The 71,114-nt window shown below is 41.2% G+C and overlaps 3 protein-coding genes and 1 long non-coding RNA gene across 7 annotated transcripts in view; 2 read left to right on the plus strand and 2 right to left on the minus strand.

Moving 5' to 3' along the window:
* The window catches only part of cmpk2 (cytidine/uridine monophosphate kinase 2), a 6,193-nt gene extending 861 nt beyond the window's left edge, over window positions 1-5,332 (minus strand). The window contains exons 1-5 of the mRNA XM_004085034.4: window positions 4,579-5,332; window positions 3,202-3,316; window positions 2,782-2,983; window positions 2,388-2,621; window positions 1-324 (exon numbers count right to left, since the gene is read on the minus strand). The exon at window positions 1-324 is cut by the window's left edge and continues 861 nt beyond it. Of these exons, the coding sequence (XP_004085082.4) occupies window positions 204-324; window positions 2,388-2,621; window positions 2,782-2,983; window positions 3,202-3,316; window positions 4,579-5,163 (1,257 nt within the window). The 5' untranslated portion in view covers window positions 5,164-5,332 and the 3' untranslated portion in view covers window positions 1-203. The remainder of the gene's footprint in view (window positions 325-2,387; window positions 2,622-2,781; window positions 2,984-3,201; window positions 3,317-4,578) is intronic.
* Window positions 5,333-8,497: 3,165 nt separating this feature from the next.
* On the plus strand, window positions 8,498-13,815 carry rsad2 (radical S-adenosyl methionine domain containing 2). The gene is made up of 6 exons (XM_023951893.1): window positions 8,498-8,893; window positions 8,970-9,131; window positions 11,045-11,274; window positions 11,347-11,496; window positions 13,194-13,226; window positions 13,314-13,815. Exons 1-6 carry the CDS (start codon window positions 8,575-8,577, stop codon window positions 13,476-13,478), a joined length of 1,059 nt encoding a protein of 352 aa, XP_023807661.1. The 5' UTR covers window positions 8,498-8,574; the 3' UTR covers window positions 13,479-13,815.
* Window positions 13,816-14,579: 764 nt separating this feature from the next.
* Window positions 14,580-44,526, plus strand: rnf144a (ring finger protein 144A). Of its 4 annotated transcripts, XM_023951347.1 has the most exons (9): window positions 14,580-14,754; window positions 15,093-15,197; window positions 33,050-33,200; window positions 35,392-35,496; window positions 37,208-37,268; window positions 38,345-38,561; window positions 39,685-39,832; window positions 40,115-40,204; window positions 42,705-44,526. In XM_023951347.1, exons 3-9 carry the CDS (start codon window positions 33,066-33,068, stop codon window positions 42,834-42,836), a joined length of 888 nt encoding a protein of 295 aa, XP_023807115.1. In that variant the 5' UTR covers window positions 14,580-14,754; window positions 15,093-15,197; window positions 33,050-33,065; the 3' UTR covers window positions 42,837-44,526. The 4 variants fall into 4 exon arrangements, with proteins under 4 accessions (XP_023807115.1, XP_023807117.1, XP_023807114.1 ...); XM_023951349.1 differs by lacking the exon at window positions 42,705-44,526 and adding an exon at window positions 40,297-41,342 and having other exon boundaries at window positions 14,634-15,197; XM_023951346.1 differs by having other exon boundaries at window positions 14,637-15,197.
* LOC110017482 lies at window positions 38,336-39,129 on the minus strand. Its single transcript, XR_002292898.2, has 2 exons — window positions 38,655-39,129; window positions 38,336-38,544 (listed from the first exon to the last, which is right to left on the minus strand). It is a non-coding gene; the product is annotated as an uncharacterized LOC110017482 (long non-coding RNA).
* Window positions 44,527-71,114: the final 26,588 nt, after the last annotated feature.

Raw genomic sequence — 71,114 nt, forward strand, 5'->3', positions numbered from 1 at the left:
TTTGTGTCAGCATGCAGTTCTGGCTCCTGGCCACTCAACCTTTGCTCATTGTGAACACAGTCTGTTCTCCACAGTCAGATCTGGCCACCTGCTCTCCTGCTGTCCCATCGGTAACACCTTACTGGCACCCAGTGGTCAGAAGAGGTACTGCACCCACTTTGAGCAAGGGAGAGTTTAAAATAATGTAAACAAAAAAAAAAACCTCATAAGTGGCAGTTGTTTCTAATTAGGAGCAACGTTTGTTGGAGCACTTTATCCGCAGAGGGGCTAGCATCCACGGTGACGCACGGCGGACCGCTGATCCTCCGATAAGCTTCCTCTACTCTGCAGACAGATGCACACAGACAGAACAGCCAACAAGTGAGATAAAAATATTCAAAAAAAAAACCTTGAAGCATGCAAATTCCACAGATGGACCAACATAAAGTTAGATTCAGACAATAATGAGGAATTAAGAGGATGATTGACAGTTCCAGATCTCTCATTCTTCTGGGAGCAGACGCCAACTGTCTGCTGTTTGGATCCTGCGAGCCCCAACATCTGCCTGTCCCACGTGGACCGTCCATCACGTCGGGGACTGAAGATGAATGAAAGTAACCATCGACCTGTCTAAGCAGCGACTAACCGGGTGAGTTCTGACCGGCTTAATGGAGCCCAGCAGCTCAACAACTAATCACCTGCTATTTCTCATCAGCCGGGACAGTAATTGATTGTTAAGTGTTTGACAGACTGAGGAGGCCAGACATGCAACGATTAGCACAAGAAATGTTCCAATTCAGTGTGAAACCTTTGATGAAAACCTCTGTTTTTTATAATTGGACGTTAATACGTTTGGCCTTCCTGGTGTCGAAATTGACATATTTGCCTTTTTACATGTTTATTGATAAAAACTTTGTTTTTGTTTTACAGAAAATATAAATGCTCTAAATATTGAGATTTTTGATTTAATCCCCTTTTTTCAAATAAATATACAACATTTTTGATTAAAGATTACGACTTAAAGACCCACTCCGATGAAAATTGTGGATTTTTTTTGTTTTTTTTTAACATGTTCTTGTGGAATCTTTTTATAAAAAGTTATAAATGAAGCTCAAACTGCATTTTGTGGGTATTTCTTTATTGAAATTGTTGTGAATCATAAAACATTCTGTGTGGAAAAAGAGTTTATTTGGGTTGTAGAAATTACACTTTGCGGGCCACAAGCGCCCTGTTCCATCTCTCAGCAACGGGGGAGGGGAAGAGGGGGTGGGGTTGCTCTCCCGCCCACAACCCAGATGCAAATTTTCTGATGAACTCCTGCCACTCTGCAGAAACTATGTCCGGGAAAATGACATTCATTCATCTTCTTAACTCGTTTTGACCCTTTCGGGGTCACGGGGCCTATCCCGCCCACTCGAGGGCGAAGGCAGGGGACATCCTGGACAGGTTGTGTTTCACAAATCACACACTCACATTCACACCTAGGGGGCAAGTTAGAGCATGTTTTTGGACGGTGGGAGGAGGCCGGAGAGAACCCACGCATGCACGGGGAGAACATGCTAACCCCACACAGAAAGGCCCCCCCCATTGGTGTTCTGGTTCAGGTCCCCCATCCGGGACTTCTTGAACCGTCCTGCGCTGCACCACCATGCAGAATATTTTTGGAAGATGACACTATTTTGAAATCTTGGCTATAAAGGGCATAACTGTAATTAAACGCTTTGAAAATACAGTAGATGAAAAGATGATCGGAGTGGGACTTTCAAAAGCTTCCAGACGCTTCATCATTTTCAGAAATGGATCATTGATTCTTCAAACACTTCAAACGCATTTAAACTTAAAATGTTAGTTCTTGTATTTGGATGATTTTAAAAATGATTTATTTTTTGAATAAAATTGTAAAGTTTCTGAGTTTTTTCCCAACAATTCTTCCGATGGGCGAACTTCACAGGTTGTGAGGGTCGGTGCCTGTTTTAGTCGCGTTGATCAGGTGTTGTGTTCTGTTTTTGTCTCCGTTTCTCAGCTGTTTGTGTTGTTTCCCCTCACTCCATACCAGATCATGGTTTTCTGTTCACCTTTTCCTGTTTTCACCTCATTTCTTTCTCCTCTTTTAGAGAATTTTCTCATGGCTTTTGACCTACTTTGAAAATTCTTGGCCTTTTTTCGCAGCTAATATTCTTAGAAAAATAAAAGGAGCTGTTGTTGTTTTCAACCGTTGTTCACTATTTTGTTGTTGTTTTCTTAGCATTTTGAGAAAATGTATGAGTTACAAATCAAGAATTCCAGATTCCAGCAGGTTTTGTTCATAGTTTTATCTTTCACAAATGCATCTTTTTACATATTTACTCGTTTTCTAAACTGAGATGAATGTTTTCTCCAAAACGATAATTCAAATGTTAACGCCTCACCTCAGACGGAAAAGTTGGTTGCGGTCCAGCTTTTGTTCTTCATCCGTCTTCTCCAGACCTCTGTCCTTCAGCCTCCTCTTCCTCTCTTCAGCATCCAGAGTGAGCAGGAGCACCAAGCTGGGCCGCAGCAGATCGCCGGGCCAACTGTAAACTTCCGAACCTTCCCCAGGAAGGTTGGAAACCGGGCCGCCTGTTGCCGTGGCGATGGCGTACGCCGCCGTGCTGTGCCAAAACCTGCAAGTAATGAATCGCAGATTGAAGAAGACTGATGACAAAAATCCATCTGCACAGGGCTCCATCCCACCACTTGGAAAGAAAAGGGGGGGGTTAATAAAGGGTCCCAAAAGCGAGGAGGTGCCACTTCCCCCGCCAACAACACATCAACTGTCTTTACCTGTCAACAATGACAGGCGTCTTCATGCCTTCCTGGGCTATCTGCTGTGCCGTGATGTAGTTCCCCAGAGCGTAGAAGGCTCTACGGATGAGAGGCGGCTCCCGATCAAAGAGGGCTCTCCAAGGGGACAGGCAGTCGGGAGGGGATCTCAGGAGTGCGGCCCCAAGAGTCTCCCTCAAAGACTCGGTCAAAGTGGTCTTCCCTGTGAGAGGAGGAAAGACAAAAACTGTTGAAAGACAGAAAAGTGGTTTGCTTTTTATGAAAGTGGATGAACAGATAAAAAAAAGATCAAGATGAAACAGAGAGAACTGTTATTAACGGTTTCCATGGTGATAGGTCATGTTAATATCCAGGTAATTGACAATAGCCATCAGCTGACCCCTATAGATCAATCAACGCCGATGAAGTAGCATGATTTACCCGTGGCGTCCAGTCCCTCTAGGACAACAACAGGGAACAATGGCTTCTGGGAAACTTCCGCTGAGCCGGGAAGCATCTCCAGGACAGACGCCGCCTCTGGGATGACGTCCCTGCACTGGAGAACACAGAACACAGCGTTTCCTTTACGGAAAAAACCCCGGGATTCGATTAAATGGTCTGCACTTGGAGGGAAAAGGGAAAACGGATCTGGTCCGATCATGTTTGGATCTCTTTTCAAAGCGTTCCCAGTGGTCGTTTGATTATTTTTATGATGTTTTTAGCCCAAAACCTGTGTGGCTTCTCTAGGACATAGTTTCTGTAGAGCGGCAGGACTTTATTAGAAAGGTTGTTGGTGCTCCCCCGCCCTCTTTCCCAACAGCCATAACTGAGGCCTCTCTGTTTACTGGCTCTACTGCTAACTTACACTCCCAACCTAACAATAGAAACTTTTCAAAGGCTGGTGGAAAACTTGAATTAATGAACTTCTCTGTTTTATTCTATCATATTTACTGTTTTATTACATTTCTTTGGTATATTTATAAGAAAAGTTTGTGATTTTAGTGTGAATTTGCCTATTCATGGGATTTGACCTGTTGGCAAAAAATGTAAAAATAATAATAAGACAAATTGATAAAATACGCTTGGGTTATTTCTTTAACCCAATTCTTGGGTTAGTCCCCTTGGGATATATTTCTGGCTTACTTTTTGGAGCAATACTTGTTTTTCTGGGGGTCATATTGGTTTCATTTTAACCTAATTCATGTTTTTATTAATTAAAATAACAAAATTAGTCCATTTGGGATTAAAAAAAACCAACTCACTTTATTTTTGACTATGTCGTTTCTCGTGTTTATGTACGGTGGCCCAGAAGGGTCACAACACAACACATTAACTTTACACACAACACATTAACTGCAGCAATTGAAGTGCTTTTATTCTGAAATTTGAGCGGCTAACTACCTAACAGAAAGTAACGTCACAGTGAGCTGTGGAGGGAGCATGATTAAAGTAAAATAAAGTAAATCTTATTAGTGATTACTGGTTTGTGTGTTCGCTTCATTCCCCTCCCTTAAGAGCATTTAATCAAACTCTATTTGATAATTATTACATTGAATGGTGATAGGTCACATTAGATTAATTAAAGATTATACTAGATTTGGAGCAATTATATATTAAAAATATAGCATTATTTTCTTTAGTTATTTTATTTTCTTAAATCCTTTTTCTAATAAATTTACGAATTCTTAAATAGATCAAATGTATCTGTTTTATGTCTTTTTTTCTTTCTTATTGACAAAACCTTTATAAAGTGGAACAAACTATTCCCTCCTCGACCACCAGAGGGCGCCAGATAATCAGTAAAATTCGGCAACCCACCTTCCTGAACACGTCACGCGCCTCCTCAAAGCTGTAGAAGACGTCATTGTTTATCATGCTGAGTGCAGATGGGTGGCATTCGGGTTCATCAGAGGACACCACAAAATAATCGGACACCGTCTCGTCCTCCGATGGAGACCACAGGCGCTGCGTCCACGCCTGCCCACCTCCTCCACTCGCAGCGTAGGAGCACACTAATAGTGGCTCGCGGCGCCCCAAATCCCGCAGGAGTCGCTCAACGTGCGCCGAATATTCAGCGCTGCTTTTTAGAAAATAACCCCTGATAAAAGAGTCCCTGACGCGGGGCAAAAACGAGCCCATGGTGGTGAGATCGCACCCCGGGGGCAGCTCGTTTGACAGCTTGTCCCTCAGCTCCGGGTAAAACTTTGCTCCCTTAATTCTGTCTCCGGTGCAGACGAGCACCGAGAAGCACCGGTCCTCCTGTCGGAGCCGCCCGAACACCCGCGGCGCCCGTTCCCCGCCGTGCCGCGCCTGGAGGCGAAAGTAATGCGGCTTTTCGTCGACCTCCACGAGGAAAACACGGGAGGACCACCGTGACAGCAGAGACTTTGCGTGTTTCGCCATGCTTCTTATCAGCACCGTCTCCTCCCGCGAAGTTTGACAGCTTTGAGCGAAAGTGTGAGCCCTGCCGGCTTCCGTCGTACGATGAATCTAAAATGAAACTGATGGCGCCAAAGAGGCAGAAAACGAAACTTACAATGCCTCTGCTGTCACCAACAGTTTCCCTTCTAGAGAAACGAAAGGCAACACACTTATATAACAAAAATAAATAAAAAATGGGTCATTTTCAGGCAAGTGCAACTGACAATTGGATTTTTCTTCTACATAAGAAAATAATTCTTAAACGTGTCCCAAAACGTATTTGCCCCCCCGTAATAATTCATTTGAGTGATTATAAAACATTAAAATAAAGCACCAAAAAAGGTTAATTGTTTCAAAACAATAATGTGGGTTCATATAAAACCTAACAGTTGTGTACGAAAAAGTATTAACTCCTAAAGGCTAATGCCCCTTACACTGTTTCTATGGTAAAGCAAGGCAAGGCAAGTTTATTTGTACAGCACAATTCGTACACAAAGTAATTCAAGGTGCTTCACAAAACAGAAAATGCTTTAAAATCATAATACATCATAGAAATAATCAACGTAAAATTTACTTTAAAAGAAAAGAAAAAATTTGAAAATTGATTTAATAAGAAAGGAAGGAATGGTAACCACTCTTGCCAATCAGGAGCAAGCTTGTTGGAAGGCCACAACCCCACAACACGAAAGCGGGACATACAAAGACTGTGTCTGAATTCCCATTCCTATGAGGTTCCATTTGTGCCAAAAATATCAAAATGTGTTTTTGCGTCTACTGTTATGTCTTTGGTCCATTGTCTATGTCCACTGATCGTGTTTTTGCGTCCACTGTCTATGCTTTGGGCTCATTGTCTATGTCTATTGAACGAGTTCATTTTACATTGGTTCATGTCTATGTATTACTAAGCAATACCTTCTGCATGCCCATGATTCTTTGATTATTACTTTGTATTAACTTTGTGATGTATATGCTTGCTTTATCCTTAAACCTTATCTTTGTCATTCATTGTCCTTATCCCATGTCGTCTAACTACGGCGTCAGGAAGATCCTTATCAACCGTTGCTAGTGTCGTTTGCTACGTCGTCTCACCATGTCGTCAGGAAGATCCTTAGCAACCGTTGCTAGTGTCGTTTGCTACGTCGTCTCACCATGTCGTCAGGAAGATCCTTAGCAACCGTTGCTAGTGTCGTCTGCTACGTCGTTTCACGTGTCGTCAGGAAGATCCTTAGCAACCGTTGCTAGTGTCTTTTGCTACGTTCTTTCACCATGTCGTGTCCTTAGATCTTGCTGTATTTCAAATTTTGCAAAAGTCGTCAGAGAAGTCTTTTGTACGGTCGATAAATTGTTTCCCGTATTATCACGGAACAAAACACTTTAAAAAAAAAAAACCTTTATTGACAATCCTGCAAACGCGCACTGCCAGAAAGGGGGGGGGGGGTGCAGCGTACAACGGTTTCACGTTCCCGTTTAAAGTTATTTAGAGTATGGCTTTAATTTAATCTTGTGATGAAACTATTATTTCAAATTATTTTGAAAAATGACTGATCTTTATAAAATATGTTGTTACAAATCTGATGGATAAACGAGGATCAGACGGGCTAATAAGAGCCTTATGTGGTCCCGAGTGCGCCATCTCATGGTCACATAAATAGATATAAGAAAAGCTCAAAAAACAGTCAGTTTTCGACTGTTATATTCATAATTAGTGACTCGACCCACTAAAATTTGAGAAGGTAACTCATCAAAGATATTTTAAAGGCCTCCTTGCAAGGCCCCCGTAAATCGTTCAGCGGCAAAAAAATAAATATTGCCATGGACTAATGACTTGAGGGTTTATTTCTGAACAAATACATTAAATCAACACCAATGTGTTTGTAATTTTATTATTAATAAATCAACCACGTTTTTCATGATCAGAACACAGCACATTCATAAATAGTCTTCGTAAAATGTTCATATTTATTATGTGTCATTCTCCGCGTTAAATAGAAGTAGTTCGCCTCCAGATCAGGTGGTGGCGGTAATGCGCCACTTTGTTTTCGTTTCAAGCGTTGTATGCAAGCCCCCCCCCCCCCCCCCCCTTCTGGCAATACGCGTTTGAGGGAATATCAAAATAAAGTTCATCTTAAAAACGTGTTGTCATGGTTAACCCTGACGTCTGCTTTGATAAACATTTCTTTTTCGTTCCGTGGTAGTACAGGAAAAAATTTACCGGCCTTACAAAGGACTTTTCTGACGACTTTGGCAAAATTTGAAAAACGAGAACATCTAACGACAAAACACGGGGAAACGTCGTAGCTAACGACAGCAGCAAACACCCTAGCTAACGACAGTAGCTAACGACAGTAGCTAACGACAATAGCTATCGACAGTAGCTATCGACAGTAGCTATCGACAGTAGCAACGGTTGCTAAGTCCTGACGACAAAGTGAGACGACCAAAGACATAGACAGTGGACACAAAAACAGATTTTTGGCACAAATGGAACCTCATACATTCCTGAATTCAATTTTTTAAATGGCAAATATGACGTCATCGATTTTGCGAAGTAAAAATCTCATTGAAATGAGAGTTTTGTGACGAACATTTATGAATCCACTATGTACTGAAGATATAGAAGTTGATGGTTTATTAAAAAAATACCCAAACATTTTTTTTTCAAAAATCGTTCAGATGCAATGCATTGTGGTCTATATACAATATATATATATATATATATATATATATATATATATATATATATATATATATATATATATATATATATATATATATATATACATTCAATCTAGTGAGCATCGATGCACACTGGTTTTTTGCAGAGACTTCTTTGCACAACAAAGGAAAAAGCATCATAATAGCAAGAAAATGTCAATAAAACATATCAGTGCAAGAATAGTTATTCTAACAATATTGACCAGTCACCCAGACCCTGATTACTACACTACTGCTGCCATGCTTTACTGTAGGAATAATGTTTCTGTAGTGATTTTGTTTGTTTTTGTACATGGAAACAGATCTTCAAAGCTGTTTTTGTTCTAATAGTCTTTATGTGTCTTAGGGGTAATCAGGACATTTTCTGGTCAATGTGACCCCTTTTTTGTTGTTCTTTTTCATCAGCATTTAGTTTTTCTCCTATCTCTTTTTTATTTTGTTGAATCCTTCACTATAACTGAAGAAGATAAGTTTGGAACTGTAGCTGTTGGATAGTGCATACTATTCATGTTTCAGACTTGCTGGTTTCTTTGTTGGTAAATAGAAACTCTGACTCTCAGCTGATCGCTCCTCCCTCCCACCCTCCGTCCCTCCAGCCTATTTAAGGCTGGCTCTGCTGCTCTGGGTGTGTCAGCACAAACTGCAGCTCACAGATAACAGCTCCCAACTTGTCACAGAATGCTGCTCTCTTCACTGGTCGAGCCTCTGATAGCGCTGCTGCAGCTCTGCATCAGCACCATCCACTGGATTGTCGCCGGCGTCTTTGCAAAAGTCTGTTTCTGGGACGGAGGAGCGAAGAGGGGAACAAACTCTTGGGCTGTGAGTAGGAAACCGAGCCAGAAGAGAGATCAGACTGCGCCCATTCCAACAAGCGTCAATTATCATTTCACTCGCAAGTGCAACTACAAATGTGGCTTTTGCTTCCACACTGCAAAAACCTCATTTGTTCTGCCTTTTGAAGAAGCCAAGAGGGGGCTCAAACTTTTGAAGGAAGATGGTAAGAGACCCAGATTTTTGGTGACAGTTTTAATGCTCTAAACAATGAAAACTGAATTTGTTTTTTTCCCCCTTAGGGATGGAGAAAATCAACTTCTCAGGAGGAGAGCCCTTTTTACATGAGAAGGGGGAGTTCTTGGGGAAAATGGTCCAGTACTGTAAGGTGGACCTGCAGCTCCCCAGTGTCAGCATTGTCAGCAATGGAAGCATGATCAAGGAAAAGTGGTTCCAGAAATACGGTAAGATTTTTACACAACCATTGGATTAAGTTTTGTTTTGAGATAGCTGCTTTCTCATTGGTCCACTGTCCAAAGATGGGACCATGCTCTTAGTACACATACAGATGGATGGTGTTAAATTTGTACTTAGATGGTTAAAAATTGAAGATTGAGACTTCTGTTGTTTTTCTTATTTTTTATTATCATTATTAGTATCTCTGGTACAGCAGAGCAAATACAAAAAGTCAGGGTAAATAAACTGCATCCACTGCAACCTGCTAGTGTTTGGAAATAAAAAAAAAGATGTTGATATTATAATAATAATAATAATAACAAACTTTATTAATCCCAACAAGGGGAAACTTCAGTTCCAGTACATCTCGAAGAAGAAGGCCAGACAAACAATAATAACACAGAATACACACACATTTCGAGAAGTTACTGAGGTCAATGCTGCCGAGCGCCTTAGATGACCTGCGCCAGCGCACCTCTGTATAGCATGCAGATGGTCCACGTTGGGGGGTGGGGGTCGGGTTGGTGACAAAAAAAAGTTGTGTCTCTACACTGCGTACAATGTGTAGATACAAGGAAAAAAGACTACACCGTTTAACACAAAAAAGCACATATTTAGACAAAAATCAACTGTACATGAGGCTCAGGAGGGTGGGGAGAATTGGGGGGGGGAGCCCTCCATGAATCTGTCATTCAGGTGCAGCTCCGCGAGCCATGCACATCCTCCAGGCATCACACGGAGGAGGGAGGGGGGTTGTGGGGAAGCCAAGGTCAAGCAGGGGGTGAGTTGCAGTTATCAGCCCTGTGAACAGGTATGAAGTCAAAATCAGGATGTTCATAAGTCCAAAAGTCAGAACTGTTCAGCTACATTAACACTGGACATGTGACGCACTAAACGCGCATTCTCAACACCTGTTTAGCATATTGTGTTCACACTGTACTGTACTTGCCTGATACAACCGCATGTGCCTACAGTTGGAAGAGGTTTGGTGCAAAATGTCAAGGTGGTGCGAATCTCGTGAATCTTACTCCAGGCTTTTTCTTTCAAAGTTCTATTCCAATATATAAAAAAAAACTTGGTGCCATACAAATCTGGCAATGGTACAAAAATAAATAGCAACTAATCAATTTATCCTCCATGAACAATTTTCGAGCGGTCGGCACTTCTGTGTAGTAAGATGGACGCCATCCAAAGGTCTCTACCAAATTGCCCTGATTGGCCAAAGTTTAACCTGGGTTAAATTTCAACAGTTATTGCACGGAGAGCCTGAAAACGGTTGTAGAAACATGTGTAGCAACAAGAGTTTCGAACACGGACGCCTACAATTTGCATTTACGTGCGTTTACATACTTTTCATTGAAAGCAGTCGCTTAAAGCCATGTTGCCGAGACCACTGTGAACATAGCTGTACTTGTTCTAAGCAGCACTGCATACGCATTTCTAATCCAACTGACATTTAACCCTGTCTTATCCTATGTGCCTTCTTATGGACTACTTGGTCTATTACAGTCCAAGATTTCAGACAGAAGGGCTTCAGAATGTCCTTAAGAAGAAACTGTTAACTTCTTGGTTCTTTTGCTATCAGACATGGATTGTGTTTACCCATTCCTGACATGTTTTGATGGACGTCTTACATCTTCGTTAGAGTCGTCAGAAGTCACCTGTCAAACTTTGACAGGTGATGTCCGTTTTCTGCTGCAGGATGTTGCTCCAGGTATGGAAGCGTTGGCTCGCTTTCGGAAGAAACTGTTGCAAAATCATCCTCAAACGTCAAGCAAATTAGGACTTCAACCTTCATATCATCATTACTAAACATACATAAATAACAACGCAGAAAGGCACTTTGCAAAAATGCAAAATAGTTGCTGATCTTTATCCTCAAATTGTTTTTGTCCCAAACCTGTTTTCTTCTCTCCTCTAGGTGACTACTTGGACATTCTGGCGATCTCATGTGACAGTTTTGACGAAGAAACCAACCAGTTGATTGGGAGGACCCAAGGCAGGAAGAGCCACCTGGACAGCCTCTACAAAATCCGCAGCTGGTGCCAGCAGTACAAAGTGGCCTTCAAAATCAACTCGGTCATCAACACCTTCAACATCGACGAAGACATGACAGAGCAAATCCGGCAGCTGGACCCTGTCCGCTGGAAGGTAAAGGTGGGGAACACTATGGGTGCGAGCAGCTGGGAGCTGAAACCCCGCTCATCTTGAGCTTGTGTGAAGGTCTTCCAGTGTCTGTTGATTGACGGAGAAAATGCTGGAGAAACAGCCCTAAGAGAGGCGGAGAAGTTCGTCATTAGCGACCAGCAGTTTCAGGAGTTTCTCTGCCGGCACAGCGACGTCTCGTGTCTGGTTCCCGAGTCCAATGAGAAGGTAGGATATCAAGAAAATGATCTTTCTGTCATATAAGTATGACACTTGTTGATAAGAAGATATTGTTATGGATAGAAGAGATGTTGTTAATACCGAAGATATTTTGATCAACATTTTATTTTGGGAATTATACCAGAAAATTTAAATTTTTTTCTTTATTTTACACTTGAAAAATGTTTACTGTGTAATGATTGAAGTCCAGTGATTCTTTCCTCTTTAGTCATACTTTGCATCATGTCTATTTATGAACGTTTTCATCTGTGAAACTGCCAGGAATGGTCTTAACCCTTTTTGTAGTTTGATCAATTTGGGTAGCGGGAATCAACAGCAGCCGAATATAAATAAATAAATAAAAACATGTAAAAATAAATAAATAGAAAAACATGTAACAATACATATATATAAAACTACTGCTGAATTTGACCCCATGGGTTCTCACAGGGTTAAGAAAAGTGACTTTAAACATGACTCAAAAATGGGGCAGTTAAAAACTGATCACTAAATGGCGTGTTATATGATATCTATATATATATATATATATATATATATATATATATATATATATATATATATATATATATATATATATCATACTTACATTTGCGCTCAAAATTATATATATATATATATAGAGAGAGAGAGAGAGAGAGAGAGAGAGAGAGAGAGAGAGAGAGAGAGAGAGAGAGAGAGAGAGAGAGAGATAGATATCATACTTACATTTGCGCTCAAAATTCCTCTCAAATGGGGTGTAGAGTCAACATTCTCCGCTTGTAATCTACCAGCAATCTAGAAAAGTTGCAAACAAAAGGAAGCATGACCAAATAAGGACAAACCCCAAGGTACAACCATTGACTGTGTAAGAGAACTGGACTGAGTGAGTGTGATGTCATCTATAGAAAATGACACATAGTCAATTCAGTCGTCATTTGTTCGCAATATGGCGAGCCAAACCTCATTAGTAAGCAGTGATTGGTTTGAGTCGGTCTGTGTCAACGTTTCTATGGCAACCACTCTTGCCAATCAGGTGTGAGCTTATTTGAAGGCCACACCCCTTTCAGTTGAAATAACTACTAAAAAACGGGACCATAGTGCCTTGGATTTTAAAAGCAATTCGGACACCAGGACTCGAAACAGTCAAAACAGGGGAAGCGCATAATATGGACCAGCCCAGGAAGAAGGGAAAGACAAACTCAAAACATGACAGAACAAAAAGAGAACCAAAACACAAAAGCAAAGAAACTAAAACTGTAACAGAGGTAGGAGAGGGGGAATGATTGTTCTGACAAATAGAATGATGGAGTAAGAGCTGTTCATGTCTCTACAGAAGTCTATGGGATCTTGGCTGCTAGCAGCCAGTGGGTACTTCCTCTTTGGAACACGAGGGGGGAGGGATCACTCAGTCCAGTTCTTATATATAGTCAATGGCCTTGACTGTGACACATCAATGCAGCGTAATATATGAACTCCACTGGTAGATCTGATAAAAGCAGTTGGAGTGAAAGCATTAGGAAATGTGGAACTCCATTCATAAAAGAAAGTATATATAAATAACTGGACATATTTGGAAGGTGTAGGTGGAGTTTTTAAAGAGACCAAACTGTTGATGAGCCATTATCAGCAACATCTTTAAGGCATTTTTAGTTAAATGCATAATTTTACACCTGTTTATGTCTGATTTGTCCTTTTCTCCTCCTCAGATGAGGAATTCCTACCTGATCCTGGATGAATATGTAAGATCAGAACCTCCTAAAAGAAGCAAGTTTATCTCCATAATTAGGTTTTTAAGGAACGAACACACTGTATTTCCTCTTCGGCAGATGCGTTTCCTGGACTGTCGAGAGGGCAGCAAACGTCCGTCCAGATCCATCCTCGATGTGGGAGTGAAGGAAGCCATTTGCTTTAGCGGCTTTGATGAGAAGATGTTTCTTCAGAGAGGGGGGAAGTACGTTTGGAGCAAAGCAGACATGAAACTGGAGTGGTGACAGGAACTGCACCATGGCTGATCAAAAAAGAACAATTTGCACAATGTAAATAGACTTGCTGTTTTGACTGTGTGTAACTTTAGCAGAAGGATTCAGTTACGAATGTTAATAATGTGTTGATTTACAAAAAACTTGCTGGTGTATATTTTCATTTTTGCCATTCTGCCTTATGTTATTGTTTTTTCCTAATTTTTTTTGCTGATGCCTTTGGAAATAAGCTAAGTAGGCGAGTTCCATCGAATTTCTTGTAAAAAAATAAACTAAAAACCTGCATTTGAAAATTCCAAAGTGTACATAAGTTTGTGTTTGAGAAGAAAATAAAACCTCATACACTGTGCATGTTGAGTGTCTCTATAAGAAATGGCGCTAACCTCTGCGATCTTTATCTGGTCTTTATTTGGCATCTGGTACTTTATCTTTATTTGATCATGAAAAGGTAAAAATAATCCAAAAACCTTAATAATCTCTCTCTCTATGCCCAAATTGGACGTGGAAAGCATTTCAGATAAATTCAAATGTAGAATATTTCAATACTCAATAGAGTTTAAATAAAGTTTTGTTGCACTGGATTTCATATATGCGTATTTTTATTGACAAAATTTAAAATAACACAATTTGAAAATCTAAAACATAAGGCAATATAGCATCTCACATTTATAAAGCTAGAACAACTTTTAAGCAGCATAAGACATATTTATAAATACCAAACTATAAATAACAAAAACTTAAAACCGCAAAATTATTAAAATAAAAACAAAATAAAACATTTACTTGTAGCCTATTTTTTGTAGGAAACTGCAGAAGGCAGATAGTTTTTGAAATGCAAAAAAAATAGACTTTTCTTTCAGAAAACGACGTTTATTAATAAAAATTATACCTAAAATATTAAAATTGTTTAAAATAAACAAGAATTTCTTTCTTTTTTAAAACGACCAAATTGAATGTTAAATGTTGAGATTGTGTTTTTTGTTGAAAGCCACCTACATAAATCATTCCAGAAAATTGTAACCGTTTTGCTTTATGTTTGATAGAACGTAAATCTGATGCACGTGCCATTTGGTTTTGCTATTTCAGAAACGTGCAGTGTTTGACCAGCAGGGGGAGCACTCTTGTTTTAAATTGGTGAAACAAAAATAAAGGTATTGGTGCTCAGCTGTCCTCTAGGGGGCAGAGTTGGACGGCGGAACGACGGCAGAGTCTGTGGCAGACTAATGGCGTCTCTCCAGTGAGAAGCAGCTGATTTCCTACCGAGCACGGCAGCAGGAACGGTGGAGAGGTAAACACGCCGCCCCCGGATTTTTTTCTGAAACAAGATAGCCCGCTGCTTTGGCGCGAGGACTCTGCCACGGGCTGCACGCGCTGGGATATCTGGGAAATTGGTCGTTCCATCAGACAAAACAACAAGCCAAGCGAACGAAGAGGCGGCGCGAGCTCCCTAAGCTTTTATTTGTTCCATTTCTTCTTCGTATTTTATGTCTAAAATTGATTTAGTATTTTTGTCGTCGGTGCCTGCGTTTACCCGGGGCCTAAATTTGGGCCCAGTCGGCGACAGTAGCAGGTCAAATGTTTCCACCGCGATGTTTGACGGACACATAATGAGCATCCCCTCCCCAGAGATGTCCTGCCACTCCGCCTGACTGCCTTGCTCGTTAATCCAATTCAGCAGATCATCTTCTCCTGAGGTCACAGCATCGAGACGGCCTACTCTCAGCCAAACAGGTGAGACTTCTGTGCTCCTCTTCATCCTCTAAACATGATGTTTTTGCAGCAAACAGTTGGATTGTGGGAAAGAAATTAGCTGCAGGTGGTTGTTTTTGAGTGACATCACTCAACTCAGACTTTATGGGAGCTGAGACTTCTCCACAGCTGGTCAGACCTCCATTTTTCTATTCCAACTCCCACATCATGGGAGTAGAGTGACTCTGAAAGCAGGTGAGGAGACAAACAGCCCTCTTGCTGCCCCAGGGGTTGGGGGCTCTAAACTGTCCTCCACTCCTCCGATCTCCTGCTTCAGCCATCAAGGACGAGCAGAGCTTCCATGCCTTCTTCTATTTTTATTTATTTATTTTAGAAAACCCTCCCCATCAGAAGGAGGTAAACAACAGGAAAAAAAAAAAAAAAAAGCATCATCCTGCTTCTCCCTTCCAAGCCTGCAGAACGCTCAGAGGGGCCGTTAGCAACGGGGCCCCCCTTTCCAGAGGGAAGCCGTGATGGAATGAGGATAGGGTGACTTGATCTTGGTGCAGTGTCAGAGCTACAAACGTGTTGTTTTTAGGGTTCGGTAGCTCGTTCGCCTAGAGCTGCGAGACGGATCGCAGTCCGAAGTCTGCCACACATAGGGCACACGTAACAAAGCATCCTCCCTTCCCCTCAAACACAAAGCTATAAGTCCGGCTGCTCTACTCAGAGACACGGTCGCTCGGTACACCGGTCCGCTGGAGCGGACTACTTGTCTTCTATTTTGTTTATTTTTTTTGTTAAAGTCACTTCCCTCAGTTTATACTGGACATTATTTTTTCATCGGGGATGAGTCATTAGTTGGAAAATAAAATACGATATCATCGTCCATCCCGATGTTTTACTGTAAACATCGTCAACTGCCAATTTAAGGGACATCACCCAACCCTAGTTGTTTTCCACGCAGGATGGGCTCTTTCACAGTAAAAGCACTAAAAAAAATCATTCAAAATGCGAATTTGACCTTAGCTCAATTGTTGGTTGTTTAAATTTTGTGAACACATCGCGACCAACGCTTGAATTAAGGTCAAATTCGCAATATTAAAGCCAAAAGAAAAAAGTTTTTACTGTGCTTTTACTGTAAAAGGTTCTGTCCAGTGTGGAGTGGGAACCTCCAAACGCACCGGAAAACACGTTTGGCCACATTGAATAGAACCTTTCACAATAAAAGCACCAAGAAAACCTTTTCTTTTGACATCAAAATGCGAACTCAACCTTAACTTAAGTGTTGGTCGCGGTATCCTCCAATTTTGTGCCTTATTATATTTTTTATACTTTCACCGGTGCCTGAAGAGTAAATCGAAAATTTACCACAATATCGTCTTGTGCAATAAGCCGATAAGGTAACCTTATCACAGATGTCCCCAATATTGTTAGTGATCAATATTGCAATGAAGATAAAACTTGGGATAAATGAACAAAGAGCAAAACAACTAAACATATTATTTCCATTTCACTGCAACAGTTTAATTGAAATCAAAGTCAACATAACTTAAATTATAGTCCAAATGAGCCTTGTCTACATAGGAGGTGAATATCTACAATAAAAGGGCTCCATCTGAATTGTCAAATTCATAAAGGGATTTATTTGATACGTTAATCAATTCAAGCTGCCATAAGATTGTTTTAGCACATTTAAAGTAACTATTTATCTTAGTTTTTGCCGACTTTTGCCAAATCCGTATTGCACAGCTTGATATATACGATCAATTCACGATATCTTGTGCAGGCCTGGGTGATATAATGAATTTGCTCATTTCATTCTACCTGTTACTAAAGTATCAGATTGGGACTCAGTATTGACACTAAAAAATCAAATGACTCGGAATCGGCCCAAAGAAAGCTGATCGGGACATCCCTACTTAAATGTTTACACACATGATGTTTTTCCAAAGTAACCCATCGTTATTGTTGTCCATATTGGTTTTGGCCAATACTACCAGAAAGGTAGATATTTGTTCTTTGGGGCGTTAACCTGACACACCAGTTCTTACCCGTTTCCTATTGAGATGAAACTGCTGCAGGGAAGTAGAAATGATGCCTACTTGCTTTGCTAATTGTTTCCTTTATCGCAAGTCATATCGTGTTCACAATATTGATGTCTAATATCGCACATCGCAAGTTTTCCTCATACCCTGCAGCCCTAATGTAAAACCTTATTTAGACGTTACATTGATTTATAGGCGCATTTGGTGAATGTCTATACTAAAGCACCAATTATGGTCTGTAGTTCACAAAGCAGCACCTAATGTAAATTAGATTAGTAAAGTGACATCCGTTTAGCTTAACCTACACTACAGCGTTAATCCCTACTAGGGGTTTGCTATACTAATGAGTGTCTATTGGGTCTTTAAGAGGACTGAATGGAAAATGATCTCTTCAATACTTTTATTTTAGATTTTAAGGGACGAATAACAAAAAAAAGGATCAAATTCAATTCCATGAAGTTTAAAGTCCATGTTTTGTTTGCTTAAAAAAGTTGTCAAACCAGAGGATTCTGCTTGTAAATGATCTCAAAGATAGAAAGAAGTCATTTGAACCACAACTTCCTGCTTCTTATTAAATTTCTTCTTGATCCAGTAGGTGGAACCGTTTAGTTCTACATTTGTAAAGCCTTAGTCACATGCACCTGTACGGGGAGTTGACTCTTACAGGTGTTGTTGGCTTGTAGTAAAAAAGTAGTAAAAAAAAAAAGATCATGAACATATTGGCTCACAGAGCGACCTATGACCTTGATATTTCCTGCGGGCTACCTGCATGCGCCATACAGGTTTAGCCCTTTTTCACCCACAGACAGCCTGCATCCACGCGGGAGGGCAGTTGTGACTTGGGCCATAACGAATAAAAACTGCCTTTAGAGTTTATGCTTGCAGATGGATCCTCCAGTGGCGGTAGTTTACGGTCCACACTGTAAACGCTCTAGCGATGAGGGAGGGTGCGGCAGCAGAACCCGATGCTGAAAGTCCCAAAAAGTCCAAACTTGACAGTAATCCATAACTTTACATTCACAGGTTTGCTGTGAGTTCTGAAAAGCTGCTAAATGTAAAGACAAAGTTTCCAAATGAAAATCCCTGTATTTAAGCTAGTCTAGTACTTCAGCCGTGTGTTTATTCGTCCTTTAGCCGTACGTTTCCCCAGTACAGCTAAAGCAGAAGCACTTTGGACAAAGTCCTGAACGCTGTGTACGGTATAAATGCCGTTCTCACACACAAAAGCGTCAAAAAGCAGACTCAACCGGCTATATTGAGTATTTGGTGGATTCTTTTGCGTCCTAAAACATCTACATGCTGTCACATCGAACATCCGAGCTTTTATTCTTTATGACCTGGTAACATTCAGATGAGAACTCACTGAGGAGTCATTTGACTTCTTCCTTCAGTGCTGCCAGGTCACTGAGGGTGTATGCAATAGTTTAAAGGCAATTTCAGTTGGGGGAGGTGTGTGTGTGTGCGTGTGGGGGGGGGGGGGGGGGGTACTTTTCAGGTGCGAGTCAGAGGGAGATGTTGACAAGTCAACGGCTTCTGAGTCCAAAATAGCTCAGCAAAGAACTCCAGCCACTTCAGCTCAGTGTGTTTGGGCTCCGTTCCAGGTATTGCTTGAAGATGAGGCGGGGTTATTATGAAAGAGGGGGAGGCTGCATTATGGGATGCTCAGGCTCTCAGCTGTGTGGCATTCTGAACATGCTTTGGTCCTCCCGGGCAGGTACGCCGTGTAAAAGGAGACGCTCTTACGCAATGCTCTTCAGAATCCGTGGACACTATCCAAGATTTGGCTTTTAGGCGGCGTAGGGGTTCACGGCCCGCCTTCAGGACTCAGAAAGCTAGCACCAGTCACATTTAACCAAAAGAAAAATAAACCTAAAGCTTCCAAGAACCATGTCACACAGCTACTAAATACATTTTGCGCATATTGCATGGATGAAAATACTTGGAAAAAGTGAGAAAAGTTGTATAACGAATGAACCACACTATAACAAGAATTATGAATAAAACACAAAGAACGCATAAATCAACGTAGAACATGAACCGTACGTGATTATAACGCTGTTTATATGCACTTCATTAGCGATTCCTGCGTCAATTAGATAGTTTAACCATGAAATGAGTGCCGTATACACAATACAAAAGTCATACATCGGTGGTAGACGCGTAAAAAGTCATTTAGACATACGCGGAATGCTCGTGGAAAGCGACAAATTTGCGCACACATTATGCAAAAATGACACAGTTGTTTAAGATTGACATAATAATTGCATATGAACGACGTAAAATATGCGCTAACTTCGTAATTTTTAACGACCAAAACGTTTTTAACGGCTCAAAAACAAATTCACGTAAAGACCCTTTGGCCGAAACCCTCCATGGACATCTGTGCATGACGACAAATGACAAACACAAGAAACACGTAGGACTTACGGATATCACGGATTGATCACAAAAGACTGAAATTTCATACATGAAAAAAGTACATGGTGGCTGTGAGACACGACCTTAAAATTTCTATAAATAATTTTAGCTTCTTTTTTGCTGTCTAGTGTCTCTTTAATAACTTTTAGGGTTCCTCTGGGTTTTCTTAGGAGATTTCCAAAACTATTGAGAATCATCATTAAATCCTTAATAATTTCTGTCCACGATAGACAAGTAACCGTATTAGTTTCAAGGTGCTAGAGGGTATTTTTGGTTAAAAACAATCGGTTTTTCCCCCCAGAAATTGAAACGTTTGACTCTGTTCTGTTTGAATTTGGTATTTCTTGAAACTGATATTACAGGTTCTGCTCATCTTAAAGTCGCAACATCTGTTCCATCTGGCTCCAATATCTTGATGAGTTCATTCAGAATAAGCAGGAGCAGATTTATTTCGATGTTTGGTGCTTTGGCGTTGAAGTTAGTTGGTAGATGTCGAATCCTACGCTCCTCCAAAGAGGCCGTTTCTCTTCCTTCCGTCACTGTTTTGGTGCAAACGGACAGGATGCCGGATCATTTGGGTTTCCTCTGAGTCGGCCCTTTGACGACAGCAGCTCGTCCGTCGGCAGCGAGGAATGTTAGTCCCGTCGGGAGGGGCCTGGGAAGTGAGCCGGAGACAAAACGCTGTTGTGCTGCAGCGTGCGCACAAGGAAGGCCCTTATGAGACGCCAGATCCTGGAATGACACCAACTCCGTACCGCTGTTTTGTCTGCAGAGCTGTAACTGAGTGACTTTGGGGAATAGCTGGGTTCACGGTGGGTAAGATCTGACAGACTCCACTCTGACGGACTCTCTGGAGCGTCTCTGCTCCCCGAAAAAGTAGAGCGGCTGCAGCACTCGTACTTTACGGCCATCTCTATAACATTTAAGTGATTAAAGTGTAATAAGAGGATAAGAATAAGCGTCAGGCGGGGCTGGTTAAAGCTAATGTGAACAGACACTTTGTCAGTTGTCTTAATTCTTTTTGAGTTTGTTGCATATTTAACTGTCATGTTGTGAGATGGTTGGAACTGTGGGACATTTGACACTTCGGTGGAGCGTTTTGTTTATGTCTTCTCATCTCTTCTGCTTTACGCTCGGTGTTTTACTGTTGATGGAGCGATACACTCGGTTCAGATTTGAGTTTTTGTGTCACGGGTTTGTTCGATTCGCACGGATCAACAAGAAAAAAAAACAAAATTCAGATTTTTTTTTTTCATTGGTTAATAAGAAAGTAACAGTGAAGACAAATCTTTCAATTTATACTTTTAAGCTAAGCCTTGTGCAAAGTAATAAATAGCTAATCTTTCTTCTTTTTAGCACAATACCCATTTGACACTTTAAATGTAGAACTAATGGTACACAGTACATACTTTCTCCATTATTTGGTTCAGCGTTGTAACGCATTTTGGTTTTAAACCGGGAATTGTGGCATCCCAAGAAGACACAGCTCGGTTGGTGCTTAAGTTAGGAGGCTTTCAGTCAACAATAATCCCATTGATCCAAATGGGACGGCTAATCAGTTTCACTGGTAGATTAAAAAAAAAAAACTGTCACACCTTTGTTTCTGCTTTTTCTTTCACACAAGTGGTTATCTACCTAAAAAATGTCTCAGTTCCAATAAAAGTCCACTTGGGGACAGTACGCAAGTTCTAACCGGAAAACAGCTATTCTACTGCTATACTTTGCACTTTCATGTAATTAGAAGCACCTCCACCTTCTTAGTAAGACTTCACCTAAAAGACATTGAAAAGTCTTTACTAACCTCTTAAGGCTCGAGCTGATATTTAGGCTAACCCTCTACACACGTACTCACAGGACCTTAGTTAAGCAGAATGAACTACTGTGGTATTATAGCCCAAAATGTGATGTCCATGCATGTGGACACCAGGTCTTAAGAGGTTAAGACTTGCTGTTTATCAGATGATAAATTGTCAATTAAAAAAGAGCTTATTTGGGATGTAGAAAAAACGCTGGGCGAGTCACAAGCTTCCTGCATCAAGCTCTCATCGATGGGGAGGGAAAGGGGGGGCAGGGTTGTCCACGCTCCAACAGTCCCACCCACGACTGTGAGACAAATTTCCAATGAACTACTGCCGCGCCACAAAAACTCTGGAAACCCTGGAAAACGGACGCTTTTTTGATTTTGGCTAAAATCAGCATAATAGTATTAAAATACGACAAGATATGCTTTTATCTCTAGAGCACTATTGGCAGGGGATTTTCACCTGAGCAAAACCATTTACATGAATTTTAACATGTTGCGCGTCAAGGAGTCTGTACCTTTACCAGGGAAGTCTCACATGTCCCAGGAATGGATGGACAAAAGACCAAGTTTCTCTTATCATTTTATTATTTTTTAGGATTTTTTTGTTTTCAAATTCCTAATTTTTCTGTATTTTTTGAGCATGTTTTTAGGAACTTCCTATGTATTTTTTTTTTAAGTTTGTCTCACTTCCAACAGTTGAAAATAAAAGAAAACGACTCTTATTTATCATGTATTGTCATGTTTTGATCTATTTTATATGACAAGTACTTTTTGTTGGGTATATTATATCGGTTAAAAGTTACCCGGCAAAGGGATGATGTAACTTTTTATCGTGAAAGTGTTCTAGGGTTAAAACAGATCAAACAAGTCTTTAATTTTGGTTGGATGTCTTATGTCACTGCGCATTGCCAGCTTTTGATTTAATACCGCTCTGTTGTTCCACGAAAAAAAGCAGTTGTCACTCAAGCGAACTGTAGTACAGTGTTTACACCAAGACCAAGGAAGTGGACCAGGGTTCACTTGTTTGATTTTAACTGAGGGTGCATTAATTTTGTCAGTTGTCATTTTTGGTTCTGATCAGGTGCAGATTTGATTTTTTTGGTTCAGTTTGTAATGTTTTCAAGCAGGTCCACTCATTTGTAATTTTCTCATGCATGTTACCAAAGTCTAATTAGATGACGGTTCAAATTCCCCCTTTTAGTAAATTATATTTGGTGAATTTCTCTCCCATTTTAGCTCCAATTCAAACTCCAAGAGTTCCTGAACCGCTAGCTTGTTAGCACACTTTTCCAACGCCATGAGGCAGGGAGAAGCTGATAGCAGAGTTGACCCTTTGACCCATTCATCTGTCAATAGAAAGGAGCTCATCGTGGAACTCCTGTCATCGTCACCTAGACAAGAACAATCTTGTAATGAACTTATGCCCAGTCTTATTTGACGTTCACACGGCACTGAAGAGACGGTTTCTTTTATAGCTTTTGTTGTTCCATTTTCTTTGCGTATTTCCTTTTCAAGGTTTCACAACCATCTGCAGTGTCGGTTCAATGTTCTTGTAAAAGTGCCTCATTTCAGATGGATAAATAAATGCTTAGGGCTTACCGCCAAAAGAAAGAAGTGTTGACTTTTGAGTAGGCTTTAACATAAAAAAATCTGGTCAAAGCTTTTACTGGGTAATGATTCGACAATGCTGCTTCACTCTCATTCCAATTCACTTCTTCTTTCCACTGAGGACGAGTTCAGACACTTTTTCCTCCCTTCCTCTTTTTTTTTTGCTTTGTAACACTTGTGGCAAACCTCTTCTGAAACTTGAGAAACTTCTGTTTCTGTTTGATCGCTTTGATGTTTTAATTTAATATAAAGATTAAAATCTTTAAAAAATGTTATTGCAAGCACTTGAAACAAACAGGCTGTAAAGACCCGTACAAAATTGATACTAAAAGTGTGTTAAAAGAAATGTGGTCGAGTTGATCCTCATTTCCTAAAATCAAACTATATTGGATACTTCTAGGGTGGGTATGTTTGATCTAATTTCTTTTTGATGACAGTCTGGTTCATTTAGATGAGTGTGAAAGTTCATTTGACCATTGGCACTGATCCGACAAACCCACCAAAATGAAAACTGTAAAAAGTTTTAAAAGAAGAACCTGGCGTGGTAGAATCATGGTGTGAATTTGGCCAATCTGTTCATCTTTGGGGTCTTTTTTCAAAGTAATAGTCAAAATAATTACAAGAAGATCTAATTGTCTTTCTTGGTACTTCTTTTGCCCTCCTGATTGGTCCTTTTGGCTGTTCATAACTCCCCCAACCAAGGAAGTGTTGTAACCATAGGTACTTAAAAGAACAGTGTGATTTTTGTGAGACGCATACGCAAATTTGTGGCTTTCCACAAACGTTCTACGTATAACAGACTTTTCCCGCATGTACCACCGTTGTATAACTTTGATATTGCGTATACGATGCACATATCACTTCAATAATCGCGCATGGTTCATGTTCTACGTTGATTTAAGTGTTCTTTGCGTCGTTTATTCGTACTTCTTCTGTGGTTTTAACGTGGTTCTTTCGTGATACATCTGTGAAAATTGACCAAAAACACCAAAACGTTTCGGACTTTTTCCACATAATTTCACGTATGACCAATTTTCATCAGTGCAATATACACGAAATGCATGCTCTACCTATGTGACATGACCATTATGCAGATAAAAGAATAACACAGTTTGTTGGAAAAACTTCCCATCAGCCTCTCTGACCCATGGCCTGCCCTCTTGGTTTCTCTAGGCATTCTGGGAAATTTTTCGCTTCACTTAATACACACTGTAATCCGCTGCGCAGTGATTCTTGCTTTGAAATGACATGACGTTCACACTTTTGACACCAAAGTCAGCTGCACCTGTGACCTTCTCGAGTTACATCTGCAGCTTCTCCGCAGCATCCGTCAGTCTGATGGTTTAAACGTCTTCTCTCTAAGCCGTCGCCTTAGCGTCCATTTCCATGACCTAAAGAGAGGGAATCTTCTGTCCAAAGAAAAGCCTTTTCAGTATTGCACAGCCTGTGTCTGAGCTCTCTAAAGGGTTATGAATTTAGGTTAGAATAACAGGCAGGTTCCTCTGGATCATTGCTCAGCACAGAATGGCTGAGGTGTGGTTTCATGTTCTAATTCAAGCTATGGCCTGCATAAGCCCATGACCTACATTCTGCTCTTATTGTTCTCAGAATAGAAGATGGCTTCAGCTTTATGAAGATGAATTTGGCAAATGTCAGTTATGGATGTTATAAAAACACCTCACGTAGATTAGTTTAGTTTAAAAGTGAAGATCACTGGTAATTGTGTGACATTTTTTGTGAATTATTGTAACTCCTATTATTTTACATTAAAATTTTTAATATTTTTGGTTGGCTAAACCAATCAAAATACAGTACTAGTACCCTAATTAACATATTTTCGCACTATAGGGTACAGCAGATGATATCGGTACTGTAAATGGTCTATTTTTGAAATGATGGCAAATATAAAGCGCATCGAACTATAAGGTGCAGTGAGTGAGATTAAAACATCAAAGATAAGTCCATTAGTCAGACTTTAACTGCGTTCACGATAACTTATTTGCAACACTACACGTTAGCCATGGTGGCGTATTTACAATAATGCGCAACCTTGCTTCCAACTTGTAAAAAACCAGACGCCGTGTACCTCTTAAAAATTGCCTCGACAAACAAACAAAAAAAGGCTTTTAAGTGCGCCTTATTATGCGTGACCAGTACTATAAGCTTATTTGTTAAATATTCAAGAAGATACAGAAAGAACGCGTTACTTTGATCTGTCATTGTTGGAAAAGAATCTTTATGAAGCTTTCTGTTCATCTTATAGGGTTCCGACCGGGGTTAGTTTCAAAGGAGCATATTGAGGTTAAAATTTTAGTCTAAAATAACATTTTCAAATAAGTTCCTTTTTTTTTATCCCTTTTTAAAAATCTGTTTATTGTGTCCATTATGAAAGAGTAAACCCCGCTTTTATTAAAGGGTAACTAAACACTCAATCCAATTTTTTTAGCTGTTTAGTTGTACTAATCTGTAAAGTGCTGACTTTTGCTTTTTGCCAAATTTTTCTGACAATTTAAAATAAATTTGTTTAATTTCTGAAATTAGTCTGAAACCATCTGTGTGCTGCCCCCTCGTGGTTGAAACGAGGAGGTAACATTGAACGTTGTAATTCATCAACCGATGTCATTTCTACGGCGCCCATGACCTGACGGGGAAAAAAATAATAATAATTCGTTCCCACCAAGTAATTGTGGCCTTTCTACTGGAAATAAACTTAAATGCTTAAATGAATGACTTATCACGTGAATTATTATTTTGTGGGAACGAATTAATTATTCCATGTGTAGGCGCCATGAATTAAGTGTGGTCTTTCTTATGGTGAATGAATATAGATTTGTTTTGATTATAGGTCATTGAGTTGGGTAATCAGCTGCTGGGTCACATGTTTGTGGGCGGTGACATTAATTGACTCACCTGTGGTTTTTCCCTGTGTAAGATGGAAGGGGGGTTGAGCTGGGTTGCCGTATTTTTTGTTGACCGGCTTATTCGCTTTTGTGCTTTTTTTTATTGATTCCTAGTTTTTTTTCTTTTTTGCTCACAATATAATAAGCGGATTTAATTACCTTCATTTTTCATTATTAAAACTTCAAAATACAAACTTCGTCATGCTCTATGGTTTTTTGAGTGCGTCATTCAATACCCGGACCCACCCAGCGTCAGGCTATCAGCTACTGTTTGGTTTTGAACAATTTAAGTCGCTACACCGTGGAAACAAACTATTATTTCTTGGGAACAAATTTTTTTTTTTTTTTTTTACCCCTGTCAGGTCACAGGCTCTGTAAATCTCAGAAGTTTCACGCTGTGCTCTTCAGCTCCAGTATAAAAGCTCTGCCCATCTTTAAACGTGTAACCCTCAGCTGCCCAAGCGGCGCCACCATTGGGGATTGCTGAGGCAGCATTTTGAGCCAGCGGCTCAAGAAGGTGGAGGAGAAGAATCCTCTCTGTGGAAACAGGCGACGCGTTGCTCTGTATTGCTATCCATTATTGAAGACGCGGTGTGACTGTATTTTACCTCAAGCTAACCCTGCCCCCCCTAGCCCCGCCCTTTTTTAAATCTGTGGGGTTATTCTCATCTGTCCTGTTGTTCCCCAATAAGAAACATTTTTTCCTTATCAGTCAGAAAGCTTTTTTTTTCTTCACTTTTTTCAACATCTTTTCTGCGCCGCAGATGGAAATCGGAGGCCTCACTAATTGGTCACGAGCTCCGTGGTCAGGGAGGAGGTGAAGGGAGGAGGTGAAGGGAGGAACAGCTCCCTGTTTATTATTGAACTGGAATGTGAAAATTAGCCACATTGACAAACTTAATTTTTTTTTTTTAAGCTGAATTTCACTTGTTCAAGGGTTGAAGCATCCCTCTCTTCTTTAATACTCATCTATTCATTGAATTACAGTTATGTGAAGAATTAGTTGTAGATCATCTGTATTTTGGTTCCGTATTTGGATGAAAACGTTCTTTTCTGGCCTCCAGCAGCACCTTAGTTAAAACACAAACTGGATGGCGTCGAGCGTCTCCTCCAGCAGCCCGGCTCGCTGGAAGCGAAGAACGCGATCTTACGCAACGGCGAGATGCGACATTATGTAATTGACACAGGCTCCTGAAACGGCCGACGCAGGTGAAAATGGAGCGTTGCGTTGTTTGCACGCGTCCATTAGCAGAGAAACTGGATCCTCCTGCACAGAGACTCGTGTTTGTGGGTCGCTGGCTGTTATGTTGAACTAACTGTCTGCGTGTTCAGAGGAAGATGGGAAAGGAACCTCCAAGGTCGGGCATTATGGGTAATATCTTTTCATTCCTTTTGTGTTTAACTCAATAAATGTTTCTTTTTAGGCACTGATGGCAGCAGTCAGACGGTTAACCAGGAGAGCCGTTCAGTTTTGTTTATTTTGTGTTTTCTAAAATGAAGTAATTGAATCTGGAATCACTGTTGTGGCTCCAATTTATCTATTCAATATAATTTTATTAAACTCACTCAGCTGTTGACATTTTTTTGATTAAGTGTTCCTTTTTTCTCTCAAGTTTAAGAAAAAAAAGAAGGAAAACTAGTAATTTAGTTGTATAAGACAAAAAAAAGTAGTTGAGCTAATGATGGTAGTTTAAAAAACTTTCATTTTAGGCTCCGACTAAACGTCATTTTTGTTGTCAATCTCTTTTTTTATCAGTCGGCATTTTTTTTAATGTTTTATTTTCTTAATTGGTTGTTTTTCTTTTTTATAAACAAAAGCTTAGGTTTCACAAAAGGATAAATGTTTAGTCCACTTTTTCAATAAGTTTTATTGTGTTGAACAGGTGGGTTGGGGGTTGATTGTAATATTTTTTAATGTAATATTTATTCTAATGTTGTGAATGGTTTTTGTTTTTAAATGTACAGCGCTTCAAAGTGCGCAAGGCATGAGACTCACCAATTTTGTTTGGTTTGGTTTGACTTGATTTGTCAACTCCAAGCCAACAGTCGGCAAACTTTAGTAGTTTTAAATCAAATATTGCTTCTCGGATTGAGGGTTACTTTGTGGTAGGGGATTAAAAATCTAAATTTTTGTCCTTATTCTTTTTAAAAATGAATTTAGCTTCTAAGAACTTTGGATTCTTTTTAATCTACTATAATTTCAGTTAAACAAAAACCGTTTGGTTTAATGGAGATCTGTTGGTCGTTATGTGGTCATCATAACTCATTCACCTTCAATTCAATTCAATTCAATTCAATTTTATTTTATTTGTATAGCCCAAAATCACAACAACAGTCGTCTCGATGGGCTTCGAAGTAAAACATGAACTCAAAAGGATCACGAATACAAAGAGTTCAATAGGAAAATACTAAAATGAACTAACAAACTGACTAAGCTATACTGGCATCCCTGCCCTTAGACCCCCCTTCGCGGTAAGGAAAAACTCCCAAAAAAAACGGATTCCGGAAAAAACGAAGAAACCTCAGGGGTGCCCACATGAAGGAGGGATCCTCCCCCAGGACGGACGGGCGATTTACCAGAACTCTTAGAGAAGAATTAACTTATCTAAATCTACAACTACATATATAAAAGTCCAGCAGACGAGCTTCATCCAGCCGTGGTTGTGGGGACAGTCAAAGGCGCGAGTCGAGCCGGAGACAGGAACCACAGCCAGGTGTAGGAGCAGGAGCAGAGACGAGGTACTCGGTCAGGCACAGAGCAGAGACGAGCCAGAGATGAGCCAGAGGCAGGATCCACAGCCAGGTGTAGGAGCAGGAGCAAAGGCGAGGTAAACGGTCAGGAACAGGAGCACGGATGAGCCAACTGGAGTCTGGAAGCACTCCCACTCCCCAGGAGGGGAGAGGAAAAGAGGGACAATACATGAATCGCACTGCACCAAACAGAGGCATGGAGAACTAAATGATAAATTATGATCAAGAATAGAGGAGAGGAAGGGTAGAAGTAAAAAAGGAAAGAGGACAGAACCCCAGTTCACCATAGTTACCCCAGCTTCAACTTCTAGCAGCCTTTTAAAAGAAATAGTTATTATTAAGTTTAATTTAAACAAATTAACATTAAGTTAAATAATCTCTGAATACTAACTTCATTTATTAGACTTAATGTTTGACTTTATCATACGTGTTCTATTCTTTATTTCTCACAAAATGTTCTTTTTTAAAAGAAGTGAAGTTTGTTTTTCTAAGAAGTCAGAAAAACGAGACCATTTTTAAAAAAATCAATATTTTCTGCATTAAATACCTGCCTGACTTTAGAAAATAACAATCAGAAAAGAATTATTAAATGTTGTTTTTCTTGGTGCAAAATGCATAAAAGCTTTTATTTTGAAGTGGAATGTCACAATCTCACTCAAAGGTCCTCTTTGTTGCTTTTTTTTACTTCACATTTCTTTGTTTTGCTGAATCCTTCTGATTTATTTTACTTGGTAAGCCGTTCGTTCAGACCAGACAACATCAGATTTTGTTTTTTGTTTTTCATCAATATTGAAAGAATTCCTGAATGTTTTGAATTATTTAGAGGAAAAAATGATCAGCTTTCTCGCCTGTTTTTTTGTTTTTGGTTGTTGTCTTTGAATTTGGCATCAGGATTCTCCTGATATTTCACCATGCTTCATAATCTTGTCAGAAAACGGCTGAATAAAAGGTTTTCGCTGGCTTCCATGTGGACATTTCCCCACAAGTTCACCTCCATCTGCTTTCAGCCGTTTGATATTTTTTAATAACTCTTGAGTTTACGAAGATTTTTGATGCCAACGGATCATAGAGGATTTCATCGCAGAAATGATGCAATCAGACAACAGCAGCATGGAAAGTTTTGATTGGTTTTATGGGTGTACATAGTTAAAACATAAAAATAAAATAGATTCAAGGATTCATGGAAGATGAGTCTTTAAAGTTCCTGCGCCGCACATGCAGAGCGGACTTGAGTCGGCAGAGCTCGGTTGGGAACTTTTTTCCTCCTGCTGTGTTTTTTTTCTGCCAAACTGCCACCAATGAAAACCAGCTACAAACTGGCCTTTCATTGCCGTGATATCCAAGCCCGCCCCTTCCCCAACCCCGTCTCCAAAATTCTCAGCCTGTTGCTAAGCAGCATAGAGAGAGCTCGACGGGGTCGCCGGTTGCACAGGAGCACTTCCTGTAAACAGCGGCGCGGCTGCTCTTTGCTCTCAGCTGCAGAGACAAGACGGACTAAAATAAACTGTTTCGGCTCTCAGCAAACACACAGAGAGGCCCGTCGGAGAAGAAAAGGAGACACTCTGCGGCTTCGCAAGGAGAGCTCCGAAAATCCTTTAGAAAAACAAAAAACTTATAGTTTGTTTTTTTCAGTAACGTCTCCAATATCTGCCTGAATAAATTTTTTATCACAAAATAAGCTACTAGTGGGTTTACAAAGACCAGTGACACAATTGGAAAAAGAAATGTGAACAGATTTTATTTTTTGAGCAGAAAGGAAACAACATTTTGGGAAAGTAAACAGTTCAGAAAAAGTAGAAAAAAGAATTCATGTACCTCTGAGAACATCTGTAAACAGCCTGGAAGAGTTTGACATTCCTGGAGCTTCTTTTGAGGATTTAAGTTAACACAATGACTGTATAAGTGAACTGGACTGAGTGACCCCTCCCCCATCTTAATCCAAACAGGAAGTGGCCGGTTGCTTCAAGAGGCCAAAATCCCAAGCAGCTATTGCTCAGTCATTTTTATGTTTTTTTTCATGAAACTTTTACTTTATGACAGTTATGAACTGACCAATCAGATTACTCGATAAAAGTAGGTGATCTCACGTTTGATTGACAGAATCTGCAGAGCCCGCTTTCAGTTGCTAGGGGTGTGGCCTTCCAACAAGACCGGTGAGAGTTGTTGCCACAGGAACGTTGAGTCAGACCAACTTGGACCAATCACTGACGTCATCTGGCTCCAACATGCTGGATTCCATATCGCGACGACTGAATTGACTTCATTTTGTTGGACCATTTAACAAAGTAGATGCCGCACGCTCTTTCATCACTGTTTGAAATACCGTAACTCATTGACCGTTTACATTAATCTAATTTTAACGGAAAGAAAAGCGGCTTGGCGCTGATGGGCACCACTTTGCTACCTTTCACCGCGGCCGTATCATCTGATTTACGGTGATGGCGTAAACACTTCAACATTGTTTGGTGATGCTCATTATCGCAAAGTTGCTTTTGTCAAATTCAGAATTCGTTGGAATAACGTTAATTGCGTAAACAATGAACAGTAAACAGTAACAGTAAACAGAGTTACGGTAGTTTAAAGTGTGGATGCCATGCTTTGAACAACTTTGTCAAATAAAAAAGCCCTTTAAACGCTGATTCTATTGATACCAATAGTTCGCGTCGAAAAAAATCCGAAGCATATGAATAATAGACATCTTTCGAAGGAATCAGAGATTTGGATCTGCCGCTAGAGCGCAGGCTGGAAGTGAACCCGATATGACCTGTGACGTCATGAAAGGCGTTGATTTTCGCAGTTCCGCTTCGGACAGCATGTAAACAAAACCGGTAGTCTTCGTTTCTCTCGTGTTTAAATCTGTTAATCATCAACATGCCAAGTCGTTGTGTGGCAGCTGGATGTAGCAATACATCTACTGAAAGTGTATCTGTGTATAAAATTCCCAAACAAGAAACGCTGCTGAAAAGGGGAAAGTTCAAGAAGGTGGACGGCGAAGGATTTTTCCCTCCAGATCTGCAGGAGAGAAGTCTGCGTTTTCGAAGGGACAAAAACCGGGACACAAACGAAGAATTTTGAACGGAGAGTTGGGAGGAGGATCTTGGCTTCTGAGTCGAGGAAAGGCGGGTGAGCTGGAAGCGAGCGAGCCGTTTTCTGGGTCGGAGAGGACGGCGCTGGAGTCGGGAGCGGAGGCTGCTAAGCTAGTGTGCATCACGATGGATCACATTGAGGCGAAGTAGTCGTGTTTTCTGTTGTCCTTGGATCCAACTGGAGTATTTCAACGCACTCAATGTTTTGCAAGAGAAGCAACAGGCCTGCAACGTTTTTTTTCTTTTGCTTTTGAGGTGCCGGTACCGTGAGTAAACTGAACTGTGTGTGTGTGAGCGCGCGCGCGCGCACGAGAAAAGGTTTCAAACGGGTAAAACTGTTAATGTTCCACAGTTGTTAATGGTATACAGTGACTTTGTTAACTAAAGAGTAGTACCATCTGGGAAACTTTTATTTTGTGACATTTATTTTGTAAATTGGGTTGAAAACCAGTGTTTACCTTTGTTTAGATTAGGCCAAAAGGGGACATTTTGAGTATATTTTAGGGTAAGTGGAGTAATTTAATTTTATACATTTTTTAGACTTACTGGAGTCTAGCCGAATCTTCATGCTGGCTATCGTCATGATCGGCATGATCACTAGACCTACTACTTTCTGCTATATCCTCCTCACTTTCGCAAAAGGGTTCGAATCGATACGGTTGCAAAAGTGACTCATCATCATGATAATCTCCGCAACTTTCCTCTTCATCTTTCTGTTCATCTGATGATAAATCGCTAATAGAGACGGTAGCATCACTCTGTGCTTCGCTATCGGTGCTAGCCATGTTGTCTGCCTTGTCTTCCTTTCGTTACGTCACAAACAGGGCGGCGCGAATTCGGCGGAATGCGTGAAGCCGGCGGCCGTCCTCGTTGTTTATATTGCGTTTTTCGCTATTTATTCTTTTTCGAAAAATATTAAAAACAATCGCAACATGAAATAGAAACTATTTACTATATTTTGGCTTATTAAAATAGGCCATGTCACCCACACTGAGGGTGAGGTGGATTTTCTACACAAGCCTGGCTGTATCTCACCAAGTTTAGCATCCAGCTTGCCAGACAGTTGGTTAGGGGTGCAAATCCCAGGCTAAATAGTTGTCAATCAGGATCATTAACCCAATTTTACAGCAAGTACATATTTCTGTATTTCCTTGAACCGGTGCACCACTTTCCAGTAGGAGATCACAACTAAGCCTCCTGTTTGCGTTTTATTTTTGCATATCGTTAATGAGACATGCGGTACATCCGTCCATGCTAACGTTCCTCTGTGACGTTGCAGCTCGGTGGTGGTGAAGATGACCACGGCGCGATACCGCCCCACGTGGGAGCTGGCCGTTGACCCCTTGGTCTCCTGCAAACTGTGCCTTGGAGAGTTCCCGCTGGAGCAGATGACCACTATCACACAGTGCCAATGTGTCTTCTGTACGCTGGTGAGTTCTTGCCCTCCGCCAACAGCAACAGACTTCATTTTTCCTTTTTTTTTGTTTTTTTTCAAGCTGTTAACAGATCAAGCTGGTCTCCACCAGCGCTTGTGTGTACAAACCACTAAGCTCGTCATGATGGATAAGAGATAAGAGTGGCGTGGATAATGCCTAAAAAATGACGAACGTCGTGGCAATGAGCGCTGAAATACGTGTTCACGTCCGGGCTACAGTCCAGACGGTCAAGAAGGAAAAAAGCTTTGTTTTTTTTCGTGTTTAAAGCACCAGTTTGGCATCGAATAAAATCCAAATGCCACCTATCCCTGATGCTCACCAGAGGTGGGACCGAGTGAATTCCTTTTCAACAACAGAGCAATATTATTTACACAGACCATGTATGCTTTTAATAGCTTTATTTATCTAAGTTTTGCAAGCGAATTGGGTAAATTGCCTCTAAGTTCATGCATCCCAACTTCAAAACACAGCACCACAAAGCACAGCAAAATGACCAAATCAAAAAATAAATAAACATCATCCTGGAGCTCCACCCACTAGCAGGCAAGACTCAACTGTTTCTGTCTCGCTGTCATCGCTCACGTCAAGTCTGACTCATGTCCAAGTCATGTGACTCGAGTCCACACCTCTGATGCTCACTAACTCACCTCTTCTCCACTTTAAAAAAAAAAAAAAAAAAGTCCTATATGATTCCACCCATTTGTAAAACCTATTAAATATAAACATTTTACGAAGACGTTTTAAGATGAATTACTAGCATTTCTAGTTCAAGTGCAGTGCATTGTGTTCTATATTTGCCTTTCTTAAAAGCATTGATACACACTGGTTTCTTGCTGCGTCGTCTGTGAAATGTCCAGCGCTCTGGTTTTGGAAATGTAGATCCGGACACCGGATAAAACGGCAACTGCTCTATATAGTGCATTTAAACTGGGAGTGGTGAGTAAATGCAAACACAGCCTAAAAGTGAACAATGAGCGCTAAGAATAGCTGCCACTTCCTCCAGCGCAGTCCATTTGACGACTGCAGGTTAACTCGCACTGACAAAGCCAAACAGAATTCCAAGCTGCTCTTTGGTCACAAAATGTAAAGAAGGTGTGTTTATTTGTTTATCCCCATGTTTAGTTTAAAACCAAACCAATTATAGCCTCTTAATTAATGCAACTTTCTTGCTAACCATGTAGATTTTGCGCATATTGCACAGATGGAAATTGGTCATAATTTACCAATAAATACGTGGAAAAAGTGAGAAAAGTTGTGACCTTTATGGGAAATTTTCACAGATGCATCTCAAAAGAACCATGTTAAAACCACAGAAGAAGTACAACTAAACCCTGCAAAGAACACGTCAATCAACGTAGAACATAAGCTATGCGCGATCATTGCGCTGTTTACATACAATTCATTAGTGAGTCAATTACGGAATTTGAACGTGATTTGTGCGCCGTGTGCGTGATCTAAAAGTTATACATTATTGGTCCATTAAAGGTTCGTTAGACATACGTGGAACAGTCGTGGAATGCTAAAAAATCTTCGCAAAAATCACGCACATTTCCATAAGATTTACACAACAATTGCCTATTACAACGTAAAATACACATAAGCTGCGTAATTCTCAATCGACCAAAAATTTTGAACAGCTCAAAACTGAATTTACGTAAAGACCCGTCGGCTGACGGCATCGACAAATGACGAACGCAAGAAACACATCTATGAATTACAGACATCATGCATGTATCACGAAAGACAGAAATTTCATACGTGAAAAATGCAAAAAACAAAAAAAAGTGTCTGTATAACACGGCCTCAAATAAGAACAATTAGCTGCTTAAGCTCCACCAAAAAAGCAGTCGTTTCTATGGCAACGGTTGCATTTCTTTGACGTTTATGGGGGCTGTGGCGTTTTTTTTTTGTTGTTTTTTTTTCTACTCTTATGGTGTTTTATTTTAATTACCCTCACCAGGATACGGGTTAGCATCAAAGCTCATGCTTGTTTTTAAACCAATATGCCATAGAGGAATTAGGACATGGATTCACCCACATCCTCCATATTATGTCAGCACGACATTCCAGCTCAGCGCTCCAAAATACAAAAGATCTGTGAAGCTCCCAGCAGCCCCTACGATCCTGACAGCTCTAAAAATTGTACCTGAGCTTTAATGCTCCTTTTTTCCCCCCTTTCCTTTAGTGCCTGAAGCAGTATGTGGAGCTCCTAATTAAAGAAGGCCTTGAAACTGCAATTAGCTGTCCGGACTCTGCCTGTCCCAAAAGAGGACACCTGCAAGAAAACGAGGTAAAGCTAAAGGATGGTTGAGTGACGTTCTCTGCTCTTAACGTCAAACGCAGTTCTTTATTTTTTTTCTCCTCTCCTTTAATACGACTCATCTGCTCAATCAGAGTGCAGCAGTTTCCATAAATAAGTCGGTTCATCGTCACGCTGTCTTGGCTGATACTAATGTTTTCACAGAGCCGTGCAAACACAACATTATCACGTAACTTTGGCAAATATAGAGACAGGGAACTGCAGTTTGAATTTTTACTTATAATCCCTGTTGCATGTGGGCTGTAGCATTCAAAAAAACGGCAACCGAAAGGTCAAGAAAAACACATTTTCTCGATCTGAACTGCCAGAGAATGAGGGCAGCAGTGTGATAAATCATTTATGTTCAAAGAGGGTAAATCGTCCAGTATTGAAGAATAATCTGAGTCCAATGCACTTTTTATACTTTTTATACTCTCACGTCTTTTTTTAAGTGTTGCCAGACTCCCGGGTACACCGGATGGGTTTTCTGTGTGCTAATGAACACAGACATGATGTGATCTGGATGAATCTCCTAAATCTTACTAACGTATGACCAGCCACCCCTGGTCGAACATTATTGTTAATGTACTATAAAGCTGTTTTGTCATTGGCTGCGTGCGCCTAACAGATCAAGAAAACATGTTTTTACTTTTTTTTTTTTTTTTTTTAATTGTTGGCTTTATGCTCACTTTAAAGTGATTTGTCTTTATCTGAAGAAGAAGACGAAGAAACAGGAAGAAAACAAATCCCAAGTATCTCTTACATCGTGTTCTACGCACACAGCCGTACTGATGCCATTTGTTCCAAACTCAACGCACAGCAGACGCCCAAAAACTCCCAGATTTAAGAAGTGGCATCACCAGAAAGCCAGTCTTAGTTGACAAAACTCTTGCAGTTGATGTAAATAAATCAAACCTCTACTGCTTTGCTTCATTTCAGAAAAGAATAAACTGCACCCACTGCTTTATGGTATAAATTTGCTCTTGAGAATGATTAGACGCTTTAGCATTCGACTATATCACGTTTTTTAAGGAGGAAGTGACAAATTCTCCCTTGTTTTTTTTTAACTAGCTTGCTAACGTTGGCAACACAACACTTGATCCAGGTAATTAGCTGCAGCTAATAGCAGGAATATCTCACAATCCGGCCCATTGTCTCAAAATAGTTAAAAAAAAAACCTTTAAAGACATCTCAGGTGTTTTTAAAATGTCGATTGGAGGAAAATGGAAAACATTTTAATTATCGGGCCTGCACAATAAATCCTTCATTGGTTGTTTGGTACCATGTAGGTTTGAGCACAAATTCTAGCTAAAATCAATAGAAAAATGCTAAAATCCACTTGGAATTAAGCCTGCACAATAAATCGCAGATTCATCGTTATCGCGACATCAAGCTGTGCAATACACATATGGCAAAAGACGGCCAAAATTGCAAGAAATGGTAACCTTAAATGTGCGAGAAATAAACACCACAAATGTGTGATTTATTGTGCAGGCATTTTACCTTATTTCTTTTATTGATCTTAGCTAGAATTTGTGCTCAAAACTACACAATGATAGATAAAACTGTGTGTGGAGCACTTTTCGTGCTCCACACACAGTTTTATCTATCATTGTGTATCTATCATGTCAAAACTGATGTTGAATTAATCAGATGTGGGAGTTTTCTGCTTTTCACTTCCAGTTCTCCTTCCTGTCTGTAGATCGAGTGCATGGTGGCCACAGATATGATGCAGAGGTACAAGAAGCTCCAGTTTGAAAGGGGTGAGTCTGCTGGCTGCGTCACCGATGGCTGCAGAGTTGTCAAGTGGGTGGATGCCTTGGAAGACGCTGTTTTAGTTTTTTTTTTTAGTTTTTATTTTACCGACTCACTGAAAGGTCAAGAGCCTTTTGTCTTGCGTCATCTGTGTGGGTTGTTGTCTGGTGCTTTTCATTTCCAAAAGGACGAATCACAACAAACTGCCTTTTGTGTCCTAGTTTTCCTAATTTTACCTCTAGAAAAAAAAAAAAAAAAAAAAAACCTTAAATAAAAGTTGGAGATAGATGCTAGCTTTGCTAATTCCACGTTTAGTTTTTAGCTTCGTAAAATAAACTGCAAACAGGAAGCTTAGCTGGACCTTTTGGGGTTTTTTGGGGTTGTTTTTTTTCATGCTAACCCCCTACCAATCACACAAAAGAACCAAGTTCAGACGTCTTCAAGGCTCAGATTCAATCCAAGCGCGTGGAGATTCAGCATTTGATTAATTAGATTTCAGGTCAGATTCAAATTCAGATCAGGAAGCGGCGTTTTAGAGTTTGAAATAGTGAGAATAAGCTAACGGTTCACTGATATGTCTGTTTACCAAAATACTTGTCTGAGTAATTATTTCGAGTATCAATACTTTTGTTTTTGATCGAAAAATGTTTTTTAGACTATTTATACAGCACAGCAGACGGACTTAGGAATTTCAGCGGCTGAAAGCAGAAAACATCTCATCGTTTTTACAAGATACAAGAAAAACCAAACAAACACTGAACAAATAAAGATTGCAACTAAAGTTGGGCTTTAGGGGCAAAAACAGAAAAAATCCTCCATATTTTGTAACTTAATACAAATTTGGATTTATAGTTTTTTATTTATAAAAACAGTGCTAGCCATTTTCCTCCAAAGGCAGAATCTGAAATCTGTAATTCCTTTTCCAGATCCCATAAACGATACATTTGAATTTATGAATGAAATGGCTGAATTGTTCTGTTGCTAAACTCGACACATTTTCTTTAGTTCTGGAACTTTCTCTCGTCTAAGTGATGCTTCCATTCAGATCTTTAAAAATCTTCTTCTTCTTCTTCTGTGCCGTCAGAGGTTCTTCTGGACCCGTGCCGGACGTGGTGCCCGTCTTCCTCCTGTCAGGCCGTCTGCCAGGTAAAGGAGGCGGAGTCTCCAGCCCTGCCGCAGTTGGTCCGATGCTCCGTCTGCACTCTAGAGTTCTGCTCGGCGTGCAAGGCCAACTGGCACCCGGGGCAGGCCTGCCAGGAGAGCAACCTGCCCATAACGTCCTTCCTGCCCGGAGAGAACAGGTTAGAAGGGCTTAAATTCAAAAGGGTGAAGAGCGTAGATCCTGGAGGGAATGGGAGCTTTAAACCGGGGGCAGACGAACGTCTGGACCGGACCTGTTTCTCTGCCATATCCTCTTATTGTGGAAATGACATTAGTGCCACACGGCATCAATGAGAGGCGGAGCCAGAGCTGTTTGGTTTGACTAACAGAAACAAGCAGAAAGAAAAGGAAAGTTAAGTTAAAAAGAAAAGAAAAAAAACATAGAATTTAGACGCCAAAATGTTTGGCAGAGTCTTAGAGCCTCCATCAAAGAAAAAAAATCATATTTCAGTATAAAGTCATAAAACTCTTAAGGAGAGAAGCGATGCTGTTGTAATTTAATTCATCATTTTTTCTTATAAATTTGTTTTTGTAAAATTGTTGAATATTTCTTTCATAATTCAAAATTTTAAAAATTTTCTCTACAATTTTAATCAAATACAATTTTTACTTTCTCTTTCTACGATTAAATTCCCGTAAAAGTTTGATATTTTTTTGTTTGTTTTCAATTTAATTTTTTTAAACTTTGACACATTTCTCTGTTTTTATACTCATCAATTCTTAACCTTTTTCTCTTTTACTTTATTCTTAAAGGAGTTTTATTATTTTCTTATTTTTCTTTACAACTTTAATCTGGTCAAATTTTGATTTTTTTTTTTTTTCTCCTCACGACTTTCTGACTTTAGTTTCAAAAATGTATTTATTTATTTGTTTGTCTTTTGTAGAGGCCTTTAATACTCCTTAGTAAAACTAAGGAACAAGTAAACTTGATGAATTAATTTGTCTTTGGACATAAATAAACAAAATAAATCATAAAAAAATAAATGTTTTTCTATTTGCTTAAACCAGAGTAGCAGTTTCTATGAATAATAAACAAAATCCTGTCTGCTGGTTGTTCCAAAGATCCAACCAGGAGATCTGGACCCAGGTTCAGGTTGGTTACCATGGTGACGTGCAAAAACCTCCGGTTCACACAAATTACTGAAAGTTTTTTTTTCTTTTTTCTTTTTAATTTCTGTTTTAGATTCGGAAATGAATAAAATCCTTTCTTGTTTAGTTTGTTTGCTCCGCTCACTCCTCCTGCCCTCCACCTCCCCCCTCCAGCTCCTTCTACAAGTCGGAGGAGGACGACGCGCCCATCAAGCGCTGCCCCAAGTGCAAAGTGTACATCGAGCGGGACGAGGGCTGCGCGCAGATGATGTGCAAGAACTGCAAACACGCCTTCTGCTGGTACTGCCTGGAGTCCCTGGATGTGAGTTGAAGCCGCGGTTGGAACGCTGTGATAGGAGAAGCGTTCTAGTGGAACTAGTTCTAGTGGCTCAACCTTGACTTTTAGGACAGGAAACCGGATTTATGGCGCCGCTTGTCTGGTGAAAGCTGACAGCTGAAGGTGGATAAAAGGGACTTGTTGTTATGTAACCAGACCGCACAGGTCTTATTAAAAAGAAAGAGAAAAGCAGCAATTTAGCAGGAACAAGCACCCGCTGCTCTGAAAGTGCTCCCGCTAAGGCTTTGATGTGTTTGCTCGCCGCAGGACGACTTCCTGCTCATCCACTACGACAAAGGACCCTGCAGGAACAAGCTGGGCCACTCCAGGGCATCCGTCATCTGGCACAGAACGCAGGTGAGAACATCTCCTCCTCCTCTTCCGTGCCTTTGTAGACCAGCACACGTGACACCCCCCCCCCCCCCCCCTCCCTGATTGGTTTGTTCCAGAGCAGCATCTGCTCGCCATCCGGCTTTTCCCAACTCTGCCTGTTCAGAAGGTTGACGTGACGAGCGTCACTCCACATCTGTGTTTGTGAGAAAGGAGATTTGGGTGAAAAATGGAGCCTGTTCTGCTGACGCTTTCCTTTGGGACGTCCGTCGGGTTACAAAAGAGTCAAAGTCTCCCAACAAAATATCAAGAGACAAACAGACTGAGAAAGAATTTAAAATAAAGAAAAAATGATGTCCAAGTACAGATTTAAATGAAGCCGATCCATATTAGCAACATCTTCAGCAAAATCTTATAGGAAATAAAAGTAAAGAATGGATCCAAAACAGAAAAGATCTTAGATTAATGGGAATTTGAAAAAGATTTCAACATTTAAACGGGCAGAAAAGACGGAACAAGATTCAACCGGGATCTGGAGTTTCCTGGTTTAGAAAAAGAACTGCAGCAGGAAAGACTGAAGAAGGAGGAAAAGGAAAACGAAAGTCTTAAAGGGAAGAAAGAAAGAGGGGAAAAAGACGTAAGAGAAAAGGAAACGAGAAAGAGGAAACTGTAGGGAAGGAAAGAGACTGTAATAAAGTAAGAAAAGAAGGAAAGCAATACAGAGAGAGAAAGAAGGGAGGAAATGCAGGAGAAAAGAGGGAAATATGGAAGGAGACGACAAAGAAAAGAAGTTGATACAGAATAAGAGAAAGAGAGAGAAGGAAGAAAAGATGGATTGAAAGAAGTAAAGATGTAAAGGTGGAAGGAAGGAAGGGGGGAAGGGAAAGAGGAAGGAATTAAAGACAAAAGGAAATATGGACAGAGAGAAGAAAAGAAAGAGAAAGAAAAGGGATTGATGAAAGGAAGAAGGAGGGAAGATGGAAGCCCAGGTTTTATTTTCCCGACCATCTCTGACGCCGTTTCCGCTGGAATACCGCGGCATTCCCCGGACCGGAGCTGGAACTCCTCCTTCATGTCTGGCCTTTGGTTGGACAGGAAGTCAGTTTGTTTGTCCCCACATCTTCTCAGTGTCTCATCTCGCCTCCCTTTTAAAAAAAAGAAAAAACTTTATTTCTTCATTCAGAAAACAGCCATCATTCGTTTTAGCCTCTTCCCTTCAAACCCGTCAGAACTTCAGGACGAGGCTTCCTGTGTCCAGCACCAGCAAACCCGCTGGCATCTCCACACGGAAACGCTGAGTCATACCACTGCAGTTCAACTGGTGGAGGCGGATAATTCTTCTCTTTTGTCTTTCCCACATTTTGTTTTTTTGCTTTTTTACACCTAAAATAGCCTCCTTTTCACTTCCTCACGGTCAAACCGCTTCCTGACGCATTTTCCTCCTCAGTTTAGCTTATTTCCTTAAAGCAGGAAGGACTACGGAGTCCATCGCCTCTCAGAAACCTCCCCTCCTGTCCTTAAAAATAGAGGAAACGGCAAAAATCCCCATTACATATGACTGCTGTTGATCACAGCCATATGGCTGACCGTGAATGCGCTGGTCTCTTCCGCCCCCATGTGGTCAAACAGGTGAACTGCATTGCATCTTCAATCAACGAAGCAACTAAACAAACACATTCTTACTTTTCACAAATGTGTGCAAAATTTGATCCTGTAGATTAACCCTTGTGCTATCTTAGATGACCCCACCCTTACATAGACGTGTTCTCCCTACCATGACAAAGGTGGATAAAGGTGGAAAGATTTCATGTAATCCTTGGACACCAGTGAAGATCAAAAATCATTGAAGAAAAAAGATTCAGTGCACTTTCTAGTGGGTCTAGATGACCCAACTCCCAATGGTAAAGTGTCTAGGATAGGACTAGGGTTACAAACAATTCTTTTTTAAATAATAAACGCAAGAGTTAAAAATAAAGCAAAATAAAATGCTTGAAAATCAGTGGGAAGAAGAATTAACCCACCCCTTGTGTTTTGCATATTTCTATTTACAGTTTTTTGACTAAATATGTACAATTTTATTGTTTGATTGTAAAATTGAGTAAAATCCAAGTTAAAATTTATTAACATTTTTTTTATTTCTTACATTTTTTTTTCGTATCTAAGCGAAAAACAAACATCAATAACTTTAAAAGATTTTATTATTGGGATGAGCCCTGACCTCTAGTGGTAAATGTTTACTATTGCACCTTCATTTTATTGCTCTCAGTTTTCCTAATTTATTAAAATATAAATGTACACCGATAAAATTTAGTCAGGTTTAAGTTGTCTTCAGTTGTTTTTTATTTAGAACAACAAAAAAGATGCAATACACAGACACGAACAGAAATAGAATTAACTTATAAAATTAAACAGTTTTCTTATAAATATACAGAAACAGCCCCGACACAAAAGAACACGCCTCGTGTCTTTAAATGGAGACGTTAAAGTGTTAAACTTCAGTAAAAATCTTCCTAACGTGCTTTTGCAGGTGGTGGGTATCTTCGCTGGTTTCGGCCTCCTTCTGCTCGTCGCCTCCCCCTTCCTCCTCCTGGCCACGCCCATCGTCCTCTGCTGCAAGTGCAAGTGCAGCAAAGGCGACGACGACCCGCTGCCAACCTAAGCAGCGGCGCCGGCCTTCACGGGTTTACAGCCGCGCCACGGACGGGCCATGTTCATCATCTCCTTCCTCCTCTTCCTCTGTCCGGTTCTTTTCCCCCTCAGTTCCCATCCTCCTCCAGCTTTAAGTGGCCTCCACGTTTTCAGGCCACGCCCACCGCTTTTGGGATCCATTCACTCTTCACGAGGAGGACATGAGAGACAATCCGGATGTAAAGAAGGTGAGCGGAAAGGAGACTCTGATGATGCCGGACACCTGACGGCGTCACGGGCGGCGCCGCTGCATTTGGGGGGGGGGGGGCTTTTGAAATGTGGACAATACAGGAGCCTCTGGAAAAAGGGGGAGGAGCTTCTATCGCTAAGATTGTCCGCCGTAAATGACAAAGCTTTTCCGCCAACACTAAATTCTGTAGCTGTGCGGGTTCAGCGGTAGCAGCGGAGAGTTGCACCACGCATGTTTGGTGTAACTCCACACACACACACACACAGCATGGTGTCTTAGTCGGGGGCGGGACCGGTTCAATGTACAGCAAGCCCTCTTGATGATGTCAATGTTTTATAATCCCGCGCTATAAATAGACATGTGCTCCGAGTGTTGTCACTTGTTTTTCCGCTCAGAAACGGGGGAAGCCACTCAAAAAAAAAAGAAAAAAAAAGTTTTTTATTTCCGTTTATGCAAAAAACAACTCGTTTTGTTCGTCTTTGCTCCATTTAACTGCTTTATGCAGGGACTGAGTGGCATTCCACCTAAAAAAAAAAGCATCGATTCATGAGGGGATTTTTGGAAATCCTGTCCAAATGCTGAGAGGAAAATTTCAAAATAAAGTTTAAAAAAAAAAAAGGAAAAATGGTGACAATTCAGTCATCATAACAAAAAGCCTTAAATGCAGAAAAGCCCAAACAGTCAAACACTTGTAAACCCAGGGAAAGCATCTTCAAGCTTTTCAAAATGTTGTCAAAAAGATTTATGATGTCACTATTTAAATAACCATACAAGTTAGAAACACTAAAACAAATCTAAAAAGATTTTTTGTGATAAATTAAAAAATTTCTTTCCTTTTATTTTGAAAATCTTATTACCATCTACCATTATCACAGCCAAACGGAGCCCTTATCATGATCACAACTCCTAAAGTATAGGTCACTCTCCCTTTGATCGAAAACTTGCTTTAATGCTAACGGCTGTTTTGTCAGCAAAACGTTTTTTTTTCTGTTTGCTGGAAAGACGTAAAACAAAAACAAAAAAAAACGGTCCACGTTAAAGAATGTTCAGTGTTTGGGTTTCAGAAACTGTTCTGTGAAACTTTATCTATGCAAGTTTGTACATCAGCGTTTCTATGGTGATTTTTAGCTGTTCTGAAGCTGCAGAATGTCCACACACGCGCACAGCAGCTTTATTTTGAAGGGAAACTCCTCTTTTTTTTAGGGCATTTTTTTAATGGTAAAATCAAACAAAAAGATTTAAAATTTCTCCAGGATAGTTACAGAAGGTTGTTGCGAAAATTGCTGTAAAATCTTCAAACGTTGAAACCCCAAAGTGGAAACAGCGAATCAAAAGAAGGCAAAACGGAAACAAATGTTCTCAAAAGTCTTTTCCTCTTAGGCTTTTCTTTTGAAATGTCAGTGTGCAGTAACTCCACTTTACCACAGGGGGCTCTCTAACTTTAGCCTTCCAAAAAAAAAAAAAAAAAAAAGTTTTTTTTATTAGTTAATTTCCATTTATTTCTATTCTGCTTGAAATGGGGGTTTGTTCTAACAAACTTTATGCTTTAACTGCTGCGAGGATCCAAACTTCAACATCCTTTGTTTGTTTCGGTAAACGGTGGCTTTGGATGGACATGATCTGAGGAAACAGAATTTCCATTCGATCTTTCTCTCTCTTATTTTAAATAAATCCAATACATTTGCTCCGCCTTTCGAGGTTTATTTTTTATGGTTTCCATGTAGCATTGTACAAAAATTACCAAAATGGCCGGTCGGGTAGCTAGCATGCGACTTTTTTTTTTTTTTTTTGTAGCTCTGAGCTTTACGAGCTCCTTGTACCTTGTGCTGCTTTCACTGACCTACGTACAACAAGCATGATGTACGGCTCTCCTGCGTTTTTTCATTAGCTTCTTTTCTACAAATGTGTTTTTGTTTTGTTTTTTATCGCTAAAGCCTTCATACTTTTTACGACAATCGTGCCATGATTGATGTCTGGAAGACACTGAGCTGTCAAGTCTGCGTTTCGGGCCATGATGAAGCGTCTGTGGCCGTTTGGTACGAACAAGCCTGGTTCGTCAAAGTTCAAGAGGTCAAACTGCAGCACTTCTTTAGAAGACTTTTTCAAGTTTTTTTTATTTAGAACAATTTGTCGCCTCTGGAGTTAGCGATATGGGCGGACTTTCTTTGCATGCAACAAACCCGAAGCGCAAACAATCACAGCGCATATTTTTGGTTCCGTTTCAGGGCACGAGAACGCTAGACTCAAAAAAACCTGCGCACTACTTTTTGCACACTAAAAAACAAACAAACATTTTGGCTCAGTAACTCAGTTTAGGCTTTTGAGCACATGGTTTCAGCTGCATGACTTTTCTCTAACGTATTAAATATTTGTCTTCTTAAAAAAAAAGAAAAGGGTAGCAGCATTCTTTTTGTTTTTTTTTCATTTTGACGTTCATTCAACCAGGAAGTTTATTTTTCTGTCACTTTCGTGTACAGTTTGAATCACAAACGTGTGTTTGTTTTGCATCATGTGGTGAATTATTGCCGTGTTGGTTGTCACTCACCGTCTCCAACCGGGAAATTTTCTTTTTGTAAGTACGCAAAACTTTCAAAATCTTTCAATATCTACATCTCCACCAACACTGTGACACCAGGCACTTTTAGTTTATTTTTTTGTGTCTTTCCGAAACCTTTACATTTTTTTTCATCCATCTGGTTTATTAAATTTGAGAAATGGCTCCCTCTGGTGTTGAAAGTGTGTACTTTCTGCCTGTGCAGGAAGATCTGTGTTGTAAATCTTCTACATTAGTGGAAAAACTCATCACAAAATTAAACAAAAAGTGAAACAAACAATTGTGGAATGCGTCATTTAAAGAATTTATTATGTTTAATAACTCTAAAATAACAATAAGAAGCTTCTGTTATGTAGTTTTGATCCTCAGTTCTGTTTTTGGTCACCCTCTCCTCATGGAGCTTCTGGAGGACATCGTCCTCATTTCCTGTCTGCTCCCCTCGCCCCGCCTTTTCGTCTCCAGGACAACAGGTCGCTCTCCTTTTGTGTCCACTTCCTGCCAGATGCTGGAAACCCTGAAAATGAAAGTGCAAACGCCGGGCGATGCATCATCCCTCGCCCAGCTGCTCCCGGCTTGAAAGTTTTTTCCGCCAATCGCCGGGCAGGACCGCGGGAAGTGGCCATCTGTGGGCGCCATGGCGACGTGGGGGAGGGGCACTGAAGCTGATGTGTTATCTGGGGGCAAATGAAGCATGACGGAGGCGTGAATCACCTGGAAGACAAAAGAACCTGAGGACGGAGCGCGGCCTTTCCACCTGCTCGCCGGCGAACACGTGCGCTGGCCGCTCGCCCACCAGCTCGCTCACCTCCCAGCAGCCCCGCTGCCAAGTCCTTCCTCCTGCTCCTCATTAGCATCTTCTCTGCTGCGCTGGACTCAAACCTCTAACCCTCCACCAGCCATGATGTCCGACTTCTTGCAGGCTGTTGAGCGAAATCTTTTAGTGCTTTTAAAGCAAATAAAACATCAAAGGTGTTCAGTTTAAGATCTTTGAACCTTTAAACCTCCTTTTCTGGAAATCAGGAACTCAATTCCTCCCATCTGTGTGCAGAAACTCAAACCCTCGCCGTTTGAGCCGTTCGTCTGCCAGAAGAGGGAAGTAGAGCGCCGTAAGACTGCCTACAGGCTTCAGCCATGCCTCTTAGAAGAGACGATGTACACTTTATGTCGGCGTCATTCTGGCAGCTTTTTACATAAAACGAGAACAAACCGATCTCCCTCAGAGCGTCCGGTGATGTTGACCATGTTTGTTTCATCAAACTTCCACACAACTCTGTCCAGAAGACACGAAACGGTCTCATCTGTTGAGGAACACGAATGCTTTCACGAGCGGATGATCCACTAGAAAAACCTCTGTTGGTTTAACTTTAAAGTTCTTGCCTTCATTATGATCAGAATATGTCTAAAATAGCTTCTTTTTTTTTCTCATTAAAGATTCTGAAAAAAACAAAAGTTCCAAAACTTGACGTAAAAAAAGTTGAACACGGTTTTGTTTGTTCACCTACAAATATAATTTTTCATTGACGTTTTACTCAAATGTGTTCGTCAGTACTTCCCAAAACCAACATATGGAGCATGATGATGCATTCAAATCAGAAGATGAGGACAATTTAAAGCCCCCCTCCCATGACATTTGGGTTTTCAATGAGTCATGCTGGCATGTTTCTGATTATGGAGGACATAATATGAAGACTTAAGATTGCATTTCTGAGTTTGTATTCATTCAAATGGTTATGAATCAGAAAAAATGACATTTAAGAAAGATTTTATTTGTGATGTAATACAGTGGGCGGGCCACTAGCTCTCTGCTCCGCCCCATTCTGGTGCGTCCACCTGTAGACGGCTTCGTTTTCCTCGTCTGAGCTGGAATATTACATAAAACCACGGTCGCTCAGCTCCAAAGTTGCTCGCCATTTTTTTTGCACCGGTAATGTTGGGTTGGGGGGGGTGAGGGGCTGTAAGCTAGCGGGAGAGCGTGTAGGGGCGGGCCACAAATGTCTAATGACCTCCTTCCGTTTTTGCAGAAACTATGTCCTGAAACAACACAGATGTTTTAATTTTAGCTAAATATGGCATAATCATATTTCAAGGACCACTGGAAACGCTTTGAAAATGGATCAGAGTGGGTCTTTAATACATATTTCAAATAATTCACATCACCAAATGTGACCTTTACTCCTGGAAGTTGCACATCTTCTGTACCTTTGCAAATGCCCCTGTTTTGGAAATCTTTATTTTGAATTTCAAAATGATAAAAAACAAGGACTAATATACATTATATATATATATATATTATATTACAAATAAAATTCATTTGAATTAATTACCTTTTGTCTTTTCAGACGTGCGGATTTAGAAATCTTCAAATGCATCCAGTTCTTCATTGTTGGGTCTTTTTGAATTGACTGATTTAGTGAAAAAACAAATCTCACAATCTACTTGGATCTCACTGGTCAGAAATCTTTAGGTTTTTATCTTTTTTCTGTTGGTTTTGTACTTTGAAGTCCTCAGCCCTCCTACAGATTCTATAATCACTGCTGTACAGACTTGGAGCCAAGTACGGGAAAACACAACGTGGGCTTTTATTGACAGTTTTCTTTGGAATGGTTTTGTCTTTTTGTCATCAGAGTCCAAAATAGTCCATCCTTTGGACATTGACAAAACTGCAATCAAAGTGAGATCAAATATCTTAAAAACTACCCTATACATGCTTTTTTTCTAATGATAAAATAATTCTTCTCAGTAGCTTTTATGCTAGAGAATGTTTATGGTACTTAATTATCTCAATAAGATATTAAAGCTTGTTAAAGCTCAAGTTAAGACTTTTTTATTTAGGAAAGCTTTTAGCTGACTTTTGCTTGTGTTCACTTTTGCCTGTTTGTTTATTTCTATGCCTGTGTGCGTTTTATTGGGTATCGCAACTGATTTTATAAAAAATAAAAAATAAAATAAAAAAAAGAATTCCAGATTCGTCAATCCTGACTGAACAATATGATTCAACACACTCTTGATTTCCTCCAGAATGACATGCATTCTGTCTTATGGAGTTTGTTGTCAAAAGCTTGGAAATCCACTTATTTGCTCCATCTCTTGATCCCATACGTTTGTACCCTGACTGTTGCGAAGCAATTCTGCCTTTTCTTTTTCATCAATCTGTCTGATATGCTGGAAAACGAACTCCGACAAGTCAAAAAACACAGCTGAGTTTCCGCGGAAACAAGGCGAGGTGGCCCGAGTTGGAAGACCGGCTCGAGCGATGGATTAACGATCAGAGAACAGCTGCCTACAGCCTACAGTCACCATTCGACTGAAGCCAGTAATGCTTGCAGAAGAAATGAAAATTGAACATTTTCAAGGAGGTCCGTCTTGGTGCTTTCGTTTTGTGAAACGCTGTCATCTTTCCATCCGGGCAACGACTACGGTGGCGTAGCAACTTCCAGCGGATTACAATGAAAAGCTGTCCATCTTCCGCTCCTTTCACTAAGATTGGGAGGCAGCGCTGAGTGAGTTTGTAAAAGGATTGTGGATGCTTGGGCTAATGTTTGTGCTTGCACTGTTGTTCCAGCTTTCGCATAAGCCGGCATCGATCATGAGTAGCCGCACGGCAACGAGACGGAGTCTGACAATGACGAAAGGGAACCTGGTGTGTTTGATAGAAATTAGAATAGCATTGCTGTTCATTTCAGATACAGAAGATGAGGACTTTGATGGATTTTTGGATGCTCACTGATGACTGAAAAAAATAAAAAAATAAATCCGAACCAACTCAGTTTAGCTCCAGCTGCATTTTTAAAATGCACACTAGCATGCATGTTTTTTTACTGGTATGTGTTAATGTGCTTGCACCTTAAAAACCGGGGCTACTTTTGTGTGTTTCAAATACCAAAGTAGCACTGCGCCCTATAATCCAGTCGTGAAAATACATTAAAAAAAAATTTAAAAGGGCGACTTTGGACATCTCTATTTATCACTTCACAATCAAGAGAACATTGTCAAGACAATTGAAACCCATTTACTCGCTTGTTGCTGGAGTGGTCCTTGACTTAGCTCCCATGACTGTTCAACTGCATGGTTGCCATCTCCCGATCTAGTGGGCTCAAGATGATGTTTGGAATGTCTTCTCTTTACATGATGGTAAAGTTATACACTCAAAATTCCTTAGTATACTCATCAATTCCGGAACCGGGTCGCGGGGGCAGCAGACTGAGCAGAGATGCCCAGACTTCCTTCGCCTCAGCCACTTCCTCCAACTCCTCTGGGGGGACCCCGAGGCGTATTCTCTCCAGCGTGTCCTGGATCTTCCCCGGGGCCTCCACCCAGTGGGACATGCCCGGAACACCTCCCCAGGTAGGCGTCCAGGAGGCATCCGGACTAGCTGCCCGAGCCACTTTAACTGGCTCCTTTCGATGTGGACGAGAAGCGGTTCTACTCCGAGCCCTCCGCGGGTGACCGAGCTTCTCACCCTATCTCTAAGGGAGCGCACCGCCACCCTACGGAGGAAGCTCATTTCAGCCGCTTGTCCTGTTGGCTTCATCGAGCCAGGACCTCCAGCGTACATTAGGGTGGTTTGCGGCCGAGTGTGAAGCGGTTGGGATCAGGGTCAGCACCGCTAAATCTGAGACCATGGTTCTCGACCGGAGAAAGGTAATTTGCCATCTCTCTGTGGGTGGAGTGTCCCTGCCCCAGGTGGAGGAGTTTTAATACCTTGGTGTATTCTTCACGAGTGAGGGAAGACCTGAGCGTGAAATTGACAGGCGGATCGGAGCGGCGTCCGTAGTTATGCGGTCGCTGTATCGGTCCGTCGTGGTGAAGAGAGAGCTGAGCCAAAAAGCAAAGGTTTCAATTTATCGGTCGATCTTCGTTCCAATACTCACCTTTGGTCATGAGCTCTGGGTCATGACCGAAAGAACGAGGTCCCGAATACAAGCGGCTGAAATGAGCTTCCTCCGCAGGGTGGCTGGGCGCTCCCTTAGAGATGGGGTGAAAAGCTCAGTCACCTGCGAAGAGCTCTGAGTAGAACCGCTTCTCCTCCACATCGAAAGGAGACAGTTAAGGTGGCTCAGGCATCTAGTCCGGATGCCTCCTGGACGCCTCCCTGGAGAGGTGTTCCGGGCATGTCCCACTGGGTGGAGGCCCCGGGGAAGATCCAGGAACACGCTGGAGAGACTACCTCTCTCGGCTGGCCTGGGAACGCCTTGGGGTCCCCCCAGAGGGGCTGGAGGGAAGTGGCTGGGGCGAGGGAAGTGTGGGCATCACTGCTTAGACTGCTGCCCCTGCGACCCGGTCCCGGATGCGCGGAGGAAGATGGATGGATGGATGGATGGAGATGGCTGACCATTACACCACCCTGCAGCCCCCAGTCGATGGATTCATTTTCCCATACTTGTAGAGTGATATCTGCCTGTGCGTAATGTTAAATTACATATTCCCTGACGTGTTCGCTTACTATGTGTTAGCTCATGTGTTAGTTCACAAGTTAGCATATGTGTTAGCTTACATAGTAGCTTATGTGTTAGTTTACAAGTTGGCTTACATGTTAGCTTATGTCTTATCTACTATAATTTCTGATGGTTATAAGTTAGCATACATTTTTGCTAACAAGTTAGCATATGTGTTATCTTACATGTTAGCTAACATGTTACCTTACTATGTGCCTTTTTCTGTTTTCCTACATGTTAGCAAATGTGTGAAATTGCATGTATGTTGCCTTATTACGTGTCTTTTTCTGTGGTCCGACAAGTTGTCTTACAAGTTATCATACGTGTTAGCTTGCATGTTAGCTTATTATGTGCTTTTTTCTGTTTCTACGTGTTAGTTACAAGTCAGCTCATGTGTTAGCTTACATTTTCACTTAATATTTAGGTTGGGTGTTGGCTTATGTTTTAGTTAACCTCTGTTTGCATGCTGGCTTATTTTATCTTACATTTTGGCTTAGACTTGCATGAAGTTGCGACGGCTAACACCCACAGTTGCCGTGTGATTATTCCTTCGCATTTGCTCTTACAGCCCATTTTATAAACTATGTGAATAACTCAAAACAGTTTAGCCGAAGCGTTGCTTCTGTTTATAAAATATTGCGATTGGAAGCGCTATCCACCGGACCTTTGTCTTTGTTTCAACAACAGGAAAGTTCAACTTCTTACCTGTCTTTAGCATCTTTGCCATCAGTTTTAACCATGTAAATGGAGATTTGATTTTCCATAACTGCACAGAAACACCTGTACTGTATCTGTAGATACTTTTCGCTCAGGCTTCTTTCCTTTTTCCGCGGGTTTGGTTTGGGAGCAGCTAGCCTTGGGTCTTCCACCTGAGCCTCCTTACCTCTCCAGCAAACGGCCTGCTGGGAAAAAAGAGGGTGCCTAGTCCAAGTTCTCGAAAGAGCCTCGGGGAAACCTCAGCTGCTTCCTGTCAAGACGACAGACCTGAGAACGCCAAAGACGGGTAATGTTGCAAACACTGAACACTCAGGTAGATGAGGTGCGGTCATAGTAGGTCCAGGTTGATTTAGAAAAAAAAATTTGATGGGCTAAATACGCTTCCAGCTCTTTTTGTCAGTCGTGTCAATTTTTAAAAAAAAATCTGGAGTTGATTTGCGCTTGATAAGTGGAATCGACTGTCATTGGAGATGACGTACCTTTCCTAGCCCCTACTGCTCCTTTTACCAGCACAGCTCCCAGCCATGCACCTGTTCCACAGCCTGCTCTACCCTCTCTCCCTCTCTCTCTCTCTCACACACACACACACACACACACAGGGACACTTCCGCGTCTGTGCCTTCAACTCGTTCCGTTCTCGTTAAACACTGTGAGATTTGACAGGTTTCGACTGTGAACGTTTCCTGACAGATAAACAACAGCTTGACATTAATGGCTGCTCTATTGCAGACACAAAGGTGTCCCTCATGGCTGATAACAATGCAGAAGGTAGCTTTGATTGATGGCTCGGACCCGTGGTGCAAAGCCGTGTGAGGTCACTGCCAGATGAATGCGACTAAATACTTGTAAACTAAAATGTTTACATTTCTTTCCCAGTGTCCAGGAAAAACAAGCCTTTTTGCCTTCATAAATTGGATTCAACTGTCTTAAAAATATATACAATTTACCATAACAATATGTATATTTGATTTAATAAATCTTTATTAAATCAAAAACTGAGGCTCTTTATGGGATTAAAAAACAGACTAAACTATCAAAAGTATAAGGCCCTGCCCTTTTGACTAACATCTACACCTAACACTAAAAAGGAGAAATCCCCAACAACTTGTTGCCTATTTTTGTGATTGTACCCCCCACCCACCCCCACCCCTACTCTTTAATCATCCTTCAAATTCTTCATTCCTTTCTTCTGTACTCTTATCCCCCATCCCTAACATCTCCTATCTTTTTTTCTTTTGCAAGCGGTCAAACAAGCAAAATGTATACAAACAAAATCAATCTAAACAAAGTTTAGCCTCAAATACAGAAGGGGTTTATACAAATATACACCTTGTGTGTCAGAAGATTCATAACCCCCATTGTAACAGTAACATCTGTCCAACACAAGAAACCTTCAGCTCTGTTTTAGTTGCTCATCTGCTGGACAGGACAAGTTTAAAAAAATAATCATTTTAATCACTATATGCTAATTTAGCTAAACAAAAAAAAAGTAAAAAGAAAATCTGAAACTAGTTAGTTGATTCAAGCACAATTGCTAAATTAATGCAAAAAAAACAAAATTGGGAAAGTTAAAGTTGGTTGAACACTGACTTGGTAATACTAACTTAGAGGCCAAATTCTGAATTAGAAAGAAGTTAGCTAAATAGTAAAAATAAGATTGATACAGGCTAACTGGATTAAAAGTTTGCTTAATGATTAGAGATGTTGCTAATAAATGTTGTCATGTAAAAGGGATGAAAACAGCCAAACAAATGGGGGAAAAGCTCGGATAGGCCGACCAGTTAAAGGCTTAATAAGGCGCAACATAAAAAGGAAATAAGGAGTTAACTAAGTAACTTTGAGTAATTTAAAAACAACAAAAACTTGACTGAAGTGTTAAGAAAAAATGAACGTTATATAATGATGAATGCTAAGGAAATAGTAGATTACTTTCTTAACTACAAAAAAGTCAAACGTCTTATTGTAGCTGAGTAAAGTGCAGTGGTTGATCCTGCAGGACAGTTTTGGCATTGAATCTAGAAATACTATAAATAAAAATGTGAAACCAGGTTTTTTTTCTGCACCTCCCTCTTTAGCACCTTCTCCTTTGCCCTCTTCCTGTAAGTCAGCTCCGTACCGCTGCTTTTGATTTTGTTCAGGCGAGCAGTCTCTCTGCCGTTCGTGCCTCTCGCGTGCCCTCTGTCAACAGAAAACTTTCAGAATTTAACAGGCCGTGAAAGGGCGGCACAGATGGTAACATCCTTAGGTGGTAATTATCAACCCACTTCCTTTTGAAAAGAAAAAAAAAAAACAAAATAAACAAGCGAAGGTGTTGCAGACAGGTCAACCGATGCCGCTGACATGTTGGAGCTCTCAAACAGACATGCGGGAAAGGACGCCTTCTGGCAGCGCCGTGACAGTGTCATGGGTCAAGACGCCATAAGAGGATGATTTTTGGCTCCAGTGCACATCAAGGAGATCTATATTAAAACTTCCTTCCATTAATTTATTAAAGCGATGAAACCATATTTCTATGTTATCAATCAACAACCAAAAAATTCCACAGTGATTATGTTTATACTGACTTTAAATGGAAATAATGTAAATATTTAGGATGTGTGACGGCTGATTTGAGTCCTCAATTTAGAGAAATTTAACGCCGAACATGGTGAGAGGCGCCGTCCAAAGCGCCCGCCGCATGCAAAAATATGTTAATGCTGCTCCTATTAGAATCTTTGTCTGGTTGTCATTCTCACATGGGGCACATCAAAGCCATATGACCTGATTTTGCACCTGCTGTTTAATTAAATTTACAAGACAGACACAGTCTCCACTCCCGGTGATCTACAAATCTGGCTTTATTACCCCGCCACTGCAATTTACAAGGCAATTTACTGCTGGGCGGTAATGGGGCCTGCCAAAGTGTTCCCTCTGAAAAGACGCGCAAACATGCACACCAACAAGTTATCCCAATCCCCCCACCCACGTCCTGAGGGGCGGGGCCAAGAAGACTTGAATGAAACCAGAGGATGAGCAGGTGGGTGCGGGGGACCAGAAAAGCCGTGTGTCATGGCGCCTGAGTGATCCAGGTACAGAGAACCAAACGGAAGTGCAGACAAACTTTCAGGACTCAAACCGGAATTCTTCTGCTGGTTTGGTGACCGAATGACGAACCAGGCTGTATAAAAGATGTTTCAAAGAAACGTGGTACATCCTGACAGGAGTTCTGCAATTCCAATTAATGATTCCCTTTTGTTCAATAACTCCATCGCAAAAATGTCGGAAAAGTGGCCAAAAACCTATCTTGAACCATATTAATAGTAGTAATAAAAATAGTAATAATAATAATAATAGATCCAATTTTTCTGTGCTTATCCAGAGCTCTAAACTCCTACAATGTGTCCATAGTTCATTCACTCTTCATTCATACTTGGTGATGGTAAGCCACTGATGAAGCCATCCCCAGGGATGTGGCTGCCTGTACGCAGGGGAGAGGTGGCGGGAATCAGATAACGTTTATTGTTTTTCTTGAAAATGGTAGTTTTTGTTAAATAACAAAAAAATGTAACTAAAAAAAACTATCGGTGCATTGTAACATGTAGTGCACTTGAACTTTATTAAATATACCTGAGTATATGTACAGCAAGTATATGCATCCTAGGATGTGTACTAACCCAATGATTCTTCAGACTAAATTGGAACATTTTAAGTTTAAAATACATAGACGGTATATAAAAAGTAAACTTCAAGTGCAAGTCACTTGTAGTATAGACTAAGTATACCTGTTGCCAAATATAGACCACAATGCATTGTATTTAAACATGGGGAGATTGTGTAAACAGAGAGCTCTCAGCAACAGTGATGGGAAGATGGGGTGGGGGGGTTGCTCTGCACCAACAACACAGGCAAATTTCTAATGACTGACGCTACGCAGAAACCATGTTCTAGAAGACATTTTTTTTTATTTACCAGTAAGCTACAAATGACAATCACAATTAAAAGACCATTGGGAATGTGTTTGGATAAAAGATAAGTAAGTGACATTTAAAACTTTATTTAAAGTTTATTTATCCTCATTTTACATTGCAGATTAGATTTAGTTCAGTGATTCATGAAGGGGAATAAAAGTTAAAAATGTAGAGCCAATGGCCCCCTTTGGTACACCTTTTTCCAGTGCCCCTACATGACCTTCATATAGAATCACAATTTGTGAAATGTGTCGAAAAATAATTTGACTTAACCTGAAGTTTATGAAAGAGATTCATGACTTAAATAGTCTTTTCCACGGTCTGATTGCCTAAAAGATTTGGACTCCTGCTATATATATAGATTCACCTGAACGCCCATGAGTGTGCTCTCAAATTTGCGATGGCATGTGAATCTAAGATGCCCTCGGTTGCTGTAGAGTGTGCATCACAAGCAATCCATAATAGATGATGAAATTTGGCAAGCCGTCCAGCCTTATGGTCCTTTCCTCCTCCTGCAGCTGCTTGTTTTCCCAGAACTCATCTGTGCTGCTGACCAAGAGTTGTGTGCGCATGTGTATCTGAGAGAGACAGAAACTGTGTCCGTATGTCACTGGCTTTGCCCACGAGCGCTCCACGAGCGCTTTTCCATCCCTCAATATGTCAGACTCAAATATGAGAACGGGCAACTTTTTCAGTGCCCGGACCGACATGAGCACATATGGTGGCGAAGCAGAGGGAGAATGTCAAAGATGTGTGGAAAGGCCAAAGAGGAGTTGCAAAGTGACAAAGCTGCACAGACCATAGATCTGAGTCACGCTGTGGTGACAAACGCAGCGTCAGATGATGTCCACTTATCAATGTCAAATACCATTTTTAGCGTTTTTTCTTATATGTTCATAAATCATAAGACATTTTTGTTGAATGCGAATATGTCTACTTGAGCAAATTTAAACTTTGTTGCTGGTAGTAAGACGTTATAGAACTTTCACCTTTCGGCACGCAGACATCTCTAAGACTCCAGTACTCTTCACTTATCTAGACTGTAAAATCAGAAAACCTATCATTGATTTACCAAGAAGCACAGAAGTGAATTTTAGGCCAAATTCTGGTGTTTTATTCACCAGAATTGTAGGTTTTAAATGTTTAAATATGACATGTTGCTTCATGTCTTCATCATAAATTCAACTAAATTCAGTTTCATCACAGAGGGTCAGTTTGTAACTCGGATTGGCCCAAAGACTTCTACTAAGGATGAATCAGAATAGCTTTATGCTATAGCTTTAAATCCGAATAGCTTTATGCTATAGCTTTAAATCCGAATAGCTTTATGCTTCCAGATAGAGAGATGTGGATGAATAGTGTCTCTAATTTTAGACGATACTACCACTCGAGGATGTCACCAACAGTCGCGGGTCATCTGCCTTAGCGCGTAGCTACTTGCACTCGGAAAATACTTACCATCAGTTTACTAACTTTAAAAAGTCAGGCGAAAAAAATGTCATTTTTTGTGCTTCAGAGAACACCCATGTGAAGAAATGCGTTTTCTCCTCCACGACACGGCTCACCCTACCCAAAAGTCCTTACGAACTAGCAACATAGTGAAGTGTTGGGTAAGAAGTTCGTACACCACTACAGCTTCAAATGCCCTCACCTGAAGGGGTAGGGGAATAGTTTGGCCTTAAAGTGAAAAGTTAAATAGTATAAATATTTAATGGATGATTGTAAGCTGTTGACAGAAATGTACACTTTTGCTTACATTTTAGCTTACAATGTGCTTTTCTATGCAGACTGATCAGATAGGTGTTAAAGATCACGGAGCGACATACATGTTATCTTACATGCTAGCTTACGAGTCAGCTTACATGTTAGCATAGGTTATAGAAGGAAGTTACCAACCAGGTGTCACTCGAGGCGAGTATTCCTTCAAGTTTGCTGTTTCAGGTCATTTTAAACTGTTAAGTGACTCAAAAGGGTTTTTAGTTACCTCTCACTATTTAAATCCATCTCGCTGTAGAGAACCTGTCTTGCTATGCCACTTTGCAAGCTGAAACAGTAGCCTTAGGCTATAAAAACGTGTTTTTTTTTCTTCAAAGTTATTGACCCACACTGAGCTACGCGTCTGTCTTTGCAGCATCCATACCAGCAGCAATCCGTAGTGCGCCGTGATTGATGGGATAGGTTGGGCTGCTAAGGTAGGATGCCTGTGTGCAAGCTGTACAGCAGCTGTTTTCTCAAAGCTTGGGGAGCGAGCAAAGACGGGGAGAGGTGGAGAGAAAAGGTCGAACAGAAAGCGAAGGGAGGGCAGGAGGAGAAAGAGAGGAGGGGAGCGCCGGTCTACCTTCCTCATGTCCTTCAGGCAAACCAGGTGTCTGGAGCTCCACGCTGGGCCATACCAGAGAAGCTGGCACGGCTGCTTTCAAACAGGTCCTCCTCATCACTCTCCTTCTCCTCAAGGATGGCCGCAATTAACACGCGCTCGGAGTGCGCGCGGCGTAGAGAAAACACGCCGAAAATGACAACGCCCCGGGCCACAGCACATGGAACGCGAACAGACAGAGGGAGAAGGAAGGAGAGGGAAACAAAAACGGAGAGAGCCAGAGAAGTACACCAGAGAGGCGGTTTTATAAAGGTGCAGGTGCAGAATTTGAGTGACTGCCAGGCGGCACTCTCCTTTTGGTTCCGTATTAACGTTGTCAGCTTTTTGCCTCCCCTCTCCTCATCTGCGCCGCTCCGTTCCTCGCCGTGTTCTGCTGTTTGCTCGTTTCTGAGTGCTCCCCTCTCGCCCAGGGTGTATCCGAGACACAGATGTACAGGAAAGTTTGGCAGAAACGAGGAGGCTTGGAGCAACACTGCGTTTTTTCTTTTTTCTTTGTAAAGAATAGTTTTGAAAAGTTTCAAAAGTTTAAGCCGAGTTTGTGTAGAAGTGGGCTTGAGGTGGGTGGGATCTAGGAATCGGAGTAGCATTGGCTCGGTTGGTTTACCAGGTGAATGGGGGTTTGGAACATTAGATTGGAACTAGGCCTGCACAATAGATCGCAAATTTATCGTTATCACAATATAAAGCTGTGCAATATGCATTTCACAAAAGGCGGCAAAAATCGCAATAAATGGTAACCTTAAATATGCTAAAACAATCTTATGGCAGCTTGGAAGTATTTAACGAATCAACCAAATCCCTTTATGTATTTGACCATTGAATGGACTCCTTTACAATCGGATGGAGCCCTTTTATGTCAGATGTTCGTTTCCTATGTAGATGTGGGTCATTTGGAATGTCATTTTTAAACTCTTGCAGTGAAATGGAAATTATGTTTTTGGTTGTTTTGCTATATGTTCATCATATCGTCATCACTTTTAACTGCGTTTTAGATGTGAAATTATGGATGGCAAATAATTTTCTGCAGCTCAACCAGGAAAAAACTGAAATTTTAGTTATCGGTTCCTGAAGCCAAGAGAGAGAAACGGTTTCTGAAGTTAAACGAACTTTCATTAACCCATTCAGAAATGGTCAGAAACCTGGAGGCGGGCTCACATCACCCAAATTTTAAAATCCCTGCATTGGCTCCCCATATGCTTCAGGGTTGATTTTAAGATACTCTTAACTGTTTTTAAATGTCTTGACGGTCTTGCGCCTTCTTATTTATCCAATCTTTTATTTCCGGTGCGTCCTCAGTTGGGACCTCTCCCTCTGGGTCGCTCTGGATGGGAACCTACATCACTGCTTAGCTGTGGTGGAGCGGTCCCCGCCTGTGATGCTACATTTGGCTGGTTATGTGGCGGTTCACAGAGAGGAAGGTTCCAATTATTAGCGTTTCCAACATCTTGCTTTCGTGCTCAGCCTATTTCTCATTGTCTTTCCCCATCAGTTAGGGGGGTGGGAGGTGTGAAAGAAGAGGGGGGTTTTGTATAGGTACGGGGAGGGGGGCCCTATTTTAAATTTTTATTTTTGTGCTTGTTTTTAGATTATTTATTTTGTTTTGTTTTAATGTAAAGCACTTTGTGTTATACTTATATTTGAAAAGTGCTTTATAAATAAAGTTTGATTGATCGCAATTTTAATCACTAATATCGCATATCGCAAGTCTTCCTCTAATCGTGCAGCCCTATTTGGAACAGGTTTTGACTGTCTTAGTTAATTTTAAGAAACCAGAAGGTTTACAGTGTTTAGCTCTTAGAATGAAAATCCCAGAATTCTTCAGTTTGCATTGCCAATAACTATTTTGGTAACCTAATAAAAATGATAAGAATTTTAACAAACCAGTCAACGACGGCCACCATTAAATTCTTGTTTGGGAAAAAGCTTAAAAAAAAGACAAAATGTAAGGTGTTTTAGTAGAGTGCATTGTTGTGTCATTTTAATAATTGCGCGTTCCAAGGATGCTTTCCTAAACGCGCATTTAGCATCCAGTGCTAGCTTTGTGTGAAATGTTGAAGCGGTGGAAATCTCGTGAATTTTGCTCCAGGCCTTTTCTTCCCCTATTCCGATTTATGAAAGCCTTGGAGTCATAATTCCGGCTGGACGCGAACCCCATTTTCAAGCATGTCCGTGAAATAAAAGGGACGCCATCCAAAAATCAGAATCCCTGATTGGTCAAAGTTCCACCTCTCATTAGACGCGTGTTTCTTAAGTAGAGCTGTAGGGCCGTCATAGTGGGGCCGCTTGAACGTAAGAATTCTGAACGCGGAAGCCCAAAAACGTGCAAATATGCATGTTTACATAGACTTTTCGTTGAAAGTGGTCGCTTGAACGTGCGTCGCCTCAAACGGTTTGGACATAGTTTGAAGGTTTGACCAGTCATTGGATTTACTGATGCAAATCCTTGGCTAACAAAATGTTTAGGTTTTGTCCTGAACAAAAAAAGATGTAAGGTTTTCAAAATCATTCCAGGTATACCATATTGACCAGAACAAACCTGCATGGGAAAAGGTACATGAAATCAAATTCTTCTCCTGATCATGTGACATCTCCAAAACAATGCATATTCATGACTCCAAATGATGTTAACATAGGTGGAGAGACGACTAAGTAACACAACTGGGGGAAACACAATCCTCATTCTTCTTCTATTAAAAGAAAACCCACAGTCTGTTGGAGGCATGCAGAGGAAAAGCAGTGTGGTGCAAGCCTCCAACAGCAGTGCAGCTGTAAAATCCACCATCTGGGCTGCAACAACCTGCAGCGGCGCAGCGACAACCTCTGCTCCCTGCACTGCTGCTAAAGTCTGGCAACTTCAAAGTTCTTCTGGGAACTTCAAAATGACAGAGTCTTGGTAACAAATGAACAGGGATGGTCTGCTTTGTGGAAGCTGGTCGGAAGCTTTTAAAGGAGCTACAGTGGAGAGTTAGGATCCCAAACTACCATTTGTTACCCTTTAACACCAGAGATGTTTCCAACGACATCTAAGTAATCCACGCACTTTGACCTTCTGTAACTTTTTTCTTTTCTTTTTTTACTTGTCCTGTCCAACAGCTGAGAAGACAGATCAGAGCTGAGGGCCTCTTGTGTTGGATAGTTTTTACTGTTACAACAAGAGTTATGGATCTTCAGACGGAGTATATTTTTATAAACCCCTTTTGTATTTGTGGCAATGCTTTATTTATGATAATTATATCTGAATGCCTTTCTTGTTGGACCGGACAGAAGAAAAGAAGAGAGAGAGTGGGATGTTAGATGGGGGATGAGGGGTTAGAATGGGAGAGATGAGGCAGTCGATGATACAAACATAGAGAAAAGCAGCTTTCCATATCGGCTCTGCACCGCATCCGCTCAAATGTCGGTAATTGCATAAACGGTTTAAGAGTTTCAGTAGTCGGTTGAATGTCAACAATGGAGCTAAAGCACAAAATATAGGGTTAAGGCCCATAGATCATAGTCACCCGTGCACACACAGATAGGGACTTGACTATCAATTTATACTACCATCGACCATGCGGGGGTTCAGTGTCTTGCCTAAAGACAGTTCAACACATGGGCATGGCAAGGTTTGAAATTAAGCCACTAGCTTCCAAATAGAGGTTGACCGCTCTACCTCTGACCCCAACGTACTTCCGCACAGTTTGGTTGATACCAGTATTCTTTGGTGCGTCTACTTTGTTTTGGCGTGTGTAAACATTTCACCTTATGTCTTTATGTCGAATTTTTCCCTTTATAGCACTTTTCTACATTCCCTTAACCAAAGCAAAGTGACCAAAGCACTTCATGGTCACACATTCACACACTGATGACGGTGTGGGTACCGGATGTTCTCGGGTTGCCGGATGTTCTCGGGGTCCTTCGGGGTCCTTCGACCAATGATGACGTCACACTAGTTGATTGGCTGTAAGTTGCCACGACCAATGAGTTAACGTCGCTAAGTTTTTTTAAAAACTTTATTGACAATTGCGGTATCATACATTAACAATGACATTAACGTTAACAACGAACAATAACAATGTAATCAATATTGCCTCGAAGATCAGTCACCATTGCCAAATATAACATATTGACATAGAAAATAAAGAATAGAGGGGAAAAAAAGAAACAATGAACATAACACACAAATAAATAAAAACATAAGTAAAATAAAATAAAGGAACATAGAAAAAATCTAAGTAGTCTAATACTAGTTAAGTTAGGGGGACTCGTGAAGTTTTTATTTCTGAACAAAACTAAGCAATTTCAAGCCATTCTTCTTTTTCATATAATGAAGTGATTGAAAGCAAAAACAGAGCTCTTTATTAAATGTTAGAAAAGTGGTTTGGTCTTCAAAACTTGACCTCACCAAGATGGCGGTGCTCTCCTCCCATGAGGAACCACGTGATGTCTCCTCTAGTGATATAACTCATTGGAAGGACCCTGAAGGACCCCGAGAACATTCGGCAACCCGAGAACATCCGGTACCTACAACGGCTCTGGTACAAAATGCTGGCGTGAACCTATAACCACAAGGAGTAATGTGGGGTTCAGTGTATTGCCCAAGGACACTTCGATACATAAGTAGGTAAAGAATGAATTTTTCTTCCATGAACGGTTGGTACTTCTGAAAAGAAGGCTACCCATACATCACTACCAAATTGGGGTCCCTGACTGCTCAAAGTACAATTGGTTTAACTTTCAACACGCAATCAATGGGCACATGTTTCATACGTAGAGTTGTTGTTGCAGCACATAAACATGAGTTTTGGACATGGAAGCCCAAAAGGTGCATATACACGCGTTTCATGGACTTTTTGTTGAAAGTAGTCACTTTGAAGCACGTTGCTGAGGGCGATGTGAACATAGCTTAAACATTGACCAGTTATCAAATTCATTGATGTAGTTCTTTTGTTTTTAAAAATCCTTGCCCAACAGTCTTTTCTTGAACAAAAAATATTTAATGAAAAAAAAGGATATAATTCCAGGTCATTTTAAAATGTAATTTTCAAATGGTTGGCACCTCCGTGTATTAAAAAGGACGCCATCCATATGTCACTTCAAAGTCCAAGTCCCTGATTGGCCAAAAGTTCAACTAGTTTAACTTTTGCCGTGTGTTAAGTGGGAATGCGTTTTTGCCCAAAGATGGATTTAAAAACTTTGTGGCGACACGTGAACGCGAAAGCTTTTAATTTGGAAGCCCGGAACGAGCATTAACGTGTTTACGTAGACTTTTCATTGGAAGTGGTCACTTCAACGCACGTTTCCAAGCTGTAAATGTAGCATTAGACTACTGGGTGTGAAGAAGACTACATTTGTTGAGTCACAGCTAATAAGTTCAGCTTTCATTTTATTTTGACTTTGGCATAAAATGAAGATTCTCTGTAAATGAGTCGTTTTGGAAAACTTCAAGTTGCTTTTTCATAGTGTACGATTGCTCGTGCTCAGAAGACAAACGAGCTTTTTGTCCTCATTTGTTTTTTTTTTTGGAGTGATGAAAGTGTTCTAGTTCTCCATGAGCGATAAGTCCTGGTTGGACAGAAGCTGGGCTCGGAGTGGAAAAAAGTTTCACAAATGGCCAAATGTCACTAATTAGTTTGAACTCAGCATTTCGGATGGAGCCAGTTGGTGTGGCGGGCTGGTGGTGTTGGCAGGGGGGCAGGGGGGGGGAGAGAAATGGATGGGCTGTGCCTCCAAATGTAAATTAAACAAAAGGCGGGAGTTCACATGACAGCTTTGGAGGGGCAGGGCTGGAGCCTTCAGATTTTTTTTGTGTGTGAGATGGAGAACAAGTGGAGCACAGTGCACCAAACATTGGCACATGGCGAACAGCTCAGAGGCAGCGGAGGCAAAATAACTTCTGTTCTAGGGAACAACAAAGGAGGAACAGACAGCGTGGCCTGCAACTTTTTTCTTTTTTTGTTGCTCCTTATTATTCTGTGATTTCGTAATCAAGAGGATGGGATCTGATCTACAAACCGTGGACAGCTGGTTCATTTCCACCACCGGGCCTTGTGGGAGATGTAGTTTCTTCTCTAAACGACATATGCAAATCCCAACTGTCCCTCCCCTCTCTCTCAATAATTGCCGACTTTTCAGTAACAGAAGGAGGCCCATTTGCATGTGTGTCTGTGAAGCCTCTGCTCTCGTCCGGGTCCAGCCTTATTTCGAGAGATAAATAAAAGATGCAGAGTTCTTCTGAAGGAGCCCGGCAGACGGTCGGCACAGACAGGCAGATATGGAGGCATTCTTCAGAGAATCTGTGGCATCCTTTTTTTTTTTTTTGTTTTCCGTTTGGGTTTCACAGAGTTCAAATACTCTGTGTTGTAGGCGTACAGATTGCGTCCTTCCACCCGCCCCCTAAGTGACACGTAAAAAGCCTCCCCCATCTGCCTGACAGATTTGCGCGGGGTAAATCTTTGGCTGAGAGAGACAGGTGGGGACGGACGGACTGAAGGACAAGTGCCACTCAGCACCGCTCAGCTGTCAGCGCAGAGCAGAGCGGGAAGCTAACTTTGCCGGGGCGACAAGCTGCGCGTGGCAACGCAACACAACTTCTTTCCCCCCGAACTGAGACAACAACCTGCACCCTCGGCGGAGTCCTACACCTGTCTGTAATCTGCTCGAAGCTCCACAGGGCAGGAAACAGGCATGCTGATCGCACACCCTGACAGCCTGCATCAGGGTAAATTATGATAATGGCATGCAATCATCTGTCTGGTGCCATTTGACTCGACAAAAACACTTAAACACTCCATCTATTTCTCTAAGTGGGAAGAGAAGAGGCCATCTTGGATGGGTGGGCCTGTGGGGTTTGTTTGACGGGAACAGAGGAGTGGAGACCCGGTGACGCTGCAGCCACATCCCACAGTCTGTTCAGTGTCTTCACGACACGCCGGCATTCTGGATGCACCGCCACACCGGCTCCCAACCAAACTTTGTACTTGTTTCAGATTTGGGGGAAAGTTTTGAGTCTGGTTTGAAAGTTTTTATTGACATTACGATCTGTTTGACTTATTTTTGAGGCACTGATCAGGGAGGGGCTACTGCAGGCCCCTGCATGATTTCCAAATATCTAAGCCCCACTCGTGGTGTGTCCAGCCAATTAAAACGTGCCAGTGTGTTGTATGCAGTATGTTGGAAAACATGCAGGAATGCGTCCCCCTGGAGTTTCCCATCCCCAATTTTGTCCGTTGTATAACTTTTTTATACATTAAATGCAAAATATGAACTACAAAGAAATTAAAAATGAACAGATATGATCACAAAGCCTTTCAAAAAAAATGAAAAAGCATCTCCCCATTAACATTTTCAGGAAAATACTTGGCGGCGATGCAGATTTTATCGATAGCCGCGTCTAAAATATGTTGCTTAAAAAGTTTTAAAGTCCCATTAGCTGTCACACACCTGGTGAGTTGCAGACACAGCCGTGCGCAGGAACCATTTGGTGATCTAACTCCTTTGATGCTGAGTGTCGAGCAGGAAGGTCTTTGGTGTGAACAGGCTGTAGATTTGAACTCGCAACCTTGCAGTCAGGGCGGATACTCTACCACAAGACCACTACATAGAATAGTTACCCCGACCAAAATACCATTAGGAATGCTTTTAGCCTGATCACATTAGAGTTGATGCACCCTGAGATGTAATGTATGTTCTATCGAATCAATGTCCCCATTCAAACCAAGAATCAATAGTTAAATGAAGTCATGATGAAATGGATCTTCGGGCAGTCCGCAGCAGCTGCTCCGCCTCCATCACCACCGCACGCGCATGTGGCGCTCCTATACCGTCATTGAAACTCTAGACCGTCTTTGTGTCAGACACAATCGATACAAACCGTGTTTGATGGGCAGGTTTCCCTTTTTCCCCAATCGTCTTGTCAGATTGTTGATAGAACGGGATCCAATGAAATCGCTGCTGTAGCTAGCGAAGGTATTCTAAAAGCCACAGATGTGATTTAATGAGAACAATTGAGACAAAAGGATACTTTTTAAGAGCTGGATTTGGTTGGTTATTTAGGAATCACCAACCTGACAAACCAACTTTAAAAGGGAACATCTTAGAGAAATGAAAGCAACGTTTATTTTGAGCAGTTAGGTACGTATTATAACATTATTTAAACAGTAAAAGTCTTGTGGCAGTTAAACTCCAGAGGTTGGCCTGAAAAGTTCAGATCAGGCGTAGTTACTCAGTTAAAGATGGCGCCAATGACCTGATGAAGACTGGATTGGAATGTGGAAACGCCAACAATATCAAGACTGAAAATGATAGAAATGGTTATTTATAGACTGGAAAACACAGACGTTGAAGCCTTTGGACTAAAGCACAAGTATAAAAGTGACGGCCGCACAAGGTAGAAGTGGGATTTAGGAATCCAATCCAGCGGGATTAGTTCCAATCTTTATTCATTTTCTGGTTTGTGGTCGTTACAATGATGTAGTGGTTAGCACTCCTGCCTCACAGTAATAATGTCATGGTTCCAATCCCAACTTGGTCCCTCTTGTGTGGAATTTGCAGAATCTCCTCATGGAGCTGTGGCTTTGCTCCCGCAGCCCAAAAACGTGCTCAGGCCTGAAGGCCCGCATTCCTGCATGTGTTTGAACATGCCATGCTCTGGCATGTTCTAATTGGCTGGACACACCTTGAGTAGGGCTTGTATGTCTGGAAATCATGCAGACACACCGGTCCTTGAAGCCTGGAGTTGCCCATACCTGTCTTAGATCAATAGGTGTTTCTAGATTGTTCCCTTGGTGTAAATATTCGTGTGTGGTTGTGTGGCCCTGCAATAGACTCACAACCTGTCTAAGGTGTACCCAACCTTCACCCTACAGAAGCTGGGCTAGGCTCCAGCAACCCTACTGAGCGAGTTTAGATAATGGACCGACGGATGAATGGTTGTTGTTACAGATAATATGGTACCAAACCGATAGTGATTATAGCCGCTTGGTCTGGTCCAGGTTTTGGTCCATACTAAATAAAGGTGTGACACTTGCTTACAACCCATTCCAACCAACAATACTGACCAACAACCCAAAGCAAACTTCTTTAAACTAACACTCTGAGGGAAGAAGTAGTTTTTCTTCAAAAATACTTTTGAGCAAAAAACCCAAGTGATAAACTAAATGAATCTCTTTTCTACACATTTTGGAAAAACTAAACAAAAGGCAGGATATTAGTGATACCTGGATTGTGCTGAGATTTCTTCTAGATCAAAAATGATGAAACACACAGTAACATTGACCAAAACAATTGAGATTTTTCATATTTTGCAGCGGTCTTTAACAAAAGACCTCTGGCTACAAATGGCTACAAATCTTGAATCGTCGATTCTTTGTTGAAATGCATGTTATTGAACACATGTCCGTGTTAAAAGACGGACATTAGGAGGATTAGAATCCAGTTTTACAACTGGTAGTTAAAAGGGTTGGACAGATGGATTATTTAAACACCTCAGGCCTGTCTCAAAATAAGCAAAGGGACTGGAGGAACAAGTTTGAAACCCATCCAGTGTAAAAGTTCTAACCAACCAGACACACCTGATCTGAAAGAACATCCTGCAGTTAGAGCATCTTTTTGCATTTGATAGTGTCAAAGTGACGTGTTTGTCATCTCTCACGTCTTCAGTAGGCATTTACATCAGAAACAGACATGCAGGACTTGAGTTTGTCTTAACTGTGATCTCTGCTATGCTTTATTTTGGTAAAACAGCAGTTCTTCGTTTGGAAGCCGACATTTGTTGGAGCAAATGGACTCGTACCATATATTCATTTTAGAAGTGACAGATGGACAGGGCAAACAACACCGCGCAACGAGAAACAACACTTCATATTGCATAGCTGCGAACCACCTGCCTTTGCCTTTCATATAAATATATGTATATTTATGCTCTCCCCCTCTGCATTATTTATGACAAAAGCTGGAGAAAAGATGCCACGTGAAAATCCCTGTCTGTGGTTTCCTCCTCCGTCCAAAGCACATTTCCACCAACTCTTTGAACACACGTTCAGAAGTTATTACAAAGTAATACAAACCAACAGAAGTTCATGTTGAGGTAAAGGAGATCCAAGCCATGGCCGGGTCTGGGGTTTGGTGAGATAAATGTCACTTTTAACCCTCCGATGGCCTATGCAGCACAAATGAAGCAGCCGCTCGCCTCTTATCATCAGCTGCACACCCACACGCTCTGCACTCAGCCTTTCGCTCTAGAACAATTAGCTTTATGGTGGCTTCAAGCCTGTGAAATGTCATTCTGCCAGGTGAACTAGCTATTATATCACAAAGACCCACAGCTGAGTCAATTATACAGCACAGGGTTTGGGGGGGGGGGGCAGGAGAGAGACCGGAGGACCGTGAACCAGGGCAATGAATTCATGGGATCATCAAATAACAGTCCAGAAACTCCGATGGAGGCCATGAGGAAAGGGAGGAGGCCAGGAAGCGAGAGCAACGATGGTTCAGTAGGTTGTCAGTGGTATGGTAATATGACATTTACAGCAGAATAGAATCGAGACCTTAAACACCTAGAAGGCCTCACGTGTCTGCATGATCTCCACCCGTAGGTGGGACAACACTGGTCGAAACTCTTTTAGGAGACTCTTATGTAGACTTTCCAAGGTCTGATCCCATCATCCTCCATACTATTGTAGAATGACAGGGAGACACTCTGTAGTGAGCATCGCTAATCATGCAAAACCAAAGTATTGGTACCTCCAAGGAGAGATGATCACAGTCCCTTTTTGTCTTTTAACACTTGTGCTATCTTAGATGACCCCACCCTTACATTGACGTGTTCTCCCTACCATGACAAAGGTGGATAAAGGTTGAAAGATTTTATGTAATCCATGGATACCAGTGAAGATCACAAATCATTGAAGGAAAAGGGTTCAGAGCACTGTCTAGTGGGTCTAGATGACCCAACTCCCAATGGTAAAGTGCCTAGGATAGCACAAGGGTTATAGTGGAAGTTTAAGCATTTCATGTCAAGTCTCAGTCTTTGACGATGAAAATAGGACTGGGGTAATACTACTCTAAGAATCTTCTACCAGTGTAAAATAGGCAGTCTTGATGGAAAACGTGTCCCATCATGTGGTGACATTTTTTTCTGTTTGATTCAAAGGTGGGCAGAGTGAAGTAAAAACTGTGAGATGACTTCTAAAAGAGGGCTTCGTCACAGATGCTGTCCTCTCAGCAGAGTGACCAGATGGAGCCTGATGTGCAGGGCACATGAAGGTGGCCCCCGTGGGACCTCACAACCCTCCCCTTTTCACCCCCCGAACTGGGGCTCTAGCTGGGCAAACGGACCGGCTCCTCGCCTCTCGCCTGCTGTGAAGTGCGCCTCCCTTCCTCTCCCGTCCGCCCCATCCCTCCTGCGGCGGTCGTTGCCCAAATGCCAACACGTCCCACCTGGGCTTAGCCATGCCTATCCCTTCTGTCGGGGGGGAGGGAGCTGGCGTGACACGCAATGCCGAGAGCACTCACCCCTGACATGAACACAATGGTCCAAGGACTATCTCGCTGGCTGGCTGGGCGAGGTATAGATAATACTGTTAATCGCACAGAGTGGCAAACAGCTTTGCAGAACAATGAGCAGGCGGCAGAGCGGTGACTGGAAAATGTCCCTCAACTCTTCTTCACGCACACACAAAGACCCACAACTCTAAAGATATGTTGGAGAGAGCGCACGAGCATACGTACACATACGACAAGTACATGTGCGACAAGTACAAACCCTTAATTTCGTGTTATGGGACAGAATCTGAAACCCGAAAATGATTATTTTAGGCCATAACTGTGTAAAGATATGAAATGTGTTTCAGTGTTTCAAATATCTTTGGAAATGCATGACCTTTTTAGATGGTAACACTTTTACAGACTCAGAGGGGGAAAAAAAACTCAGTAGAGATTTCCGTTTAAGGAAAACCAGGGTTCGATTCCCAAGGGGTGCTATGAGGTTAATCCAGTGTGGGCTTGGACAAGACCCCTCACGCTACTACCTATGTAGCCACAAGGGAGGCCCAAGTCTGGGGCTCCTAGTGCCGGTCCCCAGCCTGGATAAAATACAGGGTTGCGTCTAGAAAGGGCATCCGGCGTCAAAATGTCTGCCAAACCAAATGTTCGAATCGGTGAAAGCTGATATGCCGAAAGGTGGACGACAACATGTAGAGCGTTCCTTTTATTCTTTTGCCAAAACCAAAAATGTGGCACATGTGCATCATTTATTATGATAAGATAGTGGTCTTGTTGCTTAGCAGATTTTTTGAGTACAATTTTGCAAGTTTTTTTTTTTTTTTTGTGGCGCATTTTATGTTGTGTCCTTATTGGCTATAGCCTATTGTCAATCAATCTCCTCCATGCAATGTCTCATGTTCCCAATGCCCTCAGGTTGCCAAATCTACATCAATCTTTGAATGCGATCAGATCTTTGCAGCCTTAAAAAAATTATAATCCTACTTTACGGATTTCACTTATCACGGGTTGATAAACGAAGAAACAAAAAAAACAACAACAAAGTCTTGTTTTTTTTTTTAAATGTTCTAGACGTTTAGATTTGGCGGTAATGCCGTTCTTTCTAGTCCTTAAAAGATATTTATACTGGGAAGCGGTGGATGCAATTTATTTTTTTCCATGAACAGAAACACAACTTGCATCCAGATGATCGAAACAGCAGTAGAGGTTTTGATCAAGATTGATGGAAGACATCAAATCTCACCCATTTTAGCCTCTTTTCAATGTCAAACCTGGAAAAGGCAATTTAGAATTGGGAACGCTAACAAATGCAGCTTTAAAGAGCAAAGCTCCATCTTATTGCAGACTTCACAGTTAAATCTTTTCATATTAAAGCCTCCCTTTGTAATTTATTTTCTCTACGTTTAAATATCACACATTGATTGGATGTTTGGGGGGAAAAAAAGTTGTAGAAACCCAAAACCTACACTTTGTGGGAGTTGACCTCGCATCGCCTAACACAAACTCTGTAGGGTGAAACAAGAGGATCATGGGAACACTAACAATAAT

The sequence above is a fragment of the Oryzias latipes genome, chromosome 22 (assembly GCF_002234675.1).
Source record: "Oryzias latipes chromosome 22, ASM223467v1".
Classification (NCBI taxonomy): domain Eukaryota; kingdom Metazoa; phylum Chordata; class Actinopteri; order Beloniformes; family Adrianichthyidae; genus Oryzias; species Oryzias latipes.

What these genes read in the sequence shown, in the direction of transcription:
- rnf144a (XM_023951347.1), top strand. Translation starts at nt 33,066, where the DNA reads ATGACCACGGCGCGATACCGCCCCACGTGGGAGCTGGCCGTTGACCCC. An exon ending in GAAGCTCCAGTTTGAAAGGG is followed by an intron (nt 37,269 to 38,344) that starts GTGAGTCTGCTG and finishes CTGTGCCGTCAG; the next exon opens with AGGTTCTTCTGGACCCGTGC. An exon ending in TCATCTGGCACAGAACGCAG is followed by an intron (nt 40,205 to 42,704) that starts GTGAGAACATCT and finishes GTGCTTTTGCAG; the next exon opens with GTGGTGGGTATCTTCGCTGG.
- rsad2 (XM_023951893.1), top strand. Translation starts at nt 8,575, where the DNA reads ATGCTGCTCTCTTCACTGGTCGAGCCTCTGATAGCGCTGCTGCAGCTC. An exon ending in TGGACCCTGTCCGCTGGAAG is followed by an intron (nt 11,275 to 11,346) that starts GTAAAGGTGGGG and finishes GCTTGTGTGAAG; the next exon opens with GTCTTCCAGTGTCTGTTGAT. An exon ending in ACCTGATCCTGGATGAATAT is followed by an intron (nt 13,227 to 13,313) that starts GTAAGATCAGAA and finishes CCTCTTCGGCAG; the next exon opens with ATGCGTTTCCTGGACTGTCG.